The sequence below is a fragment of the Cupressus sempervirens genome, chromosome 3, assembly GCF_028749045.1.
Source record: "Cupressus sempervirens isolate cs-2001-9-10 chromosome 3, ASM2874904v1, whole genome shotgun sequence".
Taxonomy (NCBI): Eukaryota; Viridiplantae; Streptophyta; class Pinopsida; order Cupressales; family Cupressaceae; genus Cupressus; species Cupressus sempervirens.
In genome coordinates, this window is record NC_143120.1 from 255999849 (window position 1) to 256071937 (window position 72089).

General features: G+C 35.2%; 1 protein-coding gene across 1 annotated transcript; it reads right to left on the reverse strand.

Annotated features, from left to right (window-relative positions):
- Positions 1-22979: 22979 nt before the first annotated feature.
- Positions 22980-52491, reverse strand: LOC149565845 (uncharacterized). The gene is made up of 6 exons (XM_089817274.1): positions 51995-52491; positions 30831-31144; positions 30089-30394; positions 29181-29289; positions 28722-29042; positions 22980-23201 (listed from the first exon to the last, which is right to left on the reverse strand). The coding sequence occupies exons 1-5, from the start codon at positions 52145-52147 to the stop codon at positions 28722-28724; spliced, it is 1203 nt and encodes a 400-aa protein (XP_089673400.1). The 5' UTR covers positions 52148-52491; the 3' UTR covers positions 22980-23201.
- Between the last annotated feature and the right edge of the window lie 19598 nt (positions 52492-72089).

Genomic DNA, 72089 nt, shown 5'->3' on the forward strand with positions numbered 1-72089 from the left:
CAAGAAGATGAAATCATTCAAGAAAGAATAAGAATCACATTCAACAAGGATGTGTGAGATATTCAAACAAAAGAGACAAGAAGAGGATGAGAAAAGAATTGTTGAAGATGATAAAAGGTAGATCACTTCATGATTAGATGCAACATATGAATAAATTATGAGGTTGATCTGGAACCACTATGATTTATTAAATCAGCTACTCGGTGCAAACAATGAGGTTGATAGAAAGATGGAAGAAATTTTTTAGTTGATATTTGAGAATGAAAAAGTAAGGAATGAGATAAATATTGAGAAAGAGAAAAATGAAAGACTAAAAAGATCAGAAGACAGAATGGGGAAATTGGTTGAATAGTTGAGAGGATAGAGAAGACCAAGAGACACTACTAGACCAGGCTTTACCAAGCACTCTATAACTGAGCAAGGAGAGTCATCAAAGGAAGATGAACAAAGGAATGTGTATGAAAATACATAACCAAAGAAGCCTACATGTTATTTTTATCTCTAAAATTTGTGCCTATGATTGGATTCTAACTCAACCAACTTTGAATAACATGGAAACACTCCTAGGCAGTGGGAAATACCTAAGTTAGGAGTGAATCTTCATATTATAGGTCAACTCCTCTTGATGTCTCATTGATTTTACTTCTTCAAACAAGAAAATAAACTTGAGGGGAAAAGGGATAAAAGGATTTCTTAGAAAGTAAATACTAAAAAAGTAAAGGGGGTGATAACCTGAATGGTAGGATGATGATATTGCTGGTCTGACTCGATGAACACTTCTGGGCAGCTAACAAGAACTCAATACTGCAAAGAATCATTCAAATATAAATATTTCACAAGAAGGATGTAATTAAAACAAGATGTTAAAGGGAATGCTAACATTAACAATATCACAACTTGAACAAAAATAGAGTATCTTGACTTGTAACCTATGTGAATAATCAAATCTCACTTCTAGTTAGAGCTGTGAAGGAATCTAGGGATTCAAAAGAAAAAATTCTCAAGGGATTCTATCAAATTAAAAATCTAAGCCACAAGTAGACACAATAAGGGTTCTAAAATTATTCCTTCATTCAGATATCAAAGGTCATTGAACAACATTCATCCAAGTTAACTATAAATAAGTGATGTGCCAAGAAAAGCATGAAGGACTCCTAAGAGATCTCAAAAATGCTATCTTGCATAAGAATTCAAAATGTCATCCCTTTCTCCACATCTTGGGAATCCTTAAATATACTAGGATTGCAACAAGCTTTAGATGGGAGGGGCACATGTCAAAAAATCAATGGAAGATTATAAATATCTTAGAGAATTATATTCACCATTAAGTTTCACACCTCCCATTATGGGCAACACCAAGAAGATAATCATGAAAAAAAAAGGTGCTACATGCTGCCAGAGTACCTTAACTAACCTTTTCTTCTTGTGGCATTCAAAGATCAAATCCACAATCACCCCACCGACACAACATTAATAGTTGTAATTGGATTTAAGAAAAGATCATATATTTCTTGGTGATCATCCACATAAGTGATTTGATGTGATCTCCACTATCCTCAAACTCAAATGTCGATCATATATTCAATAAAAATTGAGCCATTTGGATCACCAAATCATCCCTTGATTGATGCCAACCTGCACTGCTTCATTCTGTATTGATATTGTGCCACCCTAGGGAAAATTAATTGACTGTCAAGACATATCCATGTATTACAACATGAAAGGCCAGATGCACCACCTTTGGTTGATATATCAAGGTCATACACATAATTGACAAGTCAACCTTAACTTTAACTCCTAATTTTTTTGATACTATGACCTTACAACATATTGAGAGGAAGACCTCTAATAATATTTTACCCCTGAAAACCTTAGCTTCACAATCCTAAGATCATTGGAAATCTCCTTTGTATTGTAGTGTCATGAGCCCATCAAAATAGCTCTATGAACATATGAAAAACCTTGCATTATAGCATAAGAACATGCCTTTCTGACCCTCTATGACCTTACAATCACCCCTTTCCTTTACTGGCGTAGTGTTGGCAACATGATATTTGGCCTTCATGATCTTACAAAAAACCATGTATCATAAGATTGTGACCCATGTGAATGGTCCTTGTGATCTCTTAGCACATTTCCCATCATAGTATCAAAGCTCCAAAATAGCACGTGCACCCTCTTTCGCTTATGCCCCTAGGCCCACCTAGACATGCATCATCTCCTCACTTTGTCACTATAGATAAGGACCTTGTAGTTTCCTTTGGCGACAAAGTGATCACCATAGATCTACTAGGGATCTATGATGGAGCATGTCATTGAATCTCCTTTGTGCCCTTAAAAACCTTTGGCCAATGGGAATGCATCCATATGTCAACCTATTCTGACATTACTTTTGTCATGTTGTGGTCTACCATATGAAATTGACTCCATATATCCATGTGGCAAGAACTCGCTATATTGCTTTGGATAAAGACCTTGTAACTTTCTATGGAAACATAGCAAGGACCATCGATCTTGGAAAGATTGATGACCAGGAAGGTGTACAATGCATTCTATTAAAATTGAGGAAAGAGGGGCCACCATACTACATGTCCATCTGTCACCTTGTTGTTATGGATAAAGAGTTTGCAGTTCCCATTGGCGACAAAGTGACAACCTTTGATTCACCTAAGATCAATGGCCTCCATGATTTTTTCTAATTTTTTGACAAAATAGGACCTGTAGAATATGAAGATTATAATAAAATTCATGTAACCATAAGATATGCAGATTTGGAAGATTAAAACCTAGGGATATAAATGATAAAGCATGGTCAACATTTTATGTATCCCCTGATTGCATGGGTGTTAATGAGTTATAAAATTATTCTCACCACCCTAAGAAATATGGCTGGTCGACCTACCCATTTTGCATGATGATAAAATTGGGTAACAACTATCATTGTAGAAAATTTAGAAACACAACTAATGTCTTGAGGAGAAAGGTTGGTACAACTAATGTTACTCCTAAATTTGATGATTATTTTTATAATATTAATAAGTATGGTCATCAAGGATATGAGTGTAGATCCAAGTTTAATCAATTTCCTAAGAAATATGAGTTTAGTGGCTATTATTTCACATGTAATAAGTATGGGCACAAGTCACAAGATTGAAGATCACAGAAAAAGTCCAATTGGGTATTGAGAAATCAAGATAACACTATTAATTGGGATCACAACACAATGATTACTTGCACAACATGTGGAAGATATGTTTACATTGAAGAAAATTGTATGAGATTACACTTTGGAGGAAGATTTGGAAATTGGAGGCATATTGATATGGCATATTTTTATTATTACAAGGTCAGTCACTTAAGTAGAGATTATAGATACCAAGCATCAACATCAAATGAGGATGGTATTAATGGAAAGAGAAAAGTTGATGTTGATGAGATTCACAATCAAATAGGTAAGATGCAAAAAAAGAAGACTTAAGAGAGTGAAACATCAAATATAATAGTTGATGACACCTCATGCAATGGATTAGGTGAATCTACTACCACCAATAAACCATACAATAAAGCATGAGAACTGCATTAGAATTTCCATATCTTACACTAGTTCCTTATATTCTTGAAATAAAGTCCAAATATGCATATTGTAAGATGTATTAGGAAAACTCATGAAACACTGAAGAATAGTATGGTCAGTAGACTTGATCGAGCATTATAGTTAGTTGGTGAAATGTAGCATGAATCAAGTTGACAAATTAGTCAATGACGTAAGTTAAGGTACCTAAATATGTAGACATAACAGAGTAAAATGTGGTGATTGGTATGGAAACTAAGTTCAATTTATGGAGAATATAATGCACCCTACCTACCACATTGGGTAAATTTTTATTATAAATACGGGCTCAAATGAATCATTCTTCACCTTGTATACAAGAATGACATTTGAGTGATTGAGTAGAGAAATTTAATTTTCAAGCTAAAACCAGTGAATTTATGAGAAATTTGAGAAGTTTGAGCGATTTGTGAAGAATTTACAAGATATCGATCAAATTTAATAGAAACCTTACCAAGCCTTAAGTGTTTGACAAGAATGGAATCAAGCTTAGCACTTCTAGTTACACTGAGCTCAGTTCAATCCAAGACACATAAGGTTGAAAAGGTTAAATTGGTGAGCAAGGAGGATTGTGAAGAACCTCCCTACGAATCATATTCTGAAGTCATTGTACAAATTGATGAAAAAGGGGAATTATCATCTGTACCTGCTAGGGTTCTTCTAGAGTGTGATATTCATGTATTACAAACTTGGTGAAGTGAGAGACTAAAAATTGCAAAAAATGTATAATGAACTTTCTGAGAATGAAAAACTGAAAGAAGACCACAAGAATCTTGAAACTAAGGGTTTTATCCATGTGTTATACTTCCTGAAGTTCTTTAAGACTGAATGGATAAGGATTATTCTGAGATGAGTTCATGAGACTATAATATGGCTAGATGAGTCACTAAAGATCACTAAGGATGTTATTCACATGATGACTAGTTATACTATCTTTGAGAAAGCAAAGGAAATTAGGGCAATGCCAAGAAAGTGATTGAGGATAAGACTAGAGAAGTTTGGGATGGGATATGATTGATAGTTGATACTATTTTAGATCATAAAACCATATTCAAAAAGCATATAAAATATTTTAGTCAAGTAGACCAAATAGTGTTCCATGCAGAGTTGTTGACTTGAATTACAAAATTGTGAAGAAAGGTTTGAAGCTAGACCTTGTCGAGCTCTTTTTAAAGCAATTGGAAGAGAACATGAGGATGCTTTGGGTTGCCAAACATAACACTTATAAAATTGGATCTCTATTGGTATGTTTATTTTTCCATATTTAGAACTATTTCCCACCATTGGTCATGTTGAATGGTATGTTAAGAGAGTAGGTATATACCAAATAAATGAATTCAGTCATAATATTTGTGATAACTTTGAGAGTGCAATGGATGAATACTTTAGTCAATTTAAAGAGAAAATGAATAAAATATATTGAGTCCTCTAGAAACTAATTGAGGAATATAGGGATGAGATATGTTTCTTGGTGGATATAGACAATGTACTTTGATTAAATCTAAACCAATAACTTCTTTGTCAAAGCTGATGAAATATGAGTTGGATATTGACCAAGGTACTAGGTCAATTAATATGTTGTTGAGCCAACCCAAGGGCTCAAAGGAAGAATAATTTGGTAATTATGAGAAGGCTAAAGAAAGGATCAAGATGGAGATCATCAACCCAAACTTGGTCAAGAAATCAAAGAAAATTATTAACACATTGGGAAGAAAGTTTGGTGGAAAAGAAGATGCTAGTAAGTTGGTTGAAATGATAATTGAGGGACATGTATAAGATGAAGGTGGTGATGATGTTGAAGGAGAATAAATTGAGGCAGGATAACTTGAGACAAAGATAGGTAAGATAAAATAGATTGGCACACCATAAAGTCCTAAAGATACACACTTAAGGACAGGAGGTACTACCTTGTTTTACCCACCTGGTAGGAAAGGTGTTGTAAATTTCACCAAGCCTGCACAATCATAGACCAAAACTTATCAAAAGAGAAAAGGTATTTGAAACCATTCACCAGCCAACCATCTAGAAAAAGAAGAAAATTGATTGTTGAAGAGGACAATGACACGATTGGATCTAATGACATAAGCCTATTTAGAGTGGAAAGAAATAATAAGCTTGAGAATATTAATGAAATTGTAAATTCAATAAGAGAGACAAGAGGCTTAGCTGCATTCAATAATTTCAAATACCCTAATTTCTAATGATGAAGAAAAATTGAAGCTTGAAGAGGCTCTCATAGATATGATGTAAAGGTTTAAATATGTACCTATTGATTTTGGTAATATGATTCTAGAGGAGTTGTCCAGTAAAATTATTACAAGATGGTGGTATGATTTACATATTGAGTGGTAGATGAGAGAGAGCACTCTTGCAGTTATAATACCACATTTGTTAGTTTCAAAGATGTCTAAAGCAATGTAGAAGTATAAAGGAAGATTCTTGCATAAACAAAGAGCACTCTAGGTGTTAATGGGAAGAGTTAGAGAAGTATATGAAGATGGGCAAGAATCTATAAGAAAATATTTAACATCAAGGATGTTGACAAGATAATCATTGTACCTAATACTAAGACAACTGAGAAACAAATTGAACTTGACAACAAAGAAGATTAGTTTGAAGTTTTATCTATAAGAAAGGATCTAGATGATTATGTAAATAAGGATCAAGATGTAATGGATGCTATCAAGCCAAATCTTGCGAAGCAGCCATTCACTGAGTAAGCCACTATTAATGTACCAGGATATGCACCTATCATCAAGAAAGTAAAAAATTTGATCCAACATTTACTACACAAACTAAGACACAAGATGTAAATACTAATGTAAATGATTCTTTAAGTTCTTTTACAACTAACATTCCTATGGATACAAATAATACAAATACCCAAAAAATTGAGAAGCAAGGCAATACCACTCAAGAGAAAGAGAATAAAGAAACTGAGTAGACAACTGGAGGGAATTATAACAAACAAATTTTCATAAAAAAAAGAGGTAATCTAGAAAGAGTTTTCCACAACTAATTATTGAAACAAAATATCTTGAATTCCTTTTCATGAGATATTAACTAATTTTAACTACTAACAAGATAATGAAACCCAACTGAAATAACGTTCAACTAAATAACTGCAATAATGATCAACTGTAATAACTGTAATAACAATCAACTGAAATAATTGTAACAATGATCAACTGAAATAACTATAATACCTATCAATTGATATAACTGAAATTATTATTTACTATCTTTCCTTGCATATAAGTAAAGTAAATGCATAATATGAAATAGAAAGAAGAACATATGAGAAGTAAATGGTGAGCCTTTGATCAGTTGTGCAAGCCTCGACTTTCAATAATAGGAGAAACATTGACTTAGGCTTAACCTCCCAACCTTGAACCATATTCATCCCATACAATATATTGAATTAAAATGACCTCCCTACCCCAGGATCAGGCTTGTGATACTTTTAGTCTAGCCACCTCAGCATTCTAGTGTTTAGAATGTTTGCACAGTTATGGACAAACATGTTTGAATAACTAGCACTACTGGCATCAAGTGATCATAGATGGAAAGCATGCATTTAACAACCTTGGCCAAGATTTTTGGATGGGTTCAATGACCCAATCACCACTGCTCGACTTGAAAATAGTGGAGCAATAAGTATGAACATGCATGAGCAATTAAATCATTTTCCTTTTAAAAATAATTTAGAATTGTTATGTCATATCTGATTCTTATTTCCATGTTATTGTAGATTTCTATCTAACCTCTTCACCTCTTCTTTGGCTATATGGCTAAGTGAGTCATAGGTGTTTAAATCTCAGAGCAACCAACTCTTTCTATTGATCCTCAACTAATATAAAAATATTATATGTTTCCAACTTATCACATTTTTGTGATCTAAGAAATGTAACTTTAAGACTTGAAAAATAAATACCATTTGATTCTAACATTCAATGACATAATAAAGATATGATATCATGCCATGGATACTTGGTTTGGACTCATCATTAGTAGTTTTGTCCTAAAGTGGGACTAACTGATGATATTTAAACAAAGATGATTCACAGGGCAACCACATAACCTGGTAAAATTTTGAAATATAATTGAGTCTTGGCTAGACGTTATCAATCAGCTCCCTTCATGGAAGAACTCTGGTTGTAGACTTTGTGCAGTTACTTAATCATGTGCTTTGACAAGAAAATATATAATGAGAAGGGAAGTTATCATGACAGAATTGATATGTAGGGAAAGAATGAAGAAGAGATCTCAGAGAGAATCCACCGTAAGAAATACTACAGAGGTATATCATGTCTTGGTCTATCACAGCTTCCATAACTTAAAGAGGTATTCGATATCTTCTTGGCTTCCAAGAAGCCATAACTCATAAAGAAGAGACTTGACTTCTTGATCACCAATAAAATATGTTAAATGTGCATTTTGATTTCTAGCAAGAATTTGAATAAATATGAAAAAAGATTTGAAGGTTATAAATCAAAGATAATTATAATATATTTATCTACTTGCATGTAGATGTACTTATGAGGTGACATCATATTATTTATTTTATCCAAGGTTGTATCTATTATTAAGTATATCTAAATACATTCTTTATATGGGAGATTATTTTATATTCTTATACATGTATTTAAATGCACGTAATAGATAAAATCTTGTATAAAACTAATATTTTGGTGTTACTTTTATTTCTATATCTATATGCACATACATAAATATACAATATAATGACATGTGGAAAAGTCAATCAAAAACCATTTGAGGTATGTATTATTTTTAATTAAAATAATTAATGTTTTAAATGTTTATTTAATAGCTAATGTGGCTCCATCAGTTGTATCATGATGTTCAAGTCGCTAGGTCCTTACCAAGACAATTAAAAGTCATACCTGTCAACCCAATAATTGGACTAAACTAGTATCCTATTCTGTTGATCCCATTTAGCAATGCTTCTCCCCTTCATCTTCTCCTGCAATCAGCCATGCAACATTTTCTATGATAATAAAAAGTTCCATGATAAATTCATAATAACATTTAATGTAGACAATGAATTTAGTTATTAACCATTATTCTGAAATCAAGCAACTACTAATCATCACATGATAAACAATGGATAACGACCATCATCATTAAATAGTTAACATTATGAATACAACATATATATTTAACCACTCTTTTCACATGATCATGAAATAAAATCCATTCAATCCAATGACTATAAATAAATTTAAATTAGGTCATAATTTTGGGATGTAACATACCCTCCCCTTAAGTTTTTCATCATCCCTGATGAATGTCACAACAAAACTAAAATTAATATCTATTCAGATCATTACATTAAAAAATAAAAAATAAATGGAAGTTTAGGTTCTAGGCTTGGAGAAAAGATGAGGGTATTTTCGAAATGTTTTGTGATAATCTTCCAAGTAGCATTATCCTCTGCATACTAATCCCACTAGACCTTGCATTGAGTCACATGTCAATTTTGTAAGTGTAGCTTAAGCAACTCGAGTATTTTGAGTAGTTCTATTTCTACCACCCCCTAGTTCTCATACTTTTAATAGGTTCAAATCAATTCTATGATCATGATGAGTGATGTATTTCTTAAGGTATGACACATGGAATACATCATGCATCCTTGCAAGAGATGGTGGTAGGGTAATTCTGTAGGATGCTAGATTTAGAATTTCTAATATTTCAAAGAGTCCCACATACCTTGGGGCCAACTTGTCATTCTCACCAAACTTGATGGTACTCATCTCAGGTTTTACTCTTAATATCACCTTTTCTCCCACTAAGAATTCTCTAGGTGTTCTTTTTGCATCTGCATGACTTTTCTATTTGTAATTGGCTTCTTTCAATCTTTGACGAATTTGATTACTTTTTCTTCCATTTCCTTAAGCTTTTTAGGTCCAATAATAATTCTATCATCTGAACAATTCCAGCTCATAGGGGTTTGACATTTGTGGCCATATAGAGCACCAAAGGGGGTCATTTTAATGGTGGATTGATAAGAATTGTTATAAGAAATTTCTACCAAGGGCAAATACATTTCCCATTGGTATTGCTGATCCATATAGTAAACTCTTAAAAGATCTTCTAAAACCTAGTTTACTCTTTCTATTTGACCATTAGTCTCGAGATGATAAGTCGAGTTGATGTTTAGCTTAGCCCCTAATGCCTAAAATAATGTCTTCCAAAATTTAGAAGCTATCCTAGCATCCCTATTTGAGTAATTTTCTTTGGAACTCCATGTAGTCTAAAAATCTCCTTTATGAATTTATGAGCAATTTCTAGTGCTCCATTAGTTATATTTCCTGGTATAAATTTAAAAAAAAAAAAAATCTATCTACTACTACTAGAATGGTGTTGTGACTATTTCGTATCATAGGTAAAAAAATCCATGAAAATTATCTTTCATTTCCATTCTGGTATCTCATTTGGTGTTGGATACAATTGATTAATTGTGTATTGTCTTTGATGTTACACAAATTTCATATCATTATCAGTTAGTATATGTTGAGCTCACTCAAGCAGTGAAGATAGTTTTCTGTGTCTACCAAGGGTTCCTGTGGTTGCCTAATTTAGAAGGTAGTGTCTATTGAGTTTACTTGGGCATCGAAGGAAAGACTACAGAAGATGAGTGTTAATAAAGCTCACTTGGTTAATGAAGGAAAATTGGATGGAACTAGTGCTAACCAAGCTCACTTAGTTGCCAAATGATCTTTACAAGTTTGTAGTGTTAATTGAGTTTTTGTTGGTTAACACAAGAAATTTCTTCTGAGTTAGTTTCTACTAAGTTGGGTTAGCTAATGAAGGATTTTCTTATTTTGGCATATTAAGCTTAATTAATTTATCTATTGGTTCTAACTGTCTGAGGTGATGAATATTAATTATTCTAAGTTGTATTTGAGCTTATTTGACAATATGAAAGATATATGTATAAGGTCAAGTTGTCGATTCAAAGTGTGCAAGAGTGTGAAGATGTGATGAATGAATTGAAGATTTTATGATGAAGAGAGAATGCGAATTTGAAGGATAAGCAGAATATCCTTGTGGAATAGAAAAGATATATTCAATTAGGAAGGATCAAGTACAAGCTAGAATAGAGATTTGTAATTAGCAATCCAGTTGCATTCAAATATGGTCATCTCATTGTTACTCTCTAATCATTGTAGCAGTGATATAAATCTCCTAATAGAGTTGGCTTAACAACTATTTTTAAATCCTCTAACAAGGTGGCAGTTCTATTGAATTGTCTCAAGACCTCTAACAAGGCCACTCCTAACAAGTTGATTAAATCCTTTAATAGGGTCACACCTAATAGTGTGTTTTATAACCTTTAACAGGGTTGGCTCCTAATAGGGCTCACTTCAGAAGAGTGAAAATAGCAACTAGTTGCAATTGGTGGTTTTTTCCAAAATGGATGTTCACGTTAAATCTTGGTGTCAAATGTGGTCATGCTATTTTCTATATGTGTTTGAAACTAATTTAAAGTAAAGGTAATCATATATAACATCTAAATTTTGCATGTTAAGGATTTATCAAGCGCATTTAGTAATTATCGAGTCACAACATTTTATGTATGCTTGCCGAGCTTCACCATTATTTAGTTTTTAGATTGCATTTTTGTATTGACATCTAAGGGATTTTGGATTTATTTTAGTAGTAATTGATTCACCAATCCCCTCTCAGTGACTCCTCTTATATTTCCAACAATTGGTATCAGAGCTTTTGGTGCTTGAAGAGAAGGTTTTAAGGACCTAAGCTAAAGATCAAGATGTCTTATAGAAGAGAGATTTCCAAACTGAACAAAGATAATTTTACAACATAGAAAGGACTCATGAGGTTACATTTGGCTACTATCAGTTACTCAAGATACAAATTTCTTGATACTAAATACAAGACTCCCATTGGAACATTATCTATTGAAGATATTGTCGAAAAGAAGAATCATAATATTATGATGATTGATATTGCATCTGCTCTTAGTTATGCTGATTTTGATGAAGTTAAAGACTACAAAACAACTCCTGAGATGTAGATCAAACTAAAAGGCATATATGGAGGAGATGACAATGTAAGAATCTACCTAAGGCTCAAAGTCTTAGAGGTCATTTTGATCAGATGAAAATGAGAGAAGATGAGAATATTACAAAATATGTGGAAAGGATCAAAGCAAGTGTAAGTGCAATCAAAGCATCTAGAGTAGACATTAAAGAGAAAATAGTTTTAAGCAAGGTACTTAGAACTCTTCTTCCTATTTATGCAATTAGAGTGTCTACTATTCAAGAGATGAGATGTGATCCAAATAATAAAATATCTTTGGATGCTCTAGTTGGAAGATTGACAACTTTTGAGTTAGATAACTTTGATAACTATGTTCCTAGTTCAAAGGTTATTGAGTCTGCTTTTAAAGCTAAACTCCACTCAAAGAAAAGGTTAAGAAATCAAAGTACATTCAATTAGGAAGTGAAGAAGAAGAATTAGAAGAAATTTTAGACATTGATCTTGAAGTTGTTGAAGCCCTACTTGCAAGGAAGTATTCCAAAGGTAGAGGAAAGTATAAAGGTAAAGTTCCTCTTATCTACTTTTCTTGTGAAGAAATTGGTCACATTGCTGCAAGGTGTCCAAATAAAGAGATCAAAGATGAAAAGAAAAGAAACAAGCACAAAGGAAAGAAGGATTCCAAGAACTACAACTACAAGGACAAAGGTAAGCAATCTTGTTTTATAGCTAAAGATTATAATAACAGTAAGATGAAATAGTATATATTGCTATCAAAGATGAATCTGATGATGAAGGAGATAAGATGGCACTTATATCTCATGTTAGAAAAAATTATATATGGATTATTGATAGTGGATATTCACATCATATGATTGGAGGTAAAACAAAATTTGAGCACATGGAATATTATGACGAAGGTAGTGTGAGATTTGGAAATAATGAACCTTGTAGCATAAAAGGAAAATGATGTATTTCATTAACTAAATAACTTGTATGTGACAATGCTTATTAGGTTGAAGGACTAAAACATAATCTATTGAGTGTGGTATAGTTGAATAACATTGGATTCAAGGTAGAATTCATGAATGGATAGGCCAAACTACTGGATGCAAAAGGAAATATAGTTGGGTCTGGAAAGCAAACAAAAGGTAATCTATTTTATCTTGATCTCAATGATTTTTCATATTTTATTGCTCAAGTAGAAGAAAGCTAGATATGGCACAAAAGACTATGTTAGGTAAAATTTGATAATCTGGTTAAGATAAGAAAATATAAAAGTGTAAGATGTATTCCTAGTTTGAAGAAGCTTGATATGAGTTTATACAAGAATTGTCAAATTGGTAAGATGTGAAAGACTAGATTCAAAAGAAAAAACTATCAGTCAGAAGAAGTCTTAGAAATTTTTCATATAGACCTATGTGGACCTATTGGAATAGAAAGTTATAGTGGAGAATTTTTTTTGATTCTTCTTGTTGATGACTATTCAAGAATGATGACTGTAATGTATCTAAAAGAAAAATCAAAAGCCTTTCAAAAGTTCAAGTGGTATCTGGCAAGAGTAGAAAAAGAAATTGGAAAGAGGTTGAAATTTTTAAGATCAGACAGAGGTGGTGAATTCATCTCCAATGAATTCAATAATTTCTGCATTGAAAGAGGAATTAAGAGACAAGTATTGCCAATAGTGGCATGTTGTGATGGTTAAGTTGTTGAGTTTTTATCCTTTCCATCAAGTTTCAAATCTAATGGGGATGAAGTCCCCCATTTGTGGCCTTATTGGTTCATAGCTCTAGGTCAAAGCATTTAACTCTCTTTAAAAAAAACAAAAAGATAAGTATTAGCCCCTGGTACACCACAACAAAATGGTATAGCTGAAAGAAGAAATAGATCTGTCATGGATTGTGCAAGAACATTGATGATTGAAAAGAATGTTGCTCTCAAATATTGGAAGGAAGCTATCAACAATATAGTTCATACCTGGAATAGAGTACAATTAAAGAAAGATTCAAACAAAACTCCTTATCAGCCATGGTATAGCTACAAACCTAATGTAAGTTACTTAAAAGTATTTGGAAATAAATGTTATATCTTGAAAGAGTCTAGAAAAGGAAAATTTGATGTAAAAGGTGATGAAGGCATTGATTATGGTGAGACTTTTGCACTTGTTGCAAGATTAGAAGGTGTTAGAACTTTACTAGCATATGTAGCACATAAAGGATTTAAAGTATATCAAATAGATGTTAAATTTTCATTCTTGAATGAAATTCTTGATGAGGAAGTCTACATTGAACAACTAGAAGGTTTTGTAGATCCTAGCAAAAGAGACATGGTTTGCAAGTTACACAAAATATTATATGGTCTCAAGAAAGCTTCTAGACCTTGGTATGAAAGAATTTATAATTACTTGGTATAGATTGGCATGGAGTAGGAAGTTCAACACTTATCTCAAGAAAAAAATGATTCAAGTGTCCAATGTTATCCTCACATGAATTATTCACCCTTGATAAAGGGTTAGGTATATCATGAATATCATCATCATTATCAACAAAATATGCAAAATAATACAAGTGTGATGTATCATCAACAACTCCCATAGTTATGACATCTCTAGTCTCCATGTCCCTAATATAGACATAATCAGGAGTGAACTCAATAATTTTACCTTGTGCCCCATGAGTAATTTGGTAAATGGAAAGGAGATTACTGGTCAAGGATGGTACACAAAGAACATCATTAAATTTACCCTCTCCCATAGGAATAGAACCTTTTCCATAGACCTTTATGTATGTATTCTTACCCATCAATTTATGTTGAGAAGTACAAGGTTCAATAGAAGAAAACATATCCATAGAAGATGCCATATGATGTGATGCACCTAGATCAAGAAGCCATTTACCTTGCTTAGGATGTGTGGAAGCAATGAGTTCTTTTCCTTTACCTTTGGATGATGATGTTGATGTAGATGTAGTAGTTGCCAGATATTTAGAAGAAGCAGAAGACATTAATGAGGGAAACTAGATATTGTTTTTTTGAAGAATTTGAGTGAGCTCATCAATCTTCTTATGAAAACATTTATGCTCATCATGTCCTAGCTTTTTGCAATAAGCACATTTATCTCTCTTTCTTCTAGATGTTTCCTCTCTTGAAGAGGACTTGGATTCAATATTATGTTTTGAAGGAGAGTCATCATCTTTGTCATGTTGCTTAGGATCCTTGTGTTTTTTGTTTCCCTTTCCTTTTCATTTGCAATGAACACTTGATACTTGGAAGGCTTCAATTGACCAATGTGTGCTAACTTTGCTTGTTCCCTTGTGAGTTGAGCTACAAATTCATCAGGGGAAGGCATTTTGTATGTAGTACCAAGAGCATCCATAGTAGCATAAAATGTGGAAACAAAGATTGAATATTCAAGACCTAGCTTGGAAAGAACAGATAATATCAATTGCTCGTCATCTTTAGTGATACCAAAATTAGAAAGCTCCAATCTAATGGAATTAAACATAGAGAAAAAGTCTCGAATATTGTCAAAATCACATGAAATTAGACCTATAAGCTCATTCTCCAATTTGAATTTTCTTATTCTATCAGGTTTACCGAAGATTCCTTCCAATGTAGTCTAAGCATCATGAGGATGTGTGTAAGATGCAATATGATATAGCAAATCATTGGAGATGGTAGATCTAAGAGAGCCAAGTGCTTTATCCCTTCTATCAAACCATTTCCTTCTTTCAGCAACACCCGTAGTTGGTTCTAGATACTATCCAAGAATCACTCTAAGCAATCCAATACTCATCGACTGATTAGAAACTACTAGTTTTCATTCATGATAGTTATAGGGAGTGAGTAATGGAACTTTTGAAAAAAAAAAAATAACAGAAAGAATGACTAAAATCAACTGATAACTCCTTCAAATTACTGATTCAATTAAGAAAATTGAAATCCAAGTATTCACCAAGTGCAAATATAGCAAAAAAAGATCTATTTTTGAAAGTGATATGTCCACTCCAAATCACTCAAATTTGATTGTAGATCTAGAAAGTAGAGGAAAAATCATGCACTTTCAAAAAAATTGCACTTGAAAATGTTACTGGATGTGCCCAAATAAAGCCTTGAAACTTGAAAAAAATGGGATTTGCGATTTTCAGAAAAAATTCAAAGACAAAGCTCCAACATCACCTACACCACTGTGTAGATTATGAAATTCTATCACAAAACCAAAAAAATTGCTCAGAAAAAGGAGTTTGTATGAGGGAGATATTGTTGTTTGAAAATTGCCTTTGAAATTATTTTTTCTAAATCACCACCATCACACCTTCAAAAATAAAATGACTCTAGATTTGGTCTCAGATGTCCAATTTGGATGAAACAAAATTCAATTTAGGGATTTTTGGATCTCCTCTATATGATGTCGACCTCTGATTTGCACCAACAAGCTCCAATTTTTGCTTGCAATAGAAGGTCACAAATACAACTCTCAAAATCTCCTCCAAATTGTGAGGTCTAAATTGCCAATGTTGCACCAACAATAAGTCAAGCCAAGATTGCACTTCTTAAGAAGAGGTCTTCACACCATGAGAGCTCTGATACCATGTTAGAGTTTTAGGTGACTCTACAATACCCCTAGGATCAAATGAAAGACTAAGGTAACTTCCACAAGATATTAGCAAGACAATTGCATGAAGATGCAAGAACGTCATTATTGATTATGGACTTGATTGACATGCAATGGATTGATTTAAAATGTACAAAATAGGCTTCCTTATATAGTAGAGGCAATAAGAGACAATGGGAAGGAGAAGATAAGCTATCACCCACACAAGGTGGAATCACATGTCCACCAAAGGTGGATCATCCTCCATTATGCAATGATGTATGTGCAATGATGAGGATGATAATGCGGTAAGTGCACTAAAGGTGGAATGAGATAACAACTATGACCACCTAGAGTGGAATTCTCCTATACCATGTGTTTAATCGAGGTGCAAACTCCTAAGTGTCTCAATCACAAACTACTATGCAATGCATTATCCTAAGTAAGCTTAAGTGTAATTAGTGAATATTTAATTACATCAACACACATGAATAAACTAATTAATCAACTTTAATACTTCTAGGCTACATTTATAACAACTTTTATTTACAAGAAATTCCTCTTTTGAGGATATTTACATTATGGAATCTAGATTTTGTTTCTCAGCATTTAATTTAGTTTCAGATATATACATATCCTGCACCATCCAAGATCTATGGAAGTGCATAAGAGAATTGGCCTGGTGAGCATTTCCATTCTAAATTAGTTTGTTTATGTATGCTACTTTACTAGCAAGAGTCCACCTAACTCCTTCTTTCTTCATTCATTATAAAGCCTATTTTAAGGTTTCATTGTCTTGAGGCATGGAATAGCAAGTGTAATCCAAGTTTTGCATGTTCTTAATCAAGTACAAGAAGATGAGATGTTGTGCCTTCTTGCAAGGTGTTTTACATACTTGCATCCTATACATTTATTCTAATAAATTTTAGGTTTACTAGAAAGTAATGTGCCCTAGGATCAATGTTTAACCCAAAACTCTGATACCATATGTAACAAACAAATTTTCATAACAAAATAAAGGTGATCTAGAAAGAGTTTTCCACAACTAATTATTGAAACAAAATATCTTGAAGGTCCTTTTCATGAGACATTAACTAATTTTAACTACTAACAAGATAACAAAACCCAACTGAAATAACTATAATAACGTGAAACTAAAATAATTATAATAATGATCAACTGTAATAATTGTAATAATGATTAGCTGAAATAACTGTAACAATGACCAACTAAAATAATTGTAATAATGATCAATTGATATAATTGAAATAATGATTTACTATCTTTCTTTGCATACAAGTAAAGTAAATGCATACGATGAAATAGAAAGAAGAATATACAAGAAGTAACTGGTGAGTCTTTAATTGGTTGTGCAGGCCTCAGCTTTCGGTAAGAGGAGAAGCATTGACTTAGGCTTAACCTCCCAACCTCGGACCATATTTATCCCCAGACAATATATTGAATAGAAAGGCCCTCCCTACCCTAGGATCAGGCTTGGGATACTTTTAGTCCAACCACTTGAGCATTTTGGTCTTTAGAATGTCTACATAGTTATGGACAGATATATTTGAATAACTGGAAATACTGACATCAAGTGATCATAGATGGAAAATATGCCTTTAATGACCTTGGCCAAGGTTTTCAGATGAGTTCAATGACTCGATTACCACTGCTCAACTTGACAATAGGGGAACAATAAGTATGAACATGCATGCACTATTAAATGATTTTTCTTTTAACAATAATTTAGAATTGTTATGTCATGTCTGATTTTTATTTTCATGTTATTGCAAATTTCTATCTCACCTCTTCCTTGGCTATACAGTTGGGTGAGTCCTAGGTGTTTGAATCGCAAAGTAACTAGCTCTTTCTCTTGATCTCAACTGATATAAGAATATTATATGTTTCCAACTTATCACATTTCTGTGATATGAGAAATGTAACTTTAAGACTTGTAGAATAAATACTATTTGATTCTAACATTCAACGACATAATAAAGATATGATATCATGTCATGGATACTTTTTTTTGACTCGTCATAAGCAGTTATATCCTAAAGTGGAACTATCCGATTATTTAAACAAAGATGATTTACAACATATTCTAGAATTGTATCTTACTACTGTAATTTCAAAATGTAGTAGTATTTGAAAATAAAACATATTACAATCATCCCTCTTCACAGAAGAACTCTGGTTGCAAACTCAGTGTGGTTACTTAATCCCATGCTTCATCAAGGAAAATATATAATGAAAAGGGAAGTTATCATGGAATAATTGATATGTAGGGAAAGAACAAAGAAAAAGATCTTAGAGAGAATCCACCGTAAGAAATATTGCAAAGGTATATCATGTCTTGGTCTCTCATGACTTCCATAATTTAAAGAGGTATTTGATATCTTCTTGGCTTCCAAGAAGCCATAACTCATAAAGAAGAGACTTGGCTTCTTGATCGCCAATAAAATATGTCAAATGTGCATTTTGGTTTCTACCAAGAAATTCAATAAATATGAAAAAGATTTGAAGGTTATAAATCAAAGATAATTATAATATATTTATCTACTTGCACGTAGATGTACTTATGAGGTGGCATCATATTATTTATTTTATCCAAGGTCGTATCTATTATTAAGTATATCTAAATACATGCTTTATTTGGAAGATTATTTAATCTTCTTATACATGTATTTAAATGTACGCACCAGATAAAATCTTGTATAAAAATAATATTATGGTGCCACTTTTATTTCTATATCTATGTGCATGCACATAAATATACGTTATAATGATGTGTGGAAAAGTCAATTAAAAACTATTTGAGGTACACATTAATTTTAATTAAAATACTTAATGTTTTAAATGTTTATTTAATAGCTTGTGTGGGTCCATCAATTGTATCTTGATGTTCAAGTCACTAGGTCCTTACCAAGACAATTAAAGGTCATACCTATCAACTCGATATTTGGACTAAACTAGTGTCCCATTTCATTGATTCCATTTAGCAATGCTTCCCCCCTTCATCTTCTCCTACAATCACCTATACAACATTTTCCATGATAATAACAAGTTCCATGATAAATTTATAATAACATTTAATGTAGATAAGGAATTTAATTATTAACCATAATTTTGAAATCAAGCAACTGCTAATCATCACATTAAAAACAATGGATAGCAATCATCATTATTAAATAGTTAACCTAATAAATACAATGGATATATTTAACCACTCTTTTCATATGATCATGAAAGAAAATCCATTCAATCCAATGGCTATAAATAAATTTAAATTAGGTCAAAATTTTGGGATGTAACAAGAATGATGGAACAACTCAAATGAAGGAGACACCAATGTGAGTACAAAAAATATTTTTTTCTATTGGCACAAGAACTAGGCAAGAACAACAAGGACCTCCAAGTGAGGGAACAAAGGAACAAGTTAATCGAGCTTAACTTGAAAAAGTCCCATAAAGAGAGAAGGAGAAATAACAAGAGAAAACAACCAAAAAAAGAAGTATAAAAGGAAGTCCTAGAGAAGAACAAAGAACCAAAAAATAAGAAAGATAATGTGCCAACAAAGAAAAATCCAAAGTATAAGGCTCCCATGCCACCAAAAGTATCCCTAAGCACAAGCTCTCGCACATCCAAGGATAATAAGAAGAAACAAAAAAAAGAAGTAATCCATTTCTATTGGATGAAGTAATTATTATTTCTAAGTGTGACCCATGTACACTAGACCCAGAACCCTTGCAAGATTACATAAAGCTATGTATAGGAAAGAAGAACAAGATCAAGTCAGGAAAGAATTGAAGAACCGACAAGCATTGAGTGATGTTAAGGATATCTTGTTATAAATTGCGCTTGGCACTACTTTGGAGGAGAAAATTCCTATATTAGAAAATTTGCATTATTAGTATCTAGAAGGTGAATGCACTTGATGTTGATGCACATGAAAAGTTTCTATAATGCACTGAGAAGAAATTTAAACACAAGGTCATGGAAAAGGTTGGACATCATATTGCTATCCAACAAGTGTCACTTTCAACATTGGTCACTGAGATAGAAGAGATTATAAATTTCCCCTTCTGTTATTTTAGAAGTAATGCAATATTTCCCATTTTACAAAAGATATTAACCATAAATTGAAGAAAATTGATGAAGATATGAATAACTATGAAGATGACCGAATTGCTGATCCGAATTCTTTCCAAGTTCACTATTCAAGGGTGAAACACTTTTAAGTCGTTCAACATTAATTAAGGATGACAGAAAATAAGATAAGAACAACACTATATGAAGTACAAGTTTTTCTATTACCTCACATTGAGGTTATGCATAAATATATAAAGAAGGCCAAGTATTTATTTTCTATTCCAGACTTATTTGTCACTGATCATATGCTAGATATTTTTGCAAAGCTACACGTAGAGGTGCACACAATGTAAGATGTAAAGAATTCATGGAATTCCACCATGGACAATCTGAAGAAAGAAAATGGATATGTGATTAATAAATCATGAGTTTGTTTTGTACGTAATTTTTATTTTTGAGTTTACTTTTTGGTATCATTGTCAAAAAAAGGGGGAAACTATACATGCACATATGTATGTTGATAGGAGGAGTATGAATTATGAAATATCATGAGATATAAGGTAAAAGAAAATTGTTGTAAAAAATAGTTTTGTAAAACATAAGGTATATCGAGGAGAAGCACATATTTAGGGGGAGATATGCAAGTTTTTTACTAAGTAATTTTTTTTACTACAAATGCCTAAGGGAGAGAATATGTATTAAGTGCTGTCATTAGTATATAAAGTATGGTTGGTGAATGTTAGAGATATTGGTTAGTAAACATAGTTATTGAGCTCGAGTATTATCACTGATGATCGGACCAATAAAGTACGAACATTGATTAGAATAGTAACTGAGTCACATATACACTGAGTGATAGATATACCAAGTAGATATGAATTAACCAAGCAAAGGTTTAGATGAGTAAGAAAATCTTTAACAAGCTATGTGGATACCCAATGACAACATCATTACCAAGATAGAACATGGAGTTCACCGAGCTCCACATGAAGAACAAAAAAGTTTGAGATGTCATAGAAATCAATGTAATTCTATTGTACTAAGTGGAAAAATGTGTTCTCATGATTGGGGAGAATATTTCAAAATATTTATTGGGAAGAGAGTTTGATTAGTGATGATCCCAAAGAAGAATGCAAACCAATGAAATAAAATGAAGGTAAAGGAGATGACAAGGATGAATTTAGATTGTAGATATTAATCAGATGTGAACTCCAAAAGTTTCTTGATACCTAATTAGGTCATGCATTGAAGAGGCATAAAATTTCTATATAAGGACATATGATGAATAGTTTAAGTTTGTTGTTTCTATTATGTTGATGGAATGAAGAAGTGAATAATATACTATAGAGTCGAGTTACTAACAAGCAACTAAGGAAGGATTGGATATATCAGTCACTAGAGGTGATATATTGGTGAGCATAAAAGAGATCTAAATAAAAAGTAAGTTGCACTTCATTAGTCCAATGAACTGTTACTTTCTTAGCATTGTAGCAACAAAATCCTTTAATAAGGTAGACCTAACAATAGTCATTGTAAATCTCCTAACTGAGTGCACATTTTGTAAAGTGTTGCAAAATACTTGAGAAAGGTAGATTTTGATGGATCCTATTGTATATTCCTAATATAGTAAGTCACTAGAAGTGACTACTTTTGCAAGCCCTAACATAAAAACTCTTGTTGCAATAGTGAAGGATTTTTGGGTGCCATCCCTATTGCAATTTTCCCTCTAACCAAGGGTTTCTACGTGACTAAATTATTGTGTCATGTGTGTCAATGTATTGCATGTGAATAATGGCTCACGTGCTTATGATAAAGTAGATTAAATATTTTTGTTTCCATTTTAATAAATGATATAATGGATATGCAAGCAAATATTGGTAAATGGTAAGAAGGGAAACATATTGTTATTGGTTAAAAGTTTTAGAAGGTACTAATTCAACCCCCCTCTCAAGACCTAGCCTTTCCCTAAATTCCAATAGTAGTTTTCCCTTTTTAGTCATACAATATGAGAAGGAGCTTACATAATTCATAAAGAAACATTGTCCCTATCAATGTGAATAATAATCTCCTACCCTTCAAGAACCATTCTACTCTTCTTAGTAGCATGGACAAACATTGTGTCTTGCTATTCCTGTAGCTTGAGGCAGTTCCTTGTTTCCTTCCTTTGATGCAATGCTTTATTGTTTCCTATTGCCAAGGGATGTAGAAATCATTTTGTATAATTTCAAAGACAACTTGATCCCAATAATTTGTTTCCAAAAATCAAACATCGAATTTAAGGAGACAATCATCTTTCTTAGTTCATTTAGGAATTTAAGTCCTTGGGTCAATGGTCATTAGTTGGCCAAAATGATTAGTAATACAAGTGACAACATCCTCTTCTGAATATTAGTATTTCTTATTCAAAATATAAATTGCCCAAAGTTTATTTGATACTTTTTATCACGAATGTTTTTCTGATCATTATTTATCACAACACTTAAACTTTAGTTAGAATAACAAGAAAAGTGATAAAATAGCTAGGCATTTTCATATTTTAGATAAGTTAAAAATTTGAAGAGGCTAAATGGTTTTTGATTGAACATATTTTTACATCTTCAAAACCACATCCTATAAAATATTCAAGCATCATGTTGCTAATATATAAAATCTATAAGAATTAGATTGTTTCATATTGACCATTTAATATATTGCAACCTCAACTATATAATTACAAAATTTAGATATCATATACCAATATGCAAGATAACATTTATTACAATCCACACTAAAAAATGGTTTTTAAATTAGATAAAAAGATTTAAAGAATTTATTTTTAAAAATAGTCTTTACTCTCTTGGACTCTTATAACTGAAAGTCACTTTAACCCTTTGAAGATTCATTTTTCTGCATAACCATACAAAAATCAGCCACTTTATAGGATTAGTTAAAAAATGTATTAGCATGATAGAACTATACCAAAAATTGAAGATACTTTAATATATTAATCTACACATATTTTTTAAGAAATAAATTTAACAATAATAAAAAATTAAATATTAAAATCTATCTATAACATGAGTAATCAAAATATTAACAACAATAATATAAGTTAAAGTTAACTTAAGAATTGATATCAATGATTATACTTTATGACAATTATTAGAATTTTTTGTCTATTTAGCCCAAGCTTGTTTGATGTTATATTAGTTTTTGTGCCAAAAATTACATTCGACAAAATGTTATATCCCTCTAGTACACATTTCATTCATTATCCATGCTTTAACAATATGTTAGAAAAGATAAAAGGTCATTTATAGAAAGAAAAAAAAAAAGTGTCAATGCTTTTATTATTCATCCAAGAATCTGGATAATAATAATAATATCACACAAATAAAATTATTATATCTAGCATAGTGGTTTCCTTGGGCCTTATTTTATTATACCCCCCACCCCCCCAACACATAGTTATAAATCGATAATACAACAAATTACACATACACATACATTTTATAATAAATAGAGAAGACAAACAATCATTCATCTCTTTTAAGATAATGTAAATATACAATTTTAAGTTTAGTAGAAAACACACCTTCTTGACTATAATATACAATTAATCCATTTTTAAAATTTCGTAATACTAACAATAAAAAATACTCCTAATACTAAACTAGACTATGAAAAAGTCTAATACCACACTTTTCATCCCTTACCATCTTTGAGAGTAATTATTTGTGTTTTTATTTTTTGATGTTTTAAGTCTCCTCTTTTTATTTTTATTTTATTTGAATAAATGTTCTTTTTATTGCATTATGTGATAATATTAGATTATTGATATTTAAATAATACAATTTTATTAATTATGTTCAATATTCGTATTAATGATACATAGTTATTGAATTAAAGTATTTACAATTTTTTATTAGAATCTTAAACCATGTCTTAACCTACTTACTATTTAAGGTTCCAAAAAATATATATTTTCATATAAATAATAGGGACAACTCGTGTCTATTCTAAAGTCTAATTTACATTTGATCTTGTTTTCAATAATGTCACGAATGATTAAATGATGAAATGTTATGTCTTGGACTACTAACGATGATCTTGGCTAAATGGCAGTGAAAGAGTTGGTGCAAGAAGTATAAGGGCTTCAAGCTAATTATAAAAAGAACATTATCATATGTAGAAAAAACAATCTCAATTAAATAGTTTCTTTTGTTTTTGTCACAAAACACTTAAGATCCTTAAAAGTCATGTATTTGTCATGACATTTTATTTATGTCATATAAGCATGAGAAATATGTAATTGGAGGTGGGTAGTTGAGCAACAAAAATTCAACTCTAAAGATGTAACTAGAAATGGGGGAATGCCCTCATTACTTGTAATATGTATACTTTTTGTAGACTTATGTCTAGGGAAAGATTAGAACTTTTCTTCTCTATTCTTTTCTACCAACATTTGTACTAAACACAAACTCTTTGTAAATCCAATCAAATAATTAATTAAAAAAAAGGCCTTGACCTAGTATTAATCCAAAGAATGATGTGGGTTTTATTTGATTTTATTTATGAAGTATACTATTTCACATACTCACATTCACTCAATATCAATCTTAACAAAGCTCTACAAAATGAACAATTGAATGAGTTAGCTTAGGTCTTATATCTAAAGGTTCATTTTTTTCATATATATATTTTAGTCATTTTCTAGTTAGAATACTTTATTTATTTTTATAATGTTAATCAATAATTTAAGCACGAACTCTTGTATTCATATCTTTAAAAAAAATAAAAAATTACAATGTTTGGGCAAAGGTTATAAATGTGTTATTTTGGTGATTTTATTATTTCAAATGATTTGTTTAAAAAAGAAACAAATTTACAACTTTGTAACTATTTTCTCAAAATGTTAAGTGCACTGTCAAAGCTTATCAAACTCATATTTGTTTAAGGATATAAAATAAAATATGTTTCTATTAGGTTGACTTTCATTATCAAATTAATCTCATGAATGATCTACCCAACGCAAAGATAAACTTAAGCTCAATATTGATGTGGTGTCAAAGGGCAACTCTTGTTGAGTTGGTATTTCCTATTTTAAGGGATGAGAAAGGAGGACTACTACAATTTGTGTCAAGAGGCATTGGGGTTTCTACTAATAATGAGGCAAAGATGGAAGTTCTAACCAAGGGCCTATAGTTGTGTGTATAAAGAAGGATATCCAACAAATTGATATAGAAGGTGATTCCGTTGATATGTGTAAACTCGATCAATACAATAGAGAAACATAAATTGAAGTTATCAAAATGTGTGGGAAAAAAGGGGAATGTTTTAAGGGGATGAAAGACTTTTACATTACACATATATAGAGAGAAAGGAATATGATATTTTTTTTTCTAGGAAATGAGGGTGTTAATTAGGATCATGAAATTCTTAAAGAATAAATTAATGCATAGCAAGTACCGAAGAAGATTTTAAATGAAGATGGGGGCTATGATGTGAAGGATTCATGTGTGTATTAAGTAGAAGAGGCATAACATAAATGGTGGTGGGTTTCCTTCAACTTTATTCCATATTCAAAGGAAGCATGACATTGAACCTAATAAGGGCATAGAGAAAACGAAAAGGAGAAATCATGCATAATATATCTCATGGATCTTGTTGGCTACCAAACAATAATTTGGAATGATTGGGAAAGAATATCCTATCCAATAAATAGGTCCATAGGTTATCAATGGTCATTTTTGAGATAGACAAAGGTGATTTAGTCTTGTTAGGAAAAAATGGATTTTCATATAGGAAGGCAAGGTTGTAAGATCAATGTCTATGGTCAATTTCGAGATGGATCTATCCCTAGAACATGTCTTAATCTACATGTTTTGATACTTGGTCCCACAATCATGGATTACATGCATTGCAAGATTATTGTAATGGAAGCATAATCTATCTTTTATTTGTAACCCAAATCTCTTAGTTTTTTCCTTTAGTAATTTTAAAAATATCCTCATTTCACAATATATTATCCACTAGATATTTAAACTAGAAGTAGGTTTATTTATTTCTTTAATGATGCTAAAGAAAGTTCCACCATCTACTATCAATTCAAGATAGAAGTTCTACAAATAAAGTGAATAAAGGCATGAAAAATGATAAGATTGAGAAATATCATCAATTTTTTTTTTGCAATTATAGAATCTTTACGATAAAACTAACTTGACTAAATACAAGATATCGATGACTACTCTTTTGCATTATTTTTTGTCACTGTTATTGAATTTGTAAGTAAAAGAGTGTGATGAATTTTTTATTAAAATATATTTAGTTAATTGGTAATTTATTATTATAGCTTAGTCATGCAAATAAAGACAACTCTATATTTGAACAAGCACTCAAATGTTCCCAAGCTTGACCTCATAGTCAATTTTATCCTTGTACAAAGAAATTAATGAAAGTATTTACTTACACAATGCATGATTTCAAGGTATGTATAACAATACGATATATAACTAATAGTTGTAATCTTGTTTAATAGGTATTTTCTCACAATAATGCGTGATTGAATAAGCAACATTTTGGTAGATAGATTATCACAAAATTTTACTTACAAAGATAAATACTAGAAGCAAAAGACAACTCTTTAGATGTACAAGGGATAAAACGTTCCCAAATTTGGTCCAATAGTCATTTCAATCCTTGCACATAGATATTAATGAAACTAATTTCTTACATGATGCATGATTTCAAGTTAAGCATAGCAATATGATCCCTTTTATCACTCACAGTCTCAATCTTGTTCAATCGAATGTTGAGAATGAATCAACTTGGAATACCTTTACTAAACTCTCTTAGAAGGTAAGACTTGAAGACGTCACCTTAATTAATTGAATTTGTGCATAAAATTTCTTTTAGGAGTTCTATGAATATTTATATGCAAACAAATCATATGTACTTTATAAAGAAATCCAAGAGAAATTAATAGTTTTCCTTCTAGATTCTTTAACAACCTAAAAGTAAGATATAAGTAGATCTCAATACTACATATAAATAGATAAAAATGTAATATATAAATAGATTACTATCTAAAATCCCATTGTTATATCTCTTAAGAGACATTTTTTAACATTTAGTTTTTTCCAAAAATGTCTAGTACTGTTAATGGGCCCTTGGTCTATTGGTGAAGTTGAATGGCTCATAAAGAGCCCACCAAGGATCAAGTCTTGCCAAGTGCAAGGCTTTGACACAATAAGGGATGAGGTCGAGATAGTGCCCCGGGTGATTTTGATAGTGTGGATGCCCCTCAGTCCTTGGCTCTAAGATGAAGAGGTTTTAGGCACATGTGGGCCCATAACGGGTTCCTAAATCTTCAAGTCATGGCCTTTGATGTTTGGTAGATTGTAGGCCTCATGCCTTACTAGGTTGCCTCACAAGTCTGAAACCTCCATCCAAAAAAGAAAAAAAAGAAAAAAGAAAAAGTCCAATACTTCAAAAATCTCTAAAAGAATAGATATGTCACCTTACAAGTTTAATAAATGATCTATAAGAAGTCTCCATCAACACAAGACAATATTGACTCAAACAATCACCTAGATAATTTTTGATTAATACTTTGATTGTATTTGACATTCTCATATTCCTTAAGTGAAAAGAAACATAGAAATCACTCTCATTAATGTTCCTATATCATCTCCAACCTAGTCAAGACATTAACCACAGATTCTTTCTTATTTTTGTTTTAACAAGACCAAATGAACTAGTAGCTAATTGTACAAAATTGAATAAATTAAATCATCTATGAAGTGGGCTAGTAATATTGAAATTAATGAAGTATGGTATTAAATTATATGGTGAACATACTCCTTGAGATTGTATGGTTAAAGCCTTTAAATTAGATTGAAGGGATAATGAGTTTGAGAATGTGGAAAGGAAACTACATGACCAACTAGCTTTAAAGCTTAGTTTATCTGCTAGCATCTTCATCTACTAGGTTAAGAACCAACACCATATTATGGAATCTCACAAGTCAAAGAAATATGTGATGAGTCGTGCATGATTTCATTGTTGAGGTCATTATTATCCTGCAATCTCCATGTCTTTAAAAATGTTGTTGCGTATAGTCTATCTTGCAAAACTTCCATACCACCCCACACTTTTGTGTAAAAGCTAGTTGGAAGTGATTCAAGTTTATTTTTATCTCTTACCTAAGCTATTTGATATGTGATAGATTTGTTGATGTCACATTTCCTAAAAGGAGATTATCCTGACTCTGGCTAAGATTATTTGGAAGGAATTTTTGTAGTGTTTGAGTAGCCATGTCATCATATTGTGGTAAACATGTTGCTTTCATAGATTAGATTCATTATTTGGAAAAGTTACATTTTAACTTGTGTTCAAACACATAAACATGAGGTTTAAATGAAATACCTATAATTTTTTGCAGACTTCAATCACTTCGGCGAGAGGTGCTGAATCCCCAAAATTTCTTTCCACAAATTGATAAGCCACACCTGACTTTCCACTACCAATTACAAACAATCCACCTTTGATGGTACCTTCTCCCTGATAATTCATTGGTATGCCAGTGGCTTTTGCACGCTTATAGTTTTCAATAGCATTTTTATTGAAAAGAAAACCAGTGACAAATCCCTCTTTCGGTAGCTTGCCTCCTCCAAGAGCTTTGAAAAAGTCTTTTCTTGTGTCCATAGCTACAATCCCACCCCAATAACGAGGCCAGAACTCCTTCACCTACATTATATGTATATTTTATTATTAAATAATGAAAACCTTACATCTATCAATGCTCAATTTTTCTTATAGTAGTCAGGATAAAGATACAAAATTAGCATGGCACAAAACTGGGTAGTTATAGGCAAAAAGTAAGACCTCGGCATCAATGAACTCATGGAGAACAACAATTAGTTGAAAACCCAATGCATCAAAAATGGGTTTCCTGGCATAAATTTGATGTGCTTCTGCTCGACACATCAGACACCTACAATTGTCACAACAGATCTCAAATTATTCATCAAAATATAGGGTTGGAAATATTCTCTTATTATTACTTTACATATAAATTAATGAAGTGCACACAAGTTTGAAAATTGGTATCAAGAACATCAAATATGAGGTCAACTTTCCTTAAATCGGTGCATTTCCAATCCTTAGCTATAGGAAACTAAAGAATGACTACCAAGCTCAATTGTTATACATTACAAATAGGTTTCAATGCGAGTTAACAACATAGCACAGTGTCATTGGCCTCATTATATAGTAAACATGAAATAGAATGCTAGGTTATATTGTATTGCAATGCACATAACATTAACCTCAATGCAGGTAGAGAGATAAGTGAACTCGAGTATTCATTCCAATGTCCTCTGCACACCTTTAATTGTGAAAAGAGGCTCAACATTTGAAAAATTCCATGAATAAGATAGCAAGTTAATTGTGAATAATCTTAGATGGAAATTCTATAATCAAATGTATCATTCATTTGTAGATAGATTCTTATAATCCATCATTTATGAAATATAATTCATTAAATTTGATTTGAAAACTACATAATTAAATCACATCATATCATAATGAGAAAATTCTAAATACCCAAACTGGCAAAAGGTTTACCTTCCACTTCCATTGTATAATTATGTTTTATATTAAATACATTATAGGCAACCCACATTCTGATCCAAGATTTCTTTTTGGAAAAAAAAAGAAAGTTCAATTAATAAAAAATTTTTAAAAAAAACTACAGAATTTTCCAATATCATGAAAGATGTGAAAAAACCTACCCGGGACGCCTGATGCAGAGGACCACAGCTGGCTTATCTACCCACAAATCTCCAGCTCTCATGGGAGGCGGGGTCTTCAATTCACCTGTACCCCACGTCTCCATACCCACCTTGTACTCTGGTGTGAGTTTCTTAACTGAGATGGCTTCTATCATGGAATACGGGGCGACGTCTTCGCCCATATACGCCGGCTTAATCAGCCCACAACACCTTGGATCTGTGGGAGCCGCAGCCACGATTCCCTTGATACCAACACTCTTTTGCTCACTCGTCGGTGGAAAGGAAACTTCTCTGGTCATATAAGACCTGGTCGTATACAAAACAAAAATACATTCAAAACTTTGTTCTTTTGTTCTTCCTACATAGCTACATGATCACTGAAGATGTATGCCATATATTGCTATGGCTAATTGATAGTCTTAAAAAATAATTTCAAAGTTTATATTTTGCAGTGATAACTAACTAGGCGATTACAGATCTCTGTGATCTAATAGACTACAAATTATAAGGTGCCCAAAATGAATTTTAACATTTTAGTTCAAATTTGATCTTTTGGTTTAATTGATTTACATGTGATATTGATCTACCTACATGATCCATCATCGTGATAACTAAGATGGATCATAGAAGGTGGTCCAAATTGGAGAAAAGCTCACAGGTCTTTCCATGAGAAATCTTGTTCGATTATCATAGTTTGTGGAAGCTCAAAAAACATTATCTGAATCAGTCAGGCCAACTTCACCTGGATGGGGCAGGGCTGGGACTACTCGTCGTGGTGGGATCCCTGGAAGACATGCTGAACTCGCTCATCCCTGAAGAAGTTCTGTTCATCTTTCTCCTTGCAGGGAGAACCGTGTTAGGAGGTATGGGCACCCCACAGGCCATGGACCTATCAATGAAGCGAGCAACATGGCCTCTCTTCATCCCATACTGTGAAGAAAGGGCCCTAGGATCCATGCTCAGAAGCTCTGGCAAGGACTTCCCTGAAGCCTCCAGGTTATCTGCGTACTCCATAAGAGAACGGTTGTGCAAATAAGTTCGAATTTCCAGTGCATCCTGAAACAATAGAACACTACAAATATTAAAGGAGTTCAAAACTTCAATTGCAAAGAGAAAATACCTTGGTGAAAGAACAAAATTGTGTCCTAATTTTATATTTTTAAAAAGAATGAAAAGAACTATAGATTCGTGCAAAAATAAACATTTTCAGTATACAGTTCCAGGGAGTAGGTTGATGTTTGTGAGGTTCAAACGGAGTTGAAAGGGAAAATTTAGATGCTGCTCTAGAAACTCCTGTCATGAATATTTTAAATTTAGGACCTTTGTAATTATGTCAAATTTTCACAATCTATAGTTTCATTTGTAATCTAGAAAGAACAATATTAGCAATTTCTAATAACTTCTGTGAATTTGAAGTTCTGAAAGTGCACGGGAAAGAACAGTATTAGCAATTTCTCATAACTTCTGTGAATTTAAAGATCTGAAAAAGTTGAATTATTTCTGATGTTTGAAAAACACTAAAGAATTTGATAATCTGCTATTTCAAGGCGTTGTAGATAATTGGTAAGTGATGGTTTGTTTCTTGATTATACAATCTATCATATTTCATATTTCATGGAGCTAGGTTCATGCATAATCTATCATATTTCATATTTCATTAAGAATGGAGCTAGGTTTATGCCGTCTGTGACTTTGTTAAAAAGGATACCTCACAGTTCTTAATTCTCAGTCAAAAAGCTACCAGCATTAAGAACTTAATTAAGAATTTGCATGAAAGTCAATTTTCCATTAGGAAACTTTGGATATGGCGAAAGAGGCAGCTAAAAGAATCCCGTGGGTAGGAAAATTTCCCAGTTTTCTCCGACATTGAAGATGCAATTGATTACCATGACAAAAACAAATTTCACTGCGATAGACACTTTTCCGCTGTCAAGAATGAAGAAAACTGCTAGTGCAGGTGCACAGATGTAATGGGCACCCCTGGATATCTCAAAAAACTAAATCAGTATGCTGAAAGGAATTTTGTCAAACAGTTTGCATGCAACCTCTTATTTTTCCGTTTAATATTTTAATCTCCTTATAACTCCTAAAATCAAACGTTTATTTGTTTGTTGTGTTTTGTGCATGGAATTGGTATCATACAACATAAACAAGAAAGAAATTACAATAATATGCAAAGTGGAAAAGAACTGCTGCTAATAAAATGTTATTTTCAGAATTAATAAAACCAAATACATGGCAGATTTATCAACTCACTAATTACTTCAGCAGTATTGACATAATACTCCAGCCCATGCTTTCGAACTTGCTGCTACAATACTTTGTCCTTCAATCAATCCACTACCTTCGTAATACCATTCCCTCAAAGCGGCACAAGCATCGGACAAGTAGTGAAGAAGATATGAGCAAAATACCAAATCTGCCTGTAGCCGGAAATGCAACTAAACTGCCTGATAATGAAGCCAATAACAAAGAATTCCAAAGGCCAAACCCCAAGGAAATGATGTCTAGAATGTTATAAGAGAGGATAGACGTCCTCAAATGCCAAGAACAGAGCTGCAACTCACACACCAATTTTTTCTCATATTCAACCTGCCTAATGAAGCCACAAATGCTTCCTTTTATTCTATTTCCAAGGGTCCGCTCAACTCATATGGGCAATGTGGGATAAAAGATGTGTAATATATAAAACATATATTAAAATACCCCTTATGTCTCCCTTGGGTACACATCACCATAAAATAAATATTAAAGTAACACTTTAATATTTTACAATTAAATTAGATGTTACTTTAACAAAACTTTAGGCATTAAAATGTATTAGCAATCGAATTTCGAATAATGTGAGTGATAGCTCATCGGAAAGCTCTCACCGAAGAGTATCGAATCCAATCACCAAAATTGACCTGCACTGTGTCCTGCCGACTTACTAAAAATAGTAAGTATGCCTGAAACTAAGTAAATCAACTTCGTTTTGGCCCAAACTGGAAATGACTAGGCCAAAACACTTTAGGATCCCATTAAACCCTTCGTTAGCCCTCGGGACCATGTAGAACAAGGCTAACGCACACACACTTGGTCAACTGCTAAAAATGGGACATTACAGTCCGCCCCCCTTGAAATTGCTTGTCCTCAAGCAATCTCAGTCCAGCCTGCTGAATAACCTACTCACTCTCCCATGTAGAATCTTCCTCCGGCAGGTCTTTTCATCTGACCAAATACTCCTTCACTATCCTATTTCTAAGCTTTCTCTCTCTGGTGTCCAGAATAGCCTCGGGTACTAACACAAGCTTCCCCTCCTCATCCAAAGGGGGTAAATCTGTAGAAGGCACTACATTTTGACCAATGGCTTTCTTAAGCCTAGACACATGAAACACATTGTGCACTCGACTGCCCTCTGGAAGCTCAAGCTCATAGGCGACTTTGCCCATTTTGCGAATCACCTTGTAGGGACCATAAAATCTAGGTTTCAACTTTTCAGCTCCACTCTTCTTGAGCGATGACTGTCTATATGGTTGTAGCCTCAAGTAAACCATATCCCCTACCTCGAAGCTATGCTCTATTCGGTGCTGATCAGTATACAATTTCTGTTGATTCTGGGCTTGTTGTATATTCTCTTTCAGGATGTCCTGACTATCCTGCAATAAGTTTTTGGCTTTGGGCACTCTACTGTCCCCCAAAACTAAATCCATGAAGCTAGGTGCTTCATAACCATAGAGTTCCATAAAAGGAGTCATCTTGATGGACATATGATAAGTGGTGTTATAACAATATTCTCCCATATGCAACCATCTGATCCAAGCCTTTTGTTGTGTAGTTACATAGTTCCTCAAATATCCTTCCGCCCATTTATTCACAATCTCTGTTTGCCCATATGTTTGCGGATGATAACTAGTGCTAGGTGTAAGATCTGTACCACACAACCTAAACAACTCTTGCCAAAAAACACTCATAAACTTACTATCCCGGTCGCTAACAATGAATCTGGGCAGCCCATGTAACCTGAATATCTCTCTAAAGAAAAGATCTGCCACCTGTGCCGCTGTGTAAGTGGACGGAATAGCAAAGAAGTGAGCAAACTTCGTCAAGCAGTTCACCACCACATAGATGCAATCCCTTCCCTGCACTCGTGGTAAACCAGTGATGAAGTCCATCGAAATACTTTCCCATTTCCTATCAGGAATGGGCAAGGGCTGTAATAAACCTGCAGGAAATGTGTGCTCTCCCTTATTCTGTTGACAAACCACACACTCCTTGACATACCTCTGAACATCATCCTTGAGCCCTTTCCATGAAAACCGCTCTCGGATCTGCCTGTAGGTCTTGAAGACCCCCAGATGTCCAGCTGTGGGTGCATCATGAAATGCCTTCAGTATTGCCTCTCTCAAATGTGATGATGGAATCAAATAAACCCTGTCCTGAACTCTGATCAATCCATCTATCACCTCATAGCGATCATCCTGTATGGTACCTGAAATCAATCCAGAAGCCCAAGCATCTCTGACATACTCTGCTATAATCTGATCTCTCCAATCTCTTTAAATCTCTGCCAGAGCACATAAGTGAGGTCTTCGAGATAAGGCATCAGCCACCACATTTTTCTTACCTTTGACAAACTCTATGTCAAAGTCATAAGCCTGCAATTTAGTCACCCATTTTTGTTGCCGATCATTAAGATCACGCTGGCTCATGAAGTATTTAATACTGTTGTGATCAGTCTTGATCACAAAACGTCCACTTACCAAATATGATCGAAATTTGGCCAATGCATGCATTATGGCCAACATCTCCCAGTCATAGATAGAATAACTTTTCTCAACTCCCCGGAGCTTCCTACTCTCGAATGCAATGGGATGCTTCTCCTGCATCAATACTGCTCCAATCCCATCACCTGATGCATCACAATGAAGCTCAAAAGGCTTCGTGAAATCCAGTAGAGCTAGAACTGGACATGAAGACATTACCTGCTTGAAATGCTCAAAACACCTCTGTGCTGCCCCTATCCACACGAAGGCGCCTTTCCTAGTAAGATCTGTCAATGGTGTAGCAATCTGTGAGAATCCCTTAACAAACCTCCTATAAAAACCACATAAACCAAAGAATCCCTTAAGCCGTGTAAGGTTTGTGAGAGTAGGCCACTCTACAATAGCTCTAATCTTTTCGGGATCAACCCGAACGCCATCTGCACTAATGATATGCCCAAGGTAAAAGAGCTCAGTCATGCCAAACTCACATTTAGATTCCTTGGCATACAATGACTCTCTCTCCAGAATAGATAACACCTCCTCCAGATGATGTAAGTGCTCCTCCCAGGTCTTACTGAAGACCAAGATGTCATCAAAGAAGATCAAGACAAATCTCCTCAGCTGCTTCCTGAATACCTGGTTCATACAATTTTGAAATGTAGCAGGTGCATTGGTTAGACCATGTAGTGCCTGCCCCTAAGTCGCATTTCTATCATCTTTGCCAAACTCTTTTAGGCCAATTTTATTTTTGATGATTAGTATTATTATGTTAGAGATTATCAGATGTTGGTTTACACTCAGTTTATTATATGATGAGATTACTTGGTACTCTATATTTCATGCATGTATGATGATTATTCAATATTTTCAGTTATCGATGATGATTAGTTAGATGGTTTATTATCATATGTGCTTTCTTATGGATACTTACCCCATACTGCATGTGTATGGTGTGCGTGTTTGTTTTCTTTATGTATGGTGTTTCCAATGTGGTTAAGGAAGGGAGTCGTAGTCACCTGCTAGTCGGGATCTACACGATGCACCACTTCCTGCCATTGTCTGTTTAGCTTAGAATATTGTGTTTGTACATGCGTAAATTTTATGCAGGTTGCAGGTACTGGGTATCGACTTTTCTGAATTGCCAGGATGAGCGTACCTTATCGCATTATCTCAATGGTAAGAGAGAGGAGATAAACTCTTAAGTCCAAATCCTAAACCCTTTAGCCAATTGTCCTAATTGATAATTAGGACAAGTATCTGAGTTAAGTACCCTCCGAATGCATCAAATGATGTAATTTCGTGATTATAACCTTTTTTTTTGTTTGATTTAGTATGTGTTTTTCTATGATGGGTTTTCGTATGTTTCTTTATGAGTTCTTGGTGTATTTTCTATTAATTAAGTCTAATTAAAAAGATTAATTAATGATTTAATTTAATAGAAGATTATTATGATATTTGATTATATTTAATTAATTGAGAAATTAATTAAATAAAAGAATTAAATTTGGAGATAAAAGTTCAAAGATAAATTTAGAACATGATAATATATATTTAATTTAATAATAATATATTTGGAGTTCATTTTTAAATAAATGCTAAATATTATTGTTATTTAAATTAATTAAATATGTTATCAATTAAGTTCTAAAATAAATTTAAAAGTTGAAAGATATTAAATTATTAAGGATTCTAGATCGCATGATCTAAGCATGAGTTTAAATTTGAGAAATAAATTAAAAAATTAAATAATAGAAATTAATAACGTTATTTTAATTTCATAAACTGCACATGAGATTAAAGTAATAAATTAATTTAAAATAGAAGTCAAGTGGAATATTAAATAAAGTTATTTAATAATTCAACTTAATGTGCATGAAAGATGAATGCAAAATAAAATAAAAGATAATAAAGGTTAATTGGGAGTTAACTCAGTTGTGCAAAGAGTTTTCTCGGGTGAACGCACAATTAGTGCCCCGATTTAAGGAGAAAATTTCTTATCACAACTTTGGGGGTCCATTTTTGGAGACACACGAATTTGGACGGGAATTTTTGTGAGACAACTTTTGGAAGCGAATTTCAGAAGGCTGATATCAAGAAAGTTTTCCAGAGGAAGGTTATTGAGAGGACCGAATTCTCTTACAGTTCTTGGAGATTGCATAATAGCATCAGGATCAAGTAGGGTCTTGTGTTTTTTATTAACCATTAAATATGCAATTATCCTTTCCTGTCTTCTTCGTGTCTGGGGTTTGTAAATCTGAATTCTCTGTGATGAAAGTTTTAACTTTTCAATATTGTAAATTTATTAATTGCTCTTCAATAATTTCTATATCCATGGAGACTGGAAGAGTTATTAGAACCCTTGTTTTCTAGATTAAGAAATTAAGATTTAATTTGGTAAGGGTTTTGATTTTGAAATTGAAAGTTCTAGATTTAAAAAATATATATATATATGTAATATATATTTTCTTTGGAGGAAATTGTTTTAATAAAATTAAACAAAACTAATTTAAAATAAAACATAATTTGTTTTATATATATTAAAATAATGATGAAAATTTAAAACAAAAAAATATATATATAAAATATATTGGAGTGGGGCGGGGCCACCACTTCCCACGCCCCACATTCACGCTGCCGCGGCAGGTGGTACTGCTGTCTGTGGCAGCAGTAACACCTGCGGCCGCAGGGTATGGCAGGCCGGCGGGCCTTTAAACACGCCGTTTTTTATTAAAAGAAAATAAACTACGATTTACTTTTTATTAATCAATTTTTTTGTGTAAAACGTTTTAAACAAAATTGTTTTAATTAATATAATTATTATTTAATTTAAACTTTATTAAATTTTAAATTATATTGAAATTTTATTATTATTTATTAATAATTTTATAAATAAATAAATTATTAATAAATGTAATATGGTCCTTTATGTATTATTAATTAATTTTATTTAAAGTTTGATTTAAATTAAGATTAATTAAATCAAAAAATTTTTTAAGCAAGTTTAATATTATAATATTGTTTTTAATGAAAGTGTAGATTATTATAATCAAAGATCAACAAGTATTATTAATAGTTTAAATATTACCCTTAGATTGTTTTAAGACTTTGACTTAAAATCAACTAGGGGTAATTAGGTGTTTCATTTGGATATAGGAACGAGATAATTGGTAAAGGTGAACTATGGGTTCTATCTGTTTAAAACATACATTCAACTGTAAATGGAAACCTCACATTAACTCAATAGTATATTATCAATCAAATTGAACTATAAGACTTTTTACTTGAAAATAAACACTGAAAACTGAAACCTTATTGTTTAACTCAACTGTATGTTTTCAAATCAAAACCAATTGTGAGACTATGATGTTTTCTATATATTGTCTATGCTTTGAGTGTTATGGGGTTGGTTTAGCGTTGACCAGTTTAGGATGTTACCAGAGGCTCAGGGTTTGTGAATGTGAGGCTATGATGATTTGTTCTCGATCTTTTCAAACCAACCAAGGTAATGTGATAGTATGCTCTATGATGGATGTATTTACTGTTTGTTATTTTTTTCTAGTTTCCTTGTGTGAAGCTGAGGTGTATGTATTTGAGATACCTAACTTAACCATTTTTGAGTCTCGATCAGTTATATTTGATAACCATTTCTGAGTCTCGATCAGTTATACTTGTATTACCTTCTGGTTGCTTTGACTGAAGTGTTCGTTTAGATCTTGATGATGTCATGTTGTGACATGTTTTGACTTGACCATTTTGGAGTCTTCGATCAGTATTGTAATTTACTATTGGGATACTTTCTGGTTGCTCATTGGAGAACCATCGGATTTTGTGATTTATCATTGATGCCTTCAGTTGTTGATAGAGAACTGTTGTGATCATATGATTATTATTTGATGCTTATCTGTTGCTCATGAAGAACTGATGTAATTTTTGTGGCTTATCTTTTATGATGTTTTTCAGTTGCTTGTATAGGACTGAGGTGTTTTTATTATGATTCTTTGATTTGTGATTTCATGAGCCTAGGGTAGGTTATCTATGTGTAGTGTCAGGAAGTGGCTTGCAATGGGGATCGAGGCCCTAAGAGGCTGCCTGGAGTAACCCATTGTAAGTTGTTTTAATAAGTGAAAACATTTACACTAAATGAGAGAAAATGAACCTAACAAGATAATTGTATGTTCTCTCCCATGCCTTGAGTGCTAGTACATACTAGGATGGGGTAGAGAGAACGCTTGGTTACGACCTTGCATTCCATAGTATGCCTCATCAGTACGAGAGGATACTAGTGGCCGCAAGGATCAGTAGGGACCCAAGATTCCTAAGGGATTGCTCGGGTAACTTCTACGTGACTTTTGCGATGACACTTTCCCGCTTGCATAATAGGTTTCTTACGTGTCTTTGTGGTACCTCTGGGTTTAGATGTTGATCTTTTTAGGAACTCTTGAGTTAGCATACTTATAGGATTTCCTGGACTTAGAGAGTATTTATGATTATAGTTTTTGTTATCCTATTTGGGACTTGAGACTATCTCCTCAGCGCGGTGGGAGTGGACCATTTAGGTTCCACGCGGTCGGGTGGTAGTGCTTTTTACTCTTACCATTGAGATCCGTTCGTAGTCGCTGTGGCTAGAGCTTTCTAGGTTGGCATTTACCTTCACTATGTTCTTGGATTATTATGATGGATGGTTAGATTTTATGATAGATATTTTATCATTATGGATGTATGGATGTATCATGTATGGTGAATAGTTTCATATATTTTTACTGTACTTTGTATCATGGATTCGTAGAGATTGATGCATTTCTATTTTCACATATGTATATTCTTTTAAGCCTTTCATACCTTGTGACATGTACAGTGGATGATTGAGCATTCCGAATTAATTTGCCAAGAGGCATTCGGAACAAATGTGTTGTAATGTCCCCTTTCCAGCATTCATAGCATGATGTTGTCGTTAGCCTATTTCCCCACAGTCCCGTAGGCTAACTAGGACATTAAAGGGGCTTAGAGGCCATTTGGCCTAGACAGTTTCAGTTGCAGGTCTTTCTGAGGGGTTCTGAGGCAACTTTGGGCATACTTACTATTTATGGTAAGTCATCTTGGACATGGCCGGACATTCAGTCACAATGGTAGTCGATGGTAATTGTTTAAAATCGACAGGAAGACTTATTTATCATTGATAAGATTTGTTATGCATTGATAAAGCCATTTTATAAAGTTAAATTTAAATATTTAACTTTATTAATGCATAGACTATAGTTTGTGGAAAATATTTAAATTAAAAGAGTTTCCTTTATTTTTATAACACATTGGAGACATAAGGTACATAAAGGGAGTTATGTTTTATCCCACATTGAGAAAATGAAGGATTGAGCTGTGAGAACACTATAAAAGAAATAGAAGAGCTTTTTTTTTTGTATGCTTGGATGAAGATTAATGTTATGTTGCTGGATATCTGATTATCGGGCTTGAAGGACGGAATCCCTCTTTGCTAGCATTATCTTCACTGTTGGAAGACACAGTCAGGAGGATCAAGGGTGTTTTCACTTCAGGAAACACACTGGGTTTCATTTGGGGCGTTTGCATAAAGAAATTTACAAGGGTTTGAGGTGCAGATCTAAAGTTAGTTATTGCTATAGTGCCGCATGAACAATATTTTGCTACAGTACGACGTGAACAGTGTTGGTATCAAGTTTACTTATTTTTTCGGCTGATTAGAAGTTTGGAGGGCTGGCCGACTACATCTGCAAAATACTACGGCAACTAATTTCAGGTTTCTTCTGTCAAATTTTGATATTTTGCATAGTAATTGTTGAATACAAGTCTGAATAGTTGTTGCAGCCTTTAAGGCAGCTGTAAGTGCACATCTACATTTAAAAATCACCCTTTATTAGCAGATTGAAAGAGTTTCCAGATTTTTCATATACTATTGAATGTGTGCCAAGTGTTTGTGAAAATGTTATGATGTGTATTATGCATTTTGATGTCACTTCATAGTTGTTCGTAAATCTACTCATTGGAAAGCAATTTATTGAGGAAATCAGCTTTATGAGTTTGCATACAAAGTGTTTGACAATATTCCTTAAGTTAAATTTCTGCAAGTCAAAGTTCAAATCAGGGGAGGATATTACAGTGGTATCAGAGCTATAAGTCCTGCCATCCTGTGGAGGTCTTATAGGAAATTTGGAACTGGCAGATAGAGGGGAAAGTGTTTGATAAAATGTCAAAACACTAAAATCAGAGCATTTATGTTTGAGCATGCGACAGGGGCCTTATAATTTCCACAATACCAGAGCAAGACAAAGTAGGAGTTCAGACCTGCAAAGCAAACAGTCTAGTTCATCCGTACAGGGGGGTATAGAATCCAGTCATACAAACACAGCGGATGTATTCTTTGATCAAGACAGCAATATGGGTGACCGAGATGACAGGAATACAAGATTAGGTGGAGGCAGGAATGCCGGTCCAGAGCCTGGAGAGGAAAGATTCTTACAGTTATTAGAGATCTTGGTACAGGGTCAGCGAGTAGCAGAACAAAGGGCACAGGAACAGAATTAGAGATTGGATCTTATGATGCAGATGATGACTTGTCAAATGGGGTTGAATGCTAACATGGGTGGAGGAAATAATCAGAATGGTAACAATCAGAATGGAAATGATCAGGATGGGACACATAATGGAGATGAACAAGTTGGGAACAATTTCGGTCATGCACCCCAGCGAGCTAGGATAGTGAGTTCAAGGCCCATGATTCCTACATTTCCTCCTAGAGCTCCAGAGCAGCTCGTACCAGAGCCCCAGATTACTAATATACAGGACCAGTTGAGGAGAGATTGGGAAGCCGGAGGGCCAGATTTTACTGCTGCAATTACCTTTAGGGAGTATATGGATGTGCGGATGAAACATATGCCACGTGGACATGACAAGAACCAGAGCTATGAGCTACGGAAGAAAGTAGGGAGACTTGAGTTACCATATTATGATGGCTCAAGAAAATCTACAGCAAGAGATTGGGTTCAAAAGCTTGACACATACTTTCAATTGAACCCTATGCCCGAGGAAGAAGCTATTAAGTATGCAGCAATTTATCTGGATGGGTTAGCACACGAGTGGTGGCATCATGGTATGGTCACTATGGGACATGCACACATTACCTCATATGTGGAGTTTACGGAGAGGCTGATTGAATGTTTTGATAGGAAGGATCTAGAACTCCATTTGAAGGAGTTAGCTCAACTTAAATAGTGAGGATCATTGGAAACTTACATTTCAGAGTTTCAAAAACTTGCAGTGTTAGTAACAGATGTATTTGAACGGAGGATACTAGTTCTATTTATGGATGGGTTAGCTGATCCGTTGAGAGGGTGGATTAAAGCTCTCAACCCTCCCACTTTGCAGGAAGCCATTAAGAAAGCTCGTGACATGGATTCCTCTTCATCTTCAAAAAATAAATTTCAGGCAAAGAGTTTCCCTTCAAGGAAAGATAAGGACAGGAAACCTTTTCATAAAGAGGTTCAACCAACTAAGGAGGAAAGTAAGAGGTTGGACAATGAGACACTTAATGATCTCAGGAAGAAGAAGCTTTGTTTTCATTGCAGGGAGCCTTGGGATTTGTCACATAAGTGTCCATTGAAAGCAAAGGCTAAGCAGATGGAGTACTTTTCAGCCGAAGAGTCAGTAGATGGAGATTCGGAGCAATCATCCGAATCAGATGGAGATGATGATAGTTCTTCATAGGAGGAAGCATGCGGTGATAGCACGATAGCTCAGTTGTCAAGTATACAGGAGGCCGTCACTTTCAGAGTTAGGGGAACCTTGGATGGACAGAGAGTTGTGGCACTCATTGATACAAGGGCGACACATAACTTCATTGATGAGAAGTTTGTGACACGCAGAGGGCTACATACAGAGGAGCATAGGGGATTTAAGGTGATGGTTGCCGATGGCTTCAAAATTGAATGTACCAAGAAAATCTCCAACTTGCAGCTTCATTTGGGAGATTATGACATGACAGGAGATTTCTTTGTGGTCAACATTGGTGATCAGGATATGGTGCTTGGGATGAACTGGATGAAGTCTCTGGTAGAGTTTACATTTAACCTTGAGAAAATGGAAATGAGGTTTGAGGCAAATGGTAAGAAGATAGTGCTCAGAGGTTTGTCAGATGGGAGACTTCGAGTGGTGTCACTCAAGCGGATGCAGAGTTTCTTTAGATATGATCAGGTGCAATGGGCAGCAGAGTTTAGAGTAATGCCTAAGATGACAGAGCAGCATAAACAAGAGTAATGTACAAAAAATAATAACCAAACATACTAAGGTGTTTGGTGAGATACCTCCAGGGAGACCCCCGGATAGGGGAATCAAGCATGTTATTGAATTAGAGGAATGGGCTAAGCCAGTTATCATCACACCTTACCACCATTCGAAGAGATGTAAGGATGAAATAGAAAAGGCAATTAAGGAGTTGATTGACATGGGGCACATACGGCCAAGAAAAAGTCCTTTCGCTTCTTCAGTAGTATTGGTGAAGAAGAAGGATGGTACAATGAGGATGTGCATTTATTATAGGGAGCTAAACAAGAAGACAATCAAGAACCGATACCCTATCCCGCGCATCGATGAGCTTATTGATGAATTGCATGGTGCATGCTACTTCTCCAAGATTGATTTGAGATACGGCTACCATCAGATACAGGTTAGAGAGGTGGATGTGGAGAAGACAACTTTTTAGATGCCACTATGGACATTTTGAGTTCTTAGTCATGCCCTTTGGGTTGACAAATGCCCCTGCCACTTTCCAGTCCTGTATGAATAGAGTGTTCAGAGATCAGTTGAGGAAGTTTGTGTTGATATTTTTTGATGATATACTGATATACAGCCATGCTTGGGAGGAACATTTGAAGCATATTGATACAGTGCTCAGTATTCTAGAGAGGGAGTCATTATATGCCAAGATGAGTAAATGTGAGTTTGGGATGACAGAGCTGCTCTATTTAGGGCATATTATTAGTGTAGGAAGTGTTCGGGTTGACCCAGACAAGATCAGGGCCATTCTGGATTGGCCACCACCGAGGAACACTTCACAACTCAAGGGATTTCTCGGGCTTTGTGGGTTCTACCGCAGATTTGTGAAGGGATTTTCACAGATAGCAGCACCACTTACAGATTTGACACGGAAAGATAGTTTCAGGTGGTTAGAGAGGGCTCAGGATTGTTTTGACAGGTTTAAGGAGCTGATGAGTACATGTCTTGTTTTAGCCATTCCAGATTTCACCAAGCCTTTTGAGCTGCAGTGTGATGCCTCGGGAGAGGGCATAGGAGCTATTCTCATGCAAGACAAACATCCCATCGCATATGAGAGTAGAAAATTACGAGGTGTGGAGAGAACCTACAACATCTACGACAAAGAGATGCTAGCAATCATGCACGCGCTAGCTAAGTTCAAGCAGTACTTAGTGGGAAGCCGATTCACAGTAAAAACAGATCATAATAGCTTGAAACATTTCCTTGGACAAAAGGACTTTAATGACAGGCAACAGAAATGGGTGAGTAAATTACAGGCCTATGATTTCGACATAGCCTATGTCAAAGGGAAGAAAAATATTGTTGCAGATGCTTTATCTAGAAGGCATCATTTGCTTGTTGTTGGGATAGTCATGGATGATTGGAGAGAGATGATCTTGGCAGAATATGCTAAGGATAGTTGGGCATCTAGCATTATTGAGGGAGCTATTCAAGATAGTCGATACACTGTCGTAAATGATCTGATCATCTACAAAGAAAGGATTTATTTAGTACTCGGGTCTGCTATGAAGCAGAAGATTTTGAGGGCATTTCATGATTCACCAATGGCAGGGCATCCTGGATTCTTTAAGACATATCGACAGGTGATAGAGCGCTTCACTTGGAAAGGACTCAAATCAGAGGTGCTTCAGTTTGTTAGGGAATGCCCTGTGTGTCAGTAGAACAAACAGGAACATTCTTTTCCGGGTGGTTTACTACAGCCCCTACCCATACCAAAGAAGAAGTGGGATAGAATTTCCATGGATTTTATCACAGGCCTCCCCAAGGCACAGGGTCGGGATTGTATCTTTGTTGTGGTAGACAGATTGAAAAAATTTGCACATTTCTTTGCAATTTCGTCTACATTTTCAGCAGCACAAACAGCAGAACTATTTTTTCGAGAGGTATTCAGACTACATGGGATACCACGGAGCATAGTCAGTGATAAAGACAACAGATTTATGAGCCACTTTTGGCAGGAGTTGTTCAGGTTATGTGGAACAGAGCTCACTCCGAGTACCAGCTACCACCCCCAAACTTATGGGCAGACAGAGATAGTGAACAAATGGGTTGAGGGGTACCTTTGAAACTACATTGCAGGAGAGCAAAAGGCTTGGGTGAAGTGGCTACATCTAGGGGAGTACTGCTATAATACCTCTTTCCATATGTCTATTCAAATGTCCCCTTTTATGGCACTGTACAGGTATGATGCTCCTAATTTTTTGGATTTGTTATTTGGGGACAGCAGGGTGCCTAAGGCCAAGGATACTTTGCAGGAGTGTCAGGACATTATGCGATCCTTCAAGGAAAATTTGCAAAAGGCACAAAATTAGCAGAAGCAATATGCTGATCAGCACAGGGTTGAGAGGTCTTTTGAGGTGAGAGATATGGTGTACCTCATGTTACAGCCGTATAGACAGTCCTCTCTCAAGAAGAGTGGAGCAGAGAAATTGAAACCACGCTACTATGGACCGTTCAAAGTAATCAAGAGAGTGGGCGAAGTAGCTTATGAGTTGGAGTTGCCTGCAGACAGTAAAGTGCATAATGTGTTCCATGTGTCACGCCTTAAGAAAGCATTGGGTCACAATGTGGTGCCTTCAGTAGTATTGCCACCTCTTGATGATGAGGGAAAGCTTATCTTGGTTCCCGAGGCCATACTTGACTCCAGGGAGAGGGTGTTTCACAGGAGGACTATCAGGGAGTATCTAGTGAAGTGGAGGAACCTACCTGTCGAGGATGCTACTTGGGAAAATGAGCAGATATTGCAGCATCCAGAGCTGAAATTGCTTGAGGACAAGCAATTTTGGGAAGGGTAGACTGTAATGTCCCCTTTCCAGCATTCATAGCATGATGTTGTCATTAGCCTATTTCCCCACAGTCCCGTAGGCTAACTAGGACATTAAAGGGGCTTAGAGGCCATTTGGCCTAGACAGTTTCAGTTGCAGGTCTTTCTGAGGGGTTCTGAGGCAACTTTGGGCATACTTACTATTTATAGTAAGTCATCTTGGACATGGCCGGACATTCAGTCACAGTGGTATGTCGATGGTAATTGTTTAAAATCAACAGGAAGACTTATTTATCATTGATAAGATTTGTTATGCATTGATAAAGCCATTTTATAAAGTTAAATTTAAATATTTAACTTTATTAATGCATAGACTATAGTTTGTGGGAAATATTTAAATTAAAAGAGTTCCCTTTATTTTTATAACACATTGGAGACATAAGGTACATAAAGGGAGTTATGTTTTATCCCACATTAAGAAAACGAAGGATTGAGCTCTTGTGAGAACACTATAAAAGAAATGGAAGAGCTTTTTTTTTTGTATACTTGGATGAAGATTAATGTTATGTTGTTGGATATCTGATTATCGGGTTTGGAGGACGGAATCCCTCTTTGCTAGCATTATCTTCGCTGTTGGAAGACACAGTCAGGAGGATCAAGGGTGTTTTCACTTCAGCAAACACACTGGGTTTCATTTGGGGCATTTGCATAAAGAAATTTACAAGGGTTTGAGGTGCAGATCTGAAGTTAGTTATTGCTATAGTGCCGCATGAACAGTATTTTGCTACAGTACAGCGTGAACAGTGTTGGTATCAAGTTTACTTGTTTTTCCGGCTGATTAGAAGTTTGGAGGGCTGGCCGACTACATCTGCAAAATACTACGGCAACTAATTTCAGGTTTCTTCTGTCAAATTTTGATATTTTGCATAGTAATTGTTGAATACAAGTCTGAATAGTTGTTGCAGCCTTTAAGGCAGCTGTAAGTGCACATCTACATTTAAAAATCACCCTTTATTAGCAGATTGAAAGAGTTTCCAGATTTTTCATATACTATTGAATGTGTGCCAAGTGTTTGTGAAAATGTTATGATGTGTATTATGCATTTTAATGTCACTTCATAGTTGTTCGTAAATCTACTCATTGGAAAGCAATTTATTGAGGAAATTAGCTTTATGAGTTTGCATACAAAGTGTTTGACAATATTCCTTAAGTTAAATTTCTGCAAGTCAAAGTTCAAATCAGGGGAGGATATTACATGTATATTATGGACATGGGACTTTCTGATTATTCTTTCATATGTATGTGATAGTTGTTAGACTTAGAATTAATTAAATTTAAACATGACTCAACGTCTTGGGATCCTTAAGAAATGTAACTTGTGATGTATGTTTGTCGATGATTACATGTTATTGCTTCCGCTACTATGTGTTTGATGTGTATGTTATACATTCTTACTTAAAAAAAAAAAAATGTTTAGCAAACTTAGTGAAACTTTAGGTTAATTCTTTTGGATCCCTTGGCGGGGCGTTACAGACCAAATGGCATAACCATGAACTCAAAGTGGCCATAGTGACATCGGAAGGCTATTTTCTCAATGTCCTTTGCTCTCATCCTGATCTGATGGTATCCGGATCGCAAATCAATTTTGGTGAAGAAGCATGCCCCATGCAACTCATCAATCAGCTCATCAATCCTAGGAATGGGATACCTGTTTTTAATTGTTTTCTTATTCAATGCCCTGTAATTGATGCACATGTGCATCGTCCCATCCTTCTTCTTTACCAATACTACTGCTGAAGCAAAGGGGCTCTTACTGGGCCTGATATGCCCCATCTCCAACAAATCCTTAATCGCCTTCTCTATCTCATCCTTGTGTTTCTTAGGATGACGATAGGGAGTAATCATAACTGGTTTGGCTCCCTCCTCGAGCTCAATAACATGTTCCATCCCTCTATCAGGAGGAACCCCATGAGGAATATCGCTAAATACTTTAGCGTGTCTATCAAGTATTTTTTGGATATCTGGTGGATGACTCTTTTCTTGTGGCTCTGGTGAAGTTGGCATAATGTAGCACTCTGCCGCCCACTCTATGTCATCATGACGAAAAAGTCTCTGCATTCTCCTCAAGGACACTACTCTACAAACTCCATCTGGAAGTCCTCTAAGTACCACAGTTTTTCCCTCATGTTGGAATCTCATCTCAAATTTTGCTAGATTGAGTGTGAACTCAACTAGTGAAGCCATCCATGTCATGCCGAGGATGACATCATAATCTCCCATGTCCACAACATAGAACTCATCCTCCAACTCGTAGCCATCTCCAAACCTGATGCGAAGATTAGATATCTTCTGAGTGCATAATAACTTATCACTGTTAGCCACCATGACTCTAAACCCATCATGCTCCTCTGTCTGTAACCCTCTCCTGGCTACCAACTGTGCATCTATGAAGTTATGTGTAGCCCCAGTGTCAATAAGAGATATCACTTTCTGCCCCTGGATAGTACCCTTGACCTTAAATGTGATTGCCTTTTGGGCCCCTGTCAAGCGTGTCAATGATCTATCATCCTTAGGAATGTTGCTCTCCTCTATAGTGTTACCCTCATCTGAATCAGAGTGTTGATCCTCCCCTTCTAACTCTAACTCTTCTGCTGAAAAATACTCCATTTGATTTGCCTTAGCCTTGAGAGAACATTTATGAGATAAGTCCCAAGGCTCTCTACAATGGAAGCACAACTTCTTCTTTTGAAGTTCATTCAAGGTTTCATTGTCTAGTCCTTTTGATCCTTCTTTGGGTTTGCTATACTCTTTCTGAAATGGTTTTTTGTCTTTGTCCTTGTGGTAGGAAGAATCTGTTGAATGGTTTTTTTCTTTGTATATCGAAGGGGCTAAATCTCATGCCTTTTTAGTTGCTTCAGCTAAGGTGAGTGGAGCATGTCCCTTCACCCAACCTCGTAATGGATCAGCAAGACCATCACAAAATAACACCACCAATCTCCTAGGAGAGATATCAGTAACAAGTACAGACAAGCGCTGAAACTTGGCAATGTAAGCATCCACAGAACCTGACTGTTTTAACTGTGCTAGCTCCTTGAAATGTAACTCGGGATCCTTAGTGTCAAATCTCCCAATCAATGTTTCGGTGAATTTCTCATAGGATGTAATCTGATTATGCCCCAAAGTCAACATGCCATGATGCCACCATTCATGTGCAACGCCATCCAAGTGCATAGCCGCATACTTGATAGCCTCCTCCTCAGGCATAGGATTTAGCTACAAGTATGTATCTACCTTATGCACCCAAGCTCGTGCAGTCATCTTTCCTGAAGCATCATAATAAGGTAAAGAAAATTTTCCAACTTTCTTCCTCATCTCAAAGTTTTGATTCCTCCTTCCTGCTTTAGGCATGTGTCTCATCCTCAAGTCCATATAATCTCTAAGAGAAATATCCGCCTGAAACTCCGGTCCACTAGCCTCCCAGTCCCTCCTGAACTGATCCTGTAACTTGGTAATTTGCAGTTCGTTTACTGGTTGAACCGGATCTCTGGGTGGGAAAGTGGGTAGAAGAGATCTCGAGCTCACAGTCCGCGCTGGGCGTGCAACATGTCTAAAGTTATCAGCCTCATTCCCATTGTTGCTGTGTCCATTATTACCATTAATGTTATTCTCAGGACCATTGTTGTTGCCTCGGCCTCCATGATTATTGTTTCCTCCGTTGTTATTGTTTCCCTCGTTGTTATTGTTTCTGTTGTTAGCATTACCTGGATTAATATTGACACCCATCTGTCTAGCCATGAGCTGCAACATCATGCGCCTATTTTGCTTCTGTTGCATACGCTGCCCCTGCTCTAATGTATCTAGTAATTGTCTGAACAGTACCTCCCCCTGATCTAGACCAACATTTCTGCGTCCGCCTAATCCTGTATTCCTGTCATCTCGATCACCCATATTATTGTCCCGATCAAAGAATATCTCCTCTGTGTCTGTATGGTTGGATTCAATGTCCACCTGCACGGATGTACTAGACTGTTTTCTTTGCAAGTCTGAAATCCTATTTTGTCTTGCTCTGGTATTGCGGAAATTATAAGACCCCTGTCGCATGCTCAAACATAAATGCTTGGCCTGTGTTTTTACTTATTTCTGATTTGAGTGTTTTGACATTTCATCAAACACTTTTTCCCTTTATCCGGTTGTTCCAAATTTCCTATAAGACCTCCACAGGATGGCAGGACTTATAGCTCTGATACCACTGTAATGGGCACCCCTAGATATCCCAAAAAACTAAACCAATATGCTAAAAGGAATTTTGTCAAATAGTTTGCATGCAACCTCTTATTTTTTCGTTTAATGTTTTAATCCCCTTATAACTCCGAAAATCAAATGTTTATTTGTTTGTTGTGTTTTGTGCATGGAATTGGTATCATACAACATAAACAAGAAAGAAACTACAATAATATGCAAAGTGGAAATGAACTGCTGCTAATAAAATGTTATTTTCAGAATTCATAAAACCAAATACATGGCAGATTTATCAACTCACTAATTACTTCAGCAGTATTGACATAATACTCCAGCCCATGCTTTCCAACTTGCTGCTATAATACTTTATCCTTCAATCAGTCCACTACCTTCGTAATACCATTTCCTCAAAGCGGCACAAGCATCAGACAAGTAGTGAAGAAGCTATGAGCAAAATACCAAATCTGCCTGTAGCCGGAAATGCAACTAAACTGCCTGATAATGAAGCCAATAACAAAGAATTCCAAAGGCCAAACTCCAAGGGAATGACGTCTAGAATGTTATAAGAGAGGATAGACGTTCTCAAATGCCAAGAACAGAGCTGCAACTCACACACCAATTTCTTCTCATATTCAACCTGCCTAATGAAGCCACAAATGCTTCATTTTATTCTATTTCCAAAGGTCCGCTCAACTCATATGAGCAATGTGGGATAAAAGATGTGTAATATATAAAACATATATTAAAATACCCCTTATGTCTCCCTTGGGTACACATCACCATAAAATAAATATTAAAGTAACACTTTAATACTTTACAATTAAATTAGACGTTTCTTTAATAAAACTTCAGGCATTAAAATGTATTAGCCATCGGACTCCGAATAATGTGAGTGATAGCTCATCGGAAAGCTCTCACCGAGGAGTATCGAATCCAATCACCAAAATTGACTTGCACTATGTCCTGTCGACTTACTAAAAATAGTAAGTATGCCTGAAACTAAGTAAATCAACTTCGTTTTGGCCCAAACTGGAAATGACTAGGCCAAAACACTCCAGGATCCCATTAAACCCTTTGTTAGCCCTCGGGACCATGTAGAACAAGGCTAACGCACACACACTTGGTTAACTGCTAAAATGGGGACATTACAACAGATAATCGACAACCTATTTTCTAATAAGAAAAGGATTGGAAAGCCACACAAGAACTAAACATATGGATATCTTTTAATATCATGAAGACTGTGCAAAGATTTGATTGCGAAGATTTTATCCATCCTGGATTTAATTTAGATTCATAATCAACCTACTGTAACCTGTGAAAACAGGGCTTATTTTGACATAATGAAAATAACCGTTTCTGTATTTCCACTTAACGCATTCAATTTTATGGTATTAATAAATTGCTGCTAAGCAAGATTGTCTTTCATCAGATCTCTTTAACTGTATGAATTTATTTTCTCCAGATATATATTATTTTGTAATAAGATACTGTAAATCATAATATTCAAAATTTCTGTGAATTTATTAATTTAACTAATCCGGGCTTAATTCTATACACAAAAACTTTGGTGCGCCGTTATTTTCCAAAATTTGCTTGCTTCTTCCAAGATTTTCTTCTAAATTATGTAAAGGCTTTGCAAACGGAAATAAAATAAGATACAGTACATCAAAATATTCAAAATTTCTTTGAATTCAACAAATCCAGGCACAATTCTTTACACAAAAACTTTGGCGAGCAGCTATTTAAAAAAAATTGCTTGCTTCTTCCAAGATTTTCTTCTAAATTATGGAAAGGCTTAGGAATCGGAAATAAAACAAAATTTATGACAGAATTATGAAGTTAAGCGTTCCTTACTCGCTGCTGTGTGCTGAGATTGTGAGCTTCCATGTCCTCGGCATTCATCATCTTGAGCGTGGGAACGTCGTCCCACCCTTCCGAAACGAGATACTCCATAACTTCCTTCAGAACGCCATTGCCGATGAAATCTTCTACCGAATATGAAGCCATAGGAGTCAACCGAGACAAAAGGAAAAGGTTAAGCGCAAATTTGCATAACCCTTGAACACAATCAGATTGCAGATGCCAGAGTTGGTTCGGAGTCGGAACAACATAGCTTTCAAAATCTTTCTTTTCTTTAAAATCTGATAGTGGCGTGTTTGGAATTATTCAGGCTTGGCTTCTGTGGATCCTCTAGGCGATCACGACCGCGTCGTCTGAATTTTTTTTTGACATTTTTCTTTTGTTTTTCCTACCTTTTAGGTGAGAGGATTCGACCGTGCGACGTGTGGCAACGCTGCAGATTGGTCAAAAAACATTAATGTGTCCTTTTGACGGGATAATTTGCGATAAAACAAATACCACAGACTAGAGTATACGTATAAAATTAACATTAACTTAGATTTGACGAGGAGTTATTCTTGAACGCTAAATCTATGGGTTATGTATTTTATATTTCGAAAAATGATACCTCCACAAATGTTAAATTGCTTAACATGCTCAATTTTCGCTTAGGTCTATGGCATTTTAGCTTTCATTTAATTTGTAAGATAAGGTCTAATTCTGTAATGGGTTTATTAATTTGTAAGATAAGGTCTAATTTTGTAATGGGTTTATTAAGCCTAGCTTGAAAAGTTTTACAAATGTATACATTGTTTGCTATTTTAAACAATGAGACTAGAGATATTATTTCGTTACAATTTTTTAATAATTATATTATAAATACTAACTATTTCAAATTTCATAGAGGGAGAAGAAAAAGAAAAAAATGTTGTTATGACGGGTGGGCTCCTCTCCAGCCACCCACCAACCCCACTAATTTATGAGGTTTCGATGATCGCCATGATCCACCTCCCTCGGATGGCACTGGTTTAGTCGCTTGAGGGCAATTTATATTTTATTATTATGAATCTTTGTTAGCTTTCCAGCTGCACCGTGTGAACTCTCGCGGAGTGATTGTTGTTAAGATTGTAGCTTTAGTCAAATTGAATTGACCTAGAGATAATTCTTTTATGGTTATTGGTAAATCATCATTTAGACCAATACTCTTATATATATATATATATATATATATATATATATATATATATATATAATGATGATTAACCATAGAGACATTTCTTCTCTCATATTTATAAGTCATTCAAATTTGCATTTGGAATACGCCAATATGATGGTAGTGTTATTACACTTGTAGAAAATGATCTTATAAAAATCAAGTACATGGTATCAGAGCGAAGCTACAAATGTAAAATCCAAATTAGGAAGAGCAGGGACGAATATAAATAAGACCAGCATCATTTGTCATGCGGAACCGCCTTTATAGAACAAATTTTATTTATGCAATATCAATATATGTTTATATGACCATTGGAACTATATATACAAATGATGATAAAATTATTGGGCTCTACAAAACTTGTATTTCTAGCATGTTTCAAGGCTCTTCTTTTAGTTGTCCATCATAAAAGATTTTAAAGGAAGGTTGGATGATTGGGTTGCCATATGTCCTTGTCGTCAAACATGAGGAAAGACAACAGTTTCGAGGGATGTGTGAGATTGAAGGCACGTAAGAGAATCATATTAGCCAAAGGATTTATTTATCAGACCTAAAGTATCCACAACAATTATACCAAACAAAATAGTATGTTTGACTAATTTGTTTGGATTAATTAATATAATGAGTGAAGGATAAATGTTTCAGAGTTTCATCTTATTGTGCTAAGAATTCATTTAATAAGGTTGAAGATTAACACTATAGGAGTCATGGGTCAGAGACATGTTTCAAGTCTAAGAAGCCAAAATTTGTTAAAATACTTGAGACATGAAATTGTTTTTGAGAGCCTTGCATTGTGAATCGAGCTCATACAATGAACTTGCCTTTATCAATATAGTTTTCTATTTTCTACAACTTTGCAACTATGAACAATCATGATAGTTGACTGGTAGTTTAGAGCATTGAAGAGTACATAATTTGACTAACAATAATATTAATCTACAAACGTTAAAAGATGACATGTGTCATGAGTACAAAATGAAGTAATGGATTCAATGCACATGTGTGGCAGAAGGTATTTGGGTCTTTGGGGTATGGAAGTTACTACTAGTATTGAAATCTTTGGGAAACAAGATTATCATGTCTTGCATGAGGAGCATTATAGGTGGTGTTGTATTAAAAAATTTAGTTCTTACTTGTGCATTTGAAGAACATGACACATGATCTCAAGATTGATCCAGAATTCATGCTATGAACAAGGCACTAGAATGATTGATATTGATTGGAAGTTGGAATACCGAATTTTGCATCATTTTCCAATATCAATTCTACCTATCTTAAAATGAACCCATGCATACTAAGAATATGGATATGGACATCCATCAAAGTTAATGTAGATATATTTATTTTTAACAAGTTTTGGATAATGGAGCCTCTATTTGAAAATAAACATAACCACTAAGCACAAAGTGAAAAGGAACATAATGGAGGGAGAAAAATGTGGATTACTTCATTCATAGATGAGAGTGGTGATGAATTTCAGCACCATCTCATCAATTGTGTGGGAATCAATCTTTATGAGAGAATGACCTTGAGTATAGTGGAACATGTTACTTCCACCCATCACTGCAACCTTTCTCTCTAGCAATTTCATATTATCTTTTCCCAAGAATTAATTGTTACTTTCTTCATATTCAAAACCTTCAAATTTTGTAGTAAACAAAAATGTATTTGAATCTTCCTTTTCAGTAGGGAAGGAGCTAATGCTCTTAAATAATTGATGAATCACAATTGTAATGGAAGGAAGTTATATAAGAGAACATGTGAAATAATGAGAGATCTAGGGATTACAAAAATAAAGGAAAAGCATATTGTTGGCAAATATTTTTTTCCCTCTAACAATCTAGGTTTGTTGTTTTCACATCTATCTGAATTTTATGAGGTGCACCATTTCATGTTGGTTGCCCTGCTACCTTTCACTAAGTTCACTTTTGATATTTGATAATCTTGAGTAGTAATTTCATCATCATCTTTATCCTTGACTAGTTTGGCAATTTCTATCATCTAGTGCCCTGTATTTTTGTCAAACTCAAGCCTGGATTCAATCTTTGTCTTTTTAATCTTGGGTGTTTTTTCCTAAGCATTTACCTACTAGGTCATCAATAAGTGAAGATAGAGGCACTATGCTTTGTTTCTTGCTAACCATTTGGGGGCTATTAGAGTCTTTTATGGTGTTATGAGGCTACTGGTTAAGGCGAGGAAATCCAAAGGGATGTTTCCTTCACAACTCAAGGTTCATTGATTTTTAGGCATATTGGAATTGTCGTAGCTAGGAACCTGATCTATTTTCTATTTTTCTTCTAGAGGATCTAAGTCAACCAATGCTTCACAATATGCCTTAGGATTGTTCTATTTTTGCTTCTACTTGATGCTCAAGTGAATTATCCTTTTGCTAGGCTCTATTTTGTGTCAAATTTGAACTTCTAGAGGTCTTGGTTCAACTTCAAATTCAAGATTACCTATAGAAGAATCATTAAAAACATGGTGAGTAGGAGTAAAAAATCTTTTTGAAGTCTTCCTTTTCTTGGACTTGACATGTTGCATTGATGACTAGGCAATGGTTTGAAGGGCCTTCTTTTTCAACAACCATTCCCTTGTTCTTTTGATTACCTCAGTCGTTCTAGATTACAAATAAGTTTCCTCTCTTTTACTCCAATCTAGCTTAGGGATTGGGAAACCTTCAATTTTTTCTAGGTACTAGGCGTCTAACACATCTTCTTTCTCATCATCTTTGATTCTATTTATGTCAAGGCCAATTATGAAGGTTATAACCTGCCTTAAAGTCATCCTAGACCACAACCTTCTTATGACTTTGAATTCATCTGGATAGTTGGCCCAATAATCTTCCACCTCTGGAATATGCCTGAATGTAGGTGGGACATCTAGATTATCTCTATCGAACCCCACATAGTCAAAATCTTTCCTTGAGACGTAAGGCGTTAGGTCTAGTTTTTGGAGTTCATCTTCTATTGCCACAACGTCTTTCAAACTTTTACATCTGTAATGTCCTAGCTCTATAGGTAATAAAACTCTTGATGCCTTTTTGGTACATTTCAATTATTGTTAAATAGCAACCAACTGTCTACATACCTCCAATAGTGCAACATTATCAAGGCAATATCGGGATAATTTAAGGGATTCACCATTGAACACCCCAACTCTAATGTATGTGAATTTTAGAAATTGGATAAAATGGCAGCCATAGGTATCAATTTCTTTCATAGCTTCTTCAGAAAGCCTATTATTTTCTCTACCTTTGAGTTCAAACACTAACCTCTCCAAAAATACATCATTGACCCTTCTGAACTCTTGGAAGGGATTCTTAGCCTGCAGGTGTTTGTAATATTCATAAATTTTTATGTCTTTAGTCCATGGTTCATGGGGTAGCCCTTCCCAATCTTTTTAAATGACTAAAATGTAGAATAGGTAGGAGGCCATGGAGAAAGGGGTCAATTGGCTAAACCCAACAACTCTTTGTGCAATCTTTCAGCTATTAGCTTTGCCTAATCAATAAAAATTTCACCTCCCACAATTTTTAGTATAAAGAAGTTCATCTAGTCTTCCTAATGAAAAACATGTTCATATCCTTTTACCCTATTTAGGAGGAAAACAATTCCTACTATCCTTTTTATAAAATGCTCAATAGTAAAGGGCTTGGGTAGTCATGAACCTCCTTTTTCTAGTCTCAAAAGCCAACTCTACATGATGATGGAATTATAATCTTTCTTCTTTCCTTCATATGCATGTGTTGCTTCCTCAAAGGTCCAGGGTTCGTAGAGTTCCTAATGGGGAAAGCTTCTATAATGACTAGGTTGTCAATCCTCACCAAGATTTATCCTGAAACTTTTCTAATGTACCTATTTTTGGGATCATATCTATTGGGACATTCTATCACTAAATCAGGGTGTGCCAAAACAAGAGGACAGGCTATGACTTCTTGCAACCCAATGTTGGTTACCTTTTCAAGAATTATTCCATTTGGGGCATTTTGACTCTCTATTAATGCTACCAAGCTCACATTCACCTAGGACATGTGTTATGGATTTTGGGGAGAGAACTCAACAAACATGCCTCTTTTTCATGTTTAGGGAGCTTTGGTTGAAAAAGAGACATTTTAACAAACAAAAAAAGTAACCCACAACATACAACAACCCAAATTGCTTAAAGAGAAACTAGAAATGGGAAATCATGGAACACTACTGCAATTCCTTACCAAGCTTTGTTGCCTCTAACCCTAGAATAGCTAATGAACAAATAATAATGAAAAGACCAAAATTTATGGTGGGAATTTGGTAAAAATTACAAATAGATATGGGAGTGTTGAATAATAAATACATTCGTGTTGAAATCTATTTGAAAATATATGTTATGAACTATTAATAAAACCTTATTGTTAAATCAACACATATTTTTGATTCTCAATGACCTCATTTGATTAACACACTTTGTCTAATGATGATCCATATTGGGCCATGTGTTGTGGTTTCACAACACACACCCCATTTTGGACTCAAAATGAGGACTGCCCCTTTTTTAAAGTTTGGGATTCCTTTCAAAGCACTTATTTAGGTGCCTCAATGGATCAAGATCTCCCTCTAAGTCTAGGTCAGTCTACAATATCTAGTTAGTCAAGTCTATATAGTAATGAGTGGTAAAAAAGACAAATTTTGGCTAAGAGAATTTAAAAATGCAGATGTGCATGTGCATTGAGTGCGCAACATGCACACTCACCTCTAACCCTAATGACACACATGCACATGTGCACACCTTTGGAGATGTGCACTCTCCAATGACTTTTCCTATAAATAGAACCCCCCCTCTTTCCAATCACTTGTTTGCATAGAGACTCCAAGAAGTAGACCTTCAGAGCCTTTGCATCTCCAAGCAGCACATATCCACATCAAACATTTTTCAAAGGTAAAAAGAAGGTGTGCATAAGTGCACATGCACTTGTGTGCACCCTCCAAATGTTTTCATTATGCGTATAGTCCATGAACCCCCTTTCTTGCACAAATATAACACGCATATTGCACACATGCACATGTGTGCTATGTGTGCAATGTGAACATCTCATTTCTTGCCTTTATTTACAAGTCTTACTAGGAGGTCATTACACATGTGTGTTATGTGTGCAACATGAACATCTCATTTCTTTCCTTTGTTCACAAGACTTACTAAGTGGTCATTGTGAACCTTGCACACATGTGCAAGTGCGCCATGTGTGCAAGGTGTGTAAATGCATATTTCAAGCACTCTTAGGGTTTTGAGTCAATTTTATCACTCTTCTACTAGGTGTGTCATGTTTGTAAGGTCATCTTAGGTTTTCCTCATTAATAATACTGACTTTAATCATTTGTGCAGAAAAATTGCCTCATCTTCATCTTCTATGGCCACAAAGATTGCACCTAAACAAGTTTCCTTCAAATATCAAGAAGTACCCAAGAAATCTAGATTCATAGATAAGCACTCATAAATCTGAGACACGGAGTTAGGACACATCGACTAGAATGCCTTCCTATTACTGTACAAAAAGCCCAAGGAAAGATCATCTATGTTATTTGCGTTGATAAAAAGTGGACTAGTGAATATGACTTCCCATCAGTATCAATCTAGTCATTATAACTAATTAAGACCCTAGCACATCACTATGTACCTGAAGAGAAAGTGGTTAAAAGTGTGATAGGGGAAATTTTCTTGGACATCGGGCCTTGAAACATCGAGAAGCTCTTCCATATGCCTTGGGTAGATCATTATTTATAGATCACCTATGACATGATAGATAGGTGGTATAGAGAGAATGAGTCAAAGGAAAAAGAGTCGATATAAGGGAAGTACCTTATTGATAAACTACCATTGACTTGGAGGGGTAAAAAGGTTGATATGACCTAAGGATAAATGATAGATGACATTGGATACTCTATAGTACTTTTGAGTAGAGTCACCGGCCTCCCTGCAATTGGTCACCTAGAAACATGGATGGTACATTTCATAGAAACCATCAAAATGGGGAAGATGCCAATTGATTGCGCTATGACCCTTAGCGATAATTTGGATGAGCAACACATTTCAGTGAAGAATGACCCCCATTTCTACATGACCTCTTATGTTGTGTACCTTCTAGCAGCAAGACCAAAATATTACTGTGGGTTGGTTTGGAAAGGAAGTATGCAGGATGTAAATGCCTAGCCATACATAGTCTATCCCCAACTTATGAAGAAGAAGCTCCCTTTCAAGAGTCCTAAATATAGATTGGTCAATGATGTATTGATTTTTTCTATCATTTAGTTTATAAAAGGAGACTGTACAAAAAGGATGTATGTAGAGGTAGTAGCTTGAATATCACAAATTGGAGCTTATTTCATCCAATTCAACACATTTTCTTATATCTGGGTAGCTAGTACTCTCTTGTGCTTGAAGAAGCTCCCACGATATCTATAATATATGCTATTTCTATTAGAGATAGCAAGGCTATTGGCTTCCACTTACAATAGGGTGCAAAAACAACATAAGAAGACATGGGTCTGGCTGATCACCATTGAGGCTTTCAAGGTCAAGAAAAAGAAAGACATAGAATCTTTTGACTCAAAATGGGACCAATATTATTTGGAGGATTATCAATCACCTCACCCATACTTTGACCATATTGGAATGGTACAACATTTGTAGGGAAAAAATTTGTACCTAAGATGGCGATTGAAGATCATTGGATGAACTATGTAGATGATTATGATGTCTAGATTAGGGACTATTGTAGAATGAGTCTACAAATTATGGAAAAGGTGCTTAACTTGGAAGTATCCCTGAAAGCATGGAGGAAGGACACCTATAAGGTAATCTATCCATTGTACAATAAGGACAAGATATATGAGCGACCTAGCATGAATGCAATAATTAGTCAAGAGGAGAATGATGATATTTATCATAGGGCTCAACATGTTATAGAGTCAACAAGCGAGTGGGTTAGGAAGCCTTTTTTATTAGATCTAGCTCCCAAAGCTTTCACTTTACAAGTCATTGCTCAAAAAAAGAAGGGTAAAGGAACAAAAATTATAGGTCCCACATATCCTAAAAAGTTACCCGTGAGGCTAGAGATAATGCACGAGAATGAGCGGGAGGTATAGTACTTCCAAACATAAAAAGTGAAGAGAATGAAGAGGCTCAACCTACACAAGAAGAACCTCCATCACAAGAAGACCTTGCAACACCAATATAGGCCACTTTGTCAATAACTAAGAGAGGTCAAACTAAAATGACAATGGTAGGCGAGAAGTGATGGAAGTTAAAGAAGAAGAGAACTTCATCACCTTAGGTTCCATAAACATTCCCAAGGTTCAAAATGAGGAAGAAGGGGAGAAGATTGAATATTTCCCACTTAATAGGAGAACACACTCAGGAAGGGACGTAGAAGAAGAAAGGAGGAGTTTGACTTAGACACTACCTTCTCTCCCACAATAGCCTATCCATATAGAAGCCTAAGAGGAAGAACAAGAAAGATGGATTGCAGATACTGAGGGTGAAGGAATTGATTTCTTTGACATTTCAAACTTCAACTTCTACTAGTAGGTATGAAGATGGTAGGGTAAAGGATACAAGATACTCCTAGAATGAGTTGTTAGGAGAAGATTGGAAAACAATTTCCTCCTTTACCTAAAGGTCCTCTTGGTGTACCTGATCTACCATTAGAAGACCTTCCATCTATAAATCCTTAGAGAAATAATTAGTTGCTCCACATCCTCCAATAGTAGAGCCTTAAATCCAAACCATAGAGGAAGGAGAGTATGTCCAGTTACATACAAATGAAGTATCAGAAGAAGAATATATTATTGACAATGGGGAACAAGTTCTTTCTAGAACAAAGACTTGATCTTTAGCCCAAGCTGAAATGGAAGTTTAATCAATAGTTCTCCCTAGACAAGAAAGACTCTAGAGTGAGGCAATAAAGGGAAAGGGCCATCTTCAAAACCTACATCTTCTTCCTAGTACATGTCTCCCATGGGAACTACTCCAACATGGTTGAAAAAAGAGGTTTTAATTTGACAAAAAAGGCATATGGATCTTATTGAAGAAGAGGGTATGACAGAATTGATAAAAGGAGTTAGAAAGCCTCAACCACCCAAGGGAAATCTTAAAAAATTATCTTTTATCATGAAGAATCAAAATAAAGATATTTTGGCACACATTGCAATTCTGCCTCCTATTGAATGGTCATTTTGCATGATGCTAACGACAAAAATTCTCTTGAATCTCTCTCTTGAAAAGATGATCAATGACCAACTCCAAGGTTTTGGATGGCTATTTTTCAACCTACTGGGAACTCAATTGAAGATAAATGTGAATGTTCACAAGGAGGCATTTGCTAGTATCTACCAATTCTATACAACTTTGTTGAAACATAACCACAAACATAATATATTTTTGTATTTTTTATTTTATGATAAATGCAATTTCTAATTAGTGTAACTATATGAAGGTGGAATTTCACAAATGGTGAGTGGAGCGAAGCAAGGTAGAATTTTGAATTGGAAGTTGGGTGGGAACACAGAGAAGATGGGAAATGGTGATCAGATTGCAGGGTCAGAGCACGACAAGGATGGGAAAGATGTCAATGCTACAGAGGATGGGGATCCACATGATTTGCAGCCACATCCAGGTGAAAAGAATATTTTTCATCCTTTTCCTAGGTTTTCAGGAAGAGGGGCCCCTGGGGCTTGGAGTTGACGGTCAAATCTCTTTGGGGTCAAACCTTCAAGTAAGTCAATCTTCCCCAAAGTCATTGATAAATCCAATAAGGAAAAGGGGACCTTTAGTCTGGAAGTACCCATCAAAATTATTGACTAGAACATCCTGAGCATGGTGACTACCCTAGTGGGTAAATTTATTGGACCTAGACCAAACATTGATCTAGTTAGGATTTTTGCAAGGAATAAATGGGAGCTAAAAGGGCACGTTGAAGTAGTAGCCATGGATAATGGTTTTATGTCTTTTAAGTTCTCTTGCCCAAAGGACTACTCCAGAATTTTGTGTGTGGGAAATTGGTTGATGGGTAAGTCTACTCTCGTCCTTCAAAAGTGGACTTCCAACCTTGACCTAAATAATGACTTCCTAACCTAGGCCCCAGTTTTCATAAGGTTGTTGGAGCTGCCCTTAGAATATTGGCATGAGGATGTTTTTGATAGCATAGCTAGATCCTTTGGAGAACTTCTTTCAATTTATTCTATTACTGCAGCCAAGCAAAGACTTACATATGCTAGAATATGTGTTGGGGTGGCTGAGGGTCAGGATATGCCCCAAGTGATTGAATTTTAGTCTCATCTGGGAAGAAGGGTTTAGTAGATTGACTATGAAAATGTTCCTTTTGCCTACTTCCATTGCAAAAAGGCAGGACATAAAGCGAAGACTTGCTCAATCTTCAAAGAGAAGGTTAAGGCTAGTAAAGCCCAAAACAAACTAGGTAAGAATAAAGTAGGTGCACCCAAAAAAGTGGAGAAGGAAAAAGCCTTAGAAGGAAAGAACCCAGGGGGAGAAGAAGGTAATGATAAGAGGGATTTAACAAAGGATAGGAATAGTCCAACAGATGTCAAAGAACTTGAGAATTTGGATCACTCTATGAATAGCAATGACTTGATTGTTATTCCTAAATTAATTAACCCTATGGTTGAGAAGGGTAGGATTCCCTCTCCTAAGAAGGGTGAGAAGTGCTTTTCTTTAGATACCAAAGAGAAGGAGATGGATATCTTTGTTGTTCTGGATTCTTAGGTAGGGCTTATTGGAGAGCTGCAAGATCATCCTCCCTCTCATGAATCAAACACCAGCCCTAATAAAGGGGTATCCCCTACAACTTTGAATAGAATCCTTGAAAGGTTTTCAGCTACTACCCCTAGGAACCTCTCCCGATTAGAGGCTCTCTTTGATAGCTATAAGGAGGTAAATGAGGCCCCTTGAATATTTGTCAAGAAGAAAAAGAAGAACAACGAGGATCCTTCCCTAGTCTCTCTAGCTACCACTAGGAGCAAGGTGAAAGTTGATCTTGGAAACAAATCCAACACCCTAGGAAGAAAAAGAAAGAAAAAAATTAGAAAGGAAGAAACAAGAAGGAATATGATGGATGGGATGCAAAGAACTATCCAAAAATCATGCACTTCAATCAAAGCATGAAGATCATTTCTTGAAACATTCATGGGCTCAATGGAACCCACAAACAGAAAATAGTTAGGAATATGGTAAGGGACCATAGAATAGATGTTTTTTTAATCTAGGAAACCAAAATGAAGAGGAAAAAGACTGAGAATATTTCCTTTGGGAAAGGCATGAAAAATGTGGCTACAGACTCGAAGGGTGCTTCAAGGGGCTGCTTACCATATGGAAGGACTCTTTGGATCCTGGTATTTTATTTAATGAAGGTAATATTTTTCTCATGAACTTTTTTAATCCTAAAGATCAGATGAGATGGTTTTTGTTGAATCTCTATGCTTCTAATACCAAGAATAGCAAAAGGATTTTTTGGATCAAAATTTTGGATTTGGTTATTAATTTAGGCAATACCAAAAGCATAATTATGGGGTATTTTAACACTCCTCTCTTAGCTTTTGATAAGTTAGGAGGGCTTCTACTTTATGTTGAAAGTAGACAACACTTGGCCAATTTGATTAGGAATCTAGCTCTTCTGGATGTAGATCTTGGGGGTTGCAAGTTCACCTGGTCAAACAAGAGAATTAGCCAGGATTGCATTTAGGTAAGGTTAGACAGAGCACTTATCTCTTTGGATTTTCTAGGAAACTTCCACTATAAGCTTTCTACTCTTTTGAGGCTTGGTTCAAACCATTCTCCTATTTCTCTTACTCTGGAAAAAATAAATAGGAAGAAGGCCTTCCCCTTTAGATTTGAAAAAATATGGTCGACTAAGCCTAGGTTGCATAACAAAATCAAAGAGTGGTGGGATATTGAGGTAGATGGGACTACCATGTATAAGGTTTCTAAGAAACTTAGGTTCATTAAATCAAAGATTTGCAAATGGAACAAATCAGACTTCAGTAATATTTTTTAGGACAAGGAGAGGATCATGGGGAACTTGGTTGAGGTGCAAAATAATATCTAGGCTTGGAGTTATGATGATAACTTTCTTAACTCTAAGAAGGAAATCTTGGCTGAGCTTCACAACATTGTTGGGAAAGAGGAAATGTTCTGGAGGTAGAGGTCAAGGTCAGTATGGCTCAAGGAAGGAGACAAAAATTCTAGATTTTTCCACTTGTCCACTATGAAACACTGGACAACCAACAGAATTAGTGAGATCAAAAAGGGTAATGATACTTTAAAAGAAGATAATGAAATAGAAGAGGAGGCTATCAAGTATTTCTCTTTAATTCTTATGAAAGATCTCAACTTGGATGTTAAGGACCAGAATGAGGTTGTTAACTCCATTCCTAAGATCATTGGTAATGCTCAAAATTGGGCCTTACTGGCTATACCTGAGTATGATGAAATTAGAAAGGCAATTTTTAATCTTCTGGCCAAGAAGGCCCCTAGCCCTAATGGTTTTCCCACTTTCTTCTTTTAGTTCTACTAGGATATTATTCATGCTAATATTGTTAAAGTTGTCTAGGAATTCTTTGGTGCTAAAGACTTGTTGAAAGAATTTAATGCTACTTTTTTGGTTCTGATTCCTAAACTTATCAGGGTAGATACCTTTGGTTCTTTCAAGCCTATCAGTCTTTGCAACTCTTTTTATAAGATCTTTGTGAAATTTCGTGCTAACAGACTTATCAATCTTCTTTCGGAGATCATTTCACCCCAACAGTTGGGCTTTGTTCCTTACAAGAAAATTTTGGATTCCATCATGAAAGTCCATGAAGTTATCCATTCTTTGGAGGTGGGGAAGCAAGAAGTATTTCTTCTCAAGCTGGATCTTTCCAAGGCTTATGACAGGGTGGACTAGGTGTTTTTAGATAGAATTCTTGAAGCTTTTGGTTTCAATGCTAAAGTGAGGAAGCTATTATCCCAATTGGTTTCCACTCCCACCTTTGCAGTCCTTGTGAATGGGGCCCCCTCTAATTTTTTAAAACCCTCTAGGGGTCTTCACAAGAGAGACCCTTTATCCCCTATCCTCTTCATCATTTTGGCTGAAGACCTAGGTAGACTCATTTACTCTAGTAGGGGCAAAGAGGCTTCGATGGGTTTGAAATTGTCTTCTAGTATGTCAGTATTTACACACCAATAGTTTATTGATGATACTATTATGGGGGGTGGGTCCTCAGTGAGAGAAGCTAGATCTATTAAAAAAAATCTAAACACTTACTCTAGGGCCTCTAGGAGGCTTATTAACTAGGACAAGAGCTCGGTGTTTTTCTTCAATATGTCAGTTAGAAGAGAGAAGAAAATAACAGATATTTTGGGGTACAAGGTTGGATCTCTTCCTTCCACTTACTTAGGGCTTCCCTTGGGACTTAAACCTCTAGACACCTTCTGGGATAATCTGGTGGATAGATTCAACATGAAGCTTATTGGTTGGAAAGGTATTACTTTGAGCCAGGCGAGTAAAGTGACTCTGATTAAATCTTCTTTACAAAATTTACCTACTTATGCTCTTAGCCTTTTTTTTATTCCCTCCAAGGCTGCTAACCACCTTGAAGCTATCCAAAGGAACTTTATGTGGTCAGGCACTAATGAGAGCAAGAAATACTCGTTGGTGACATGGGATTTTATTTACAAATCTAAGAAGCAAGGGGGTTTGGGGGTTTGTAAGCTAAAATAGTTCAACTTAGCTCTTCAAGTGAAATAGATTTAGAGAATTTTCAACAACAAAGGTGAATGGAGAGATATTTTGATGTCCAAATATGCTAATGATTTCAATCTTAAATAGTTCATTAACAAGGATTTTGACCCCAGTGGATCTTCCATCTAGAAAGGTCTTATGGGAACTAAGGATCTTGCCTTTGAGAAAACCAAATGGCATGTGGAGAATGGGGGAGATATTAATTTTTGGCTTGATGACTGGCTCAATTTAGGTCCTCTATGGGAAAATAAGGCTTTCAACAAATGGGCTAATGTTTGCATTGAAAAATTTGGGAGCAAGGTGATTGACTATAGAATTTACAATGGATGGACTCACCTGGTAGAGGTGTCTGAGGAGATGAAGCCGCTAATGGATATGGTTAGACATATTCCTCTATCCCACAACAAAGATGCCATTTTTGGGGGGGAGACTATGCATGGTCCTTATACTGTGGCCTCTGGCTATGAGACACTGCAATTATAGGGCCAAGCCCCAATGTGATCTAAAGCCTGGTATTTGAGCCTTATCCCAAAGATCAACATTTTCTTTTGGATCTTGCTCCAAAATCATATTCTCACAGTGGATAACCTCACCAAAAGAGGTAACATGATGCCCAATAGATGTAACTTATGCAAAAATAATAGTGAGAGTGTTGAGCATATGTTTTTGATAAGAAAATTAGGTTTTATAGGGATCTCGAAACCCAAGAGTTAAAACATATCATAAGGCTGATAATAAGTAGTTAAAGCCCAGCGAAAAAACAAAGGCCAACCAAAGGGCCAGTACAAAAAATAGACAAAAAGCCAAAGGCTAATAATAAGTAGTTAAAGCCCAGCCACAAAATGAAAGCCAACCAAAGGGCCAATACAATAGACAGACAAAAAGTCAACCAACCAAAAACCTACAACAGTCTAATAATCCAAAAGATAGGAAAAGAAAAACCAAAGTTATTCCTCTATCTTTCTCTCGAGCTCCTGCATCATTTTTGCTACTTCATAGGCTTTGTTAATCTCCTCAACCATCTACTTCTACTTCTTCTGACCATCCTAATCCATGCTGCTAAAGGTAATGTTAGTCATCACATCCTCTTCCATTCTATCTCTTTCTCTCTCCTTTGCCTCATTTTCATCTAGAAGACCTTTGGCTTTCAACATTCCACTAAGGGATGAGATATTATCATTGATAGAAGTCAGAATGGATATCATCTAATTTTCCAGATTATCATTGTAGTTTTCCAAATTATGGATTCTCTTCTCAGCCAAACTGAGTTGATCCCCCTGTTCCTTCATATTACCACAATCTGCCATCTTCCTTTTGTTCTCTAGCTGGCCTATTTTTTCTCTAAACTCCTCCAATTCATGGTAAAGCCATTTGATTGACCTAAAATTGTCAATCATACTATTTCTAGCATTATTAAGAAAATTCATGCTAGTTTCCCTTGCATTATCTATAATGGCCACCGTTGTTGGATCAATGAGATCCTGCAACTAGAGCTGACCCTATTTTTCTTCTAAAATTTGTGGGTTCATAGCCTCTCTGACTATACCTATTTTGGAAATTCTTACATTAAATTTTCTCTAGGCCATGTGCCTATCCTTAATTACCACCTCTCCTCCCTCACCATCTTTCTTCTCCTTGCCCTATCTTGAGGATGAATAGGGGAAAGAGGAATGGCAAAGAACTCTAGCCCAAAACCCAAAATCCCCTCTACATCCTTCTCTTTAGACCTCCTCTATTTTTTAGCCATTGGCTCTCTTGTCTTAGTTTCTACCTCCTCTTCAACCTCTTCATCAGTTTTCATATCATCCCCTTCCTCATTGTACTCTTCATCTCCCTAGCCTAAAGCTTTAGACCTTTGTCCTCTAGGCCTTTCCTGCTCGGGGTTTTAATTAATGAGGGCAATTTCTTCCGTAAATCCTTGGCCTTCTTTCCAGGTGAAATGTTTTCTTGACCCTCTGAACTAATACTTTGGGCATCCTTTGAATCATACAAGAAGCTAGAACTTCTCGTATGTTTATACATTATCCTTTTAGTAATTCTATTTGGTCTCTTTTCCTATCTTTTTTTCAACTTGTCCTGGTGTTTTTCATCCAATATTCTAGAGCTCTTTATTCAATGGAAATTTGGGATGGTTGATAAGGAATCCAATACTTTATGGATATGGGCCTTACCTCATGTGTACTGGGAGGTTTGGAAAGATAAAAACAACCGAATCTTCAAGGATAAGGAGTCTAATGCCAAAGTAGTTTTTCACAAATGTCTCAATGCTTTGATGGAAAATTACACCTACACTAAAGGGCCCATCCCCCCTCTCTGAATACAATGGTTAAATAAAAAAGGGATGGGTGTAGCTAGTCTTTCCCATATGAGGGTTTTCTTAAGGCCAATTTTGATGGGGTAGAAAAAGGCAACTCGAGAAAGGCTAGGGTTGGTGGCATTATACGAAATGTGCATGGGAAAGGGATTGCTACTTTTGCTGCCCCCCTTGGGATTCAAACTAATCATTATGAAAAGGCCATTGTGGCACACCAAACAATCAAGTTAGCAAAAGAAATTGGAGTGAAATTCCTTTGGCTGGAAGGAGACTCTAAAAACATTATTGATTGCCTTAATGGGACGAACAAGCCTACTTGGGCTACTGCAAATATTATTGATGAATGCATCTAGAACCTTCAAAGTTTTGAAAAAAAATTATGTGGTACATGAGTACTACGAGGCCAACAATGTGGCGGACAAGTTGGCAAATTGGCAAGTCGAGTATAATGAGGTGGATAAGTGGACAGATGGACATGATATCCCATCAGAGTTTAATGAGGTCATTGAAAGGGATTGTATCCTAGGTAGATTGGGTATAATTAAATTCCATAATGAAAGTTGGTAAGTTGTGGGCTATGTTCAGTAATAACATGTGTGGATTTATTATGATAATCAATGATTTATGGGGAATATGCAAAGTTGTGAGGTGGAAGTATAATATTTCTCATACTTCCCATATCTACAATATCCATCAAGCTATGTCAAGTACCGCTTGTGGGAAGTGAATTCACAAGGTGAAAAGGTGTAAGAAAATGAGGAGAGCCAAAGGCTTGTAGGTGTTGAAGGGTTCTGATGTTGACTACAGAGACTACATTGAGAAGAACACCATGGTTAGGGAAAGACATAGGAGGGAACTGGAGGATGAAGCCCAGAAGTGGAGAAGAAGATCCAAGGTGTGGAACATCCTAAGAAGAGGAGAAATAATGAATTATATTGAACACCTCCATGGATGGAAACCCTTTGTAACCAAAAGTATGGTTAGAAACTAGAACAAGGGCATGGTTAAAATCAATGGGGTAGAGTTCCTTGTTATGAAAGAAATGATCTCCCAGATTACTGGCATCCTTATTATTGGCAAGAAATTTTACAAAGATCGGAAAGTATCCAAGCAAGTGGTGGTGGAATTCACTACGAACCAAGAGGAGAAAGATGCACTAGTGAAGAAAGGTACCCATTATCTCTCAAGCTCCATCAAGCCTCTGTGGAGATTCATGCTCCATGCCATCGTCAAATATATTACTCTTGATACCAAGTTTGATTGCATATGCAGTTACCACTTCATGCTCCTTAACTATTTCAGGTATGGGGAAAAAATCTCTATCCCCTTCTACCATTGCTCATCCATGAATGATAACATTAATGAGTATAAAGAAAAGAAAACTAGAAATCTAGTGCTCCATAAGGGGCTGCTACTGTTAATCTATGAATACTTCAAAGCTAGGACTATTAGTAAACAAATCAAAGATAGGAAAGAGGAGAAGAAAATAAAAGGGGATTCTAATGAGTGTGAGGAGACTTATTCACCTTTAGATATGGAGGAAAGTCTTGAGATGCACATGGATTTGGAGGACTCTAAGACCCCATAGCATAGCTTAGGGAAAAAAACGCTCAAAACTGATAGGACGGAGAAAACTATGCACCCTGAGCCCACACTAGACATTGGCACTTCTTTAGATAGCAGTTACAATGAACACGCTAAAGGGATGGACATGGGTGAAGATAGTGCTAAGGCAGGGAATAAAATCAAGGAAGGGGATGGTAAAGAATGAAAGAAGAGTAAGAGGACCATCACTATCAAAGTTTTGGCAAGCAAAGAGAAGGAGGCCACAGTTTCAGGAAATTCAAAAAAAAAACCCCGAATGACAACAAGGACAAATAGGGGGAGGAGAGTGAGAAGGTGGAAGGGGACCTCATTGATAGGGTGGAACCTAAACAAGGCTACGAGGACTTTGACACTACTACCTACAAATGCTTAGTCATAGGGAAGGATATGAAGGTGGTGTGGAGGAACTTTGACTTTGCTTTGGCCAATATGGGCATTAAATAGGAGCTAATCAGAACTCAGGTCAAAGAAAATAAAGAGGGCAGAATCCAGCTAGAGAAGTTGATCAATCTTGCTTTAGTCATCCTCAGTGACATTACTAAGGAGAACCCAGACATGGATGTCCTTAAAAATGTGAAGAATAGCATGGTGGATAGCTTCTGTACCACTAAGTGGCTTTTCCACAAAATCCTTGACCTCAAACACAGAATGAGCACTCTGGAAAGGGAGACCTATAGCTTAAAGAATAGAGTCAATGAGGATGACAAAAGCATGGATAGAAGGGTGGAGGAAGTCAACAATAGAACTCATGTGGTGGATAGGACAATGCAAGGTATAGTTGAGCAGAGCTCTAGCATCCTCAAGGACAAGGAGAACATCAAGAAGTTCATCCACTATGTGCATGATCAGAGCATCAGCAAGGAGAAAGACCCTGACACCCATAGCTTAAAGGATAGGAATTTGGATGAAGGTGCAAGGAATTGAACTAGATCTAGCACTAGGAAAAAGGATACCCTAGCCCTAGATCAGGAGCTTTCTGAGATGGAGGTAGCAGGCAAGCTATCAAAGCTGGAGATCAACACAACTGAAATGCTGAGAGACATCGTCTAAATGCCTTGGCCTTTTTTGAGCTGCCCTAGTTTTTTGGCATCTCTCCCTAGCTTTATTTCTATTTGTATCTTTGTTTATGGAGATGTTCTTTCTTTTTGCTTTCAAGCTTGATTTGTAGCCTTTTGCACTTTGTTATAGACTAATTTTTTATGTTTGGGTTTCAAGGCCCTTTTAAAGCCTATTTTCCTTAATCAAAAACAATTATATTTATTTTAATTCATTATAATATCTAATTGAGAATTATATTATAGCAATTATGTCAACTAACAAGTATATTTTATTAACAATTATCTTTTATAATATAATATTTAATCGACAATTATGTATAACAATACTTTACACATTATATTTATAATTTATTTAACAATTATATTTCTTGATTTGCTATTATGTATAATCAACAATTTTGAATAGCATTGATTTACACATTATATTTCTACACATATATCTGAATATCTATGTCAATGGTGGCTCATGACAGTTTGCACTTCTCAAATTTGCTTGTCCTCAAGCAATTTGGGTGGCGCAAGATTTCTTCACCCATCCAGGTAGCATATTCTTTTGGAAGATTTTTCCATTTCACCAAGAACTCTGGGATAACTCTATGATGTAGGAGCATCCTAGGTTTACATGTTATCCTACTCATTTGTGTTCATTCTACTAGTTATTGTCAAGTTATAGTCATTGTCAAGTTGCAGCAATTGTCGAGTGCCAGTAATTTTGCAGTTTAAGCTGAGTTGAGGTTATCCCACATCATGTTAACACTTGGGTTAGTGCGTTATCCCATCTCAATCTACAATGTGTGTCAAGTTACTTAGTGGATGCCAAGTGATTCTTAATGTGCCAAGTTATCCTGTTGATGCCGAGTGTTAGTATTTTGGATATGTTTTCTATGTTTTTGGTGCAAGTTGACTTGCGACATTTCTTTTGATCATGACATTTATGTTAAGATATTTTCTTGGGATGTGTCTAGACCATTTTTGTTTCATCCTTCTTATTTTATAATGTTCTAGAATTTTTTGTAAGCTATTTTGGAAAGTACAAATAGGGTGTTTTGGCTTAGAGTTAGGGCAAGTTTTTGAGTAGAGTTTAGAGATTTTGGGTAGATCATCTAGAGCAGAACTAGAAAGTGAGAATTTGAAGCTGGATCTTAGATTTT

Excerpts from the sequence above, each read along its gene's own strand:
- LOC149565845 (XM_089817274.1), bottom strand. The coding sequence starts at position 52,147 with ATGGCTTCATATTCGGTAGAAGATTTCATCGGCAATGGCGTTCTGAAG. Across the intron at positions 31,145-51,994 it reads ATCTCAGCACACAGCAGCGA|GATGCACTGGAAATTCGAAC; the intron begins GTAAGGAACGCT and ends CTATTGTTTCAG. Across the intron at positions 29,290-30,088 it reads CTCTGCATCAGGCGTCCCGG|GTGTCTGATGTGTCGAGCAG; the intron begins GTAGGTTTTTTC and ends TGACAATTGTAG.